The sequence below is a fragment of the Amborella trichopoda genome, chromosome 9 (genome assembly GCF_054954075.1).
Source record: "Amborella trichopoda isolate Santa Cruz 75 chromosome 9, AtrichopodaSantaCruz75HAP2 v2.0, whole genome shotgun sequence".
NCBI lineage: Eukaryota > Viridiplantae > Streptophyta > Magnoliopsida > Amborellales > Amborellaceae > Amborella > Amborella trichopoda.
This window is the reverse complement of record NC_142344.1, coordinates 31732350-31804438: the sequence shown is the minus strand read 5'-3', so window position 1 is coordinate 31804438 and position 72089 is coordinate 31732350. Positions and strand designations below refer to the sequence as shown.

The window sequence follows — 72089 nt, the reverse complement described above, 5'->3', positions numbered from 1 at the left end:
GCCACTATCACGAGTAAAAGAAAAATAGCTTCAGGCGGACATAACCCAAAAAAGGGGCTATAAGTAAAATCGCCCAAAAAAAATAGGAGAATGGTAAAACCCTCAAAGGGCACCATGAGTAAAAATGATAGGCGGGCATGGACACGAAGCCATGAGTAAAAGAGTCATAAAAAAATCCGAGCTGGGCGAAAACCCGCAAAGGGCGCCATGAGTAAGAGCGGAAAACAATGGGTGAACATGGCCTCGAAGTCATTAGTCAAATGCCCAAATAAAGGGTATGGTGAAAACCACTCTGCTGGCGCCATATCCCCTCGGTCCAGATGAAAACCCATAAAGGGCGCCTGGACCGAGCCTCCTTCTTCCGGCCTTCAAGCCAAATCTCCTCACTTTGGCCCCAGTTCCTTCCAAAAAAAAAACTCTGGCCCTAATGCCTTCCAAAAAAAAATTACTCCAGCCCCAGTGCCTTCCAACAAAAAATATCCGGCCCAAGTGCCTGCCAAATCAAAAACTCTGGCTTAGTGCCTTCCAAAAAGAAACTTCGGCTCGAGTGCCTTCAAAAAAAAAACTCCGGCCCCAGGAGAAAGTGGGATTCTAGCAGTCGTAAGCCCGTCGATGGCAAAATATCAATGTGATCTCTCAAAAAGGAAAACGAATTCTAGCAGGACCTGGAGAAAGCCCCTGAATAAGGCACCGAAAAAAAGCGCATTGGTTGCTCCACAGTCAAGGGAAATGCTCACAAGATTTACCCCTCGAGGATTGCACTATGCCGGTGATCAAGAAAAAAAAATATGATCGAGAGACAATAAACACGTCTTGGCAAGGATTCGCCAAAGGAGCTACGACGTTAAATTTTTTCGAATGTTGCACTTCTCGCTTCTGTCGAAGTGCAACATCCAGCGGGGCAAGTTGTTATACGTCATTTTTGAAGTAGCTCCATGAGCCTCCAGCCTAGTGACTTAGGTGTGGTGCCCTTGCACTAAAGAAGTACCCACCATTGTAGCCCTATGATAGAGGCTGCAACAGGGCACCAGACCATCGCCATTATGCTCAGGACATTGAAAAACCCCCGAGGACCAAATTTGGGCTCAATCCGACCCCTCTAGAAGTGTCTATGCTCATGCGTCCTCGAAACTCATAGGTTTTACCATAGCGAGATGCGGTTTCACCAAACCAGTTCCTGAAATGGGGACTACGACAATGTTTTTAGGCAGCAACTTCTCCAACCCATGGTGCCTTCCCTTGAAATCAAACATAGCTCAAATGTTGACATGTTCTAGATGTCACCAGCCCCGTCATTTTGACCTAAGGCACTCACTGTACTTTGACCAAGAATCCCTATTACTCTGAAGAGGAAAGTAGCTAGAGAAACTAGGACAAAAATATAGCTCAACAGGCTCTAGATTCGGTGAAACATAGCTCAAAATTCAGGCCATGGATTGACGCGAGGAAGAGTTCAAAAGAACCACCTCTCACAGAGCTACATTCTGGTATGACTCTTGCATTCAATCCCTTGTTCAATGGATGCAAGTCCTCAAGTCACCAAGAAAGCAAATTCAGTCGGTTGCCGAAATCCCTTTCTCCAGTAATCTTCCAAAATAGATGAAGACACAAATCTGCACCAAATCAGCCCCAACTTGGTGCAAAACGACTACAACGACCTCCTCTCTAACTTGTAAGCAGAGCCAGGAGCTAAGACGACGCAGCTCGGAGATGCATTAGCAAACAAAGTTCTCAAAACTGACCAGACATTCACCTCGAGGAAGAAAGCCACCATAGCACGATTTAAGGGCATCAAAATGCTCATAATCAAAAGAAAAATGAAGATATGTTGCTGAAAAATCCGAACAGTTGCCGCAAGTTGCAAGACCAGCTTCCAAGGTCTTCCCATGGTGGAGCAGCCTGCATGCAGGGATGGTCTCGTCATTCGAGGAAAATATCGCAAGGACATTGAGCATTCACCCCTATTTGAGCATTCACCCCTATTTGGTGAATCCTCTATATAAGCAAGCTTAGCTCATTTGTCAAAGGGTTCAGAAAATCACTACAAAAGGTCTCCTTTTTTGAAAGCTCCAATACCCTAAAGGCCGGGAAGAATCAAGGCTAGTTTATTCTTGGCTTATCTTATTCTGTGAGCCCCTGGTTTATTTGGGAGAGGAGAGAGGAAGAGAGAGAAAACTTTGAAAAGGAGGATACCTTAAGTGCATGATCCCGCAGACACCCCGGTCGCGCAAGTCATCCCACTTCTCCCGAGCAGAGTCATTCCTTCTCTCTCTCACTCCTCCTCCCACTTCCGCATGCGTGACCCTGTTTAGGCGGAAGCCCGTGCCCTTCTGCAAGCTCATGGATGTGTGCTAACCTATGGGCCTTTGCCCTCAACTTCTACCCACACCTCATTTAGCGGTCAGCGAACCCCTCCTAGTGGCATCCAGGGAGGAGGGACATCAGGATCCTATCCTAATAGCACAGAAAGAGTGAAAGGAGAGAGAAATTGAGAAACTGAGGAGGGCTCCCATCCAAACCGTGCTGACAAGCAGCCGAACGGCTTCGTAATTGCCCTAAGAGGGCCATCCACCCGAGCACGTGCCCGAACCCCCAAGTGGCGCAAGACCGATTCGTGTTCCAGTCGCCAAATTCTCTCTCACCATCGGCTTCCTATCCACAAGTAAGAGGTCCCACGCATCCATCATGTGACGGATCTTTGCGGTTGTTCGAGAGAGGGTTTCCTCACCCCCGCGCGGAGGGAAACCAGGACCCCACCAACATCAATTATCTTCAATTTTCATAAGCCTAGTGCTTACAACTTCTAGAGTGGAGAAAACTAGGTCAAGATGTACCTTTAAGCACTCATAATCAACCCAAACCCGCAATATACCTTTCATATGATGATCAAAACTCACATAGAAAACCTCTATCTTCGATAAAACTTCCACGGCCTTGGAAACAAAGGGCATCTCCCCATGGGGCGAGGGCACAATAGGGATAGAGGTTGAGCCATTAGCGTTTGAAGCCATCCTTTATGTCATGTCATAATCCATGCTTCACATTTCACACACAATGTCATGCTCTAACCATTTAGATACGTTAGCAATTCATACACCCTATGAACCCAACCAGCTAACATTAACAAGTTGACACACATAAATCAAATCAAGCCATTCAACTCTAATCATCTCAACCAGTTCAGCCACTACCAGCTAACTGTTGATATCAGTTTCTAAATAAGGTTTGGCAATACTCACAAAGCAGCACCTTATAAGCATCAATCATAAAATACACTCAAAACACACTCCACAGAATCATAGTTACAAAACTAGGCCCTGCATTACGCCCCAAGCAGGCGCCTCACTATTATCAATCATAAGGTCAAGCCTTGCTACAAGTTCAGAGCAGGCTTTCTATCAATATCAGTCACAAAGTCAGGCTCTACAGTACGCTCAAGGTAGGCACCTCAGAATCACATATCAGTCACAGTATCATAGTATCCAACTACCAATGGGTGACCCATTATGTAGTGGTCGGTATTACAGTATAACAGTCTTAGTACATATCACCTCATCCACACTCAAAAGTCACAATTTCCAATCAATACAATATACTCAGAGCCTACCGAGAAATCTCCTATCACCAAAGATATCACCATGTCAACAGTCGGCCATGCAATACGCTCAAAGCACGCCAATATCTCAGTGTGATCGTATATCACAGTACAGTCATAGATCACAGTATGGTCATGCAATACGCTCAAAGCATGTCATTCAATCACATATCACAATCTTACGTATCACATATCTTAGTATGATAGTATTCCACTACTCAGAGCGTAGTGTTTCACATCACATCGTAGCATATCTCATCTCGTAAGCATTCTCTGATTCAGAGCATTCATGGTGTCATAGAAGGATATACATAGCCCCTGATTCATCAGGAATTTCAACTTAGTCACAACATGAAAATTAAAGTAAACACAGCAATCTCTCACCCAAACGTGGTATAAAGTCAATTGATAGCCATTTGATCAGTCAACACTTAGACACAACATAAATATTGGTGTTGGAATTCCTGCATTTTACTGCAGTGACATGTCCCTCTTGTGAAAGGCATAACTCATAATCTAAAGTGCGTCTCAAAATTATTTCAACATGCAACTTTAAGAAAACACACATATCTATCTAATGGCAGTAGTTTGGAAGCAATAAAGTTCCATTTCATCAATCAAATCCCATGTCAACAGCGATCAAATCTGAACTCTGCTAAAATCTGCTAATAGTGATAAATCCTCACAATTTAGACCATGACTTCCAATCTAGAGGGAATTTCAAGATAATTTCTAATGCAACTTTAAGCCAATACACTGATTTTTCAAATTGCAAAGGTATGGGAGCAATAGGACTCCATTTGATCGGTCAAACCCATGGCAACAGAGGCAACAATTCTGCATTTTAGTGAATCTACTAACAGCGGCATACCTTCACAATTCAGATAAGAGCTCCCCAATCATATAGAATCAGAACCGGGTTAAAACACCAAAATCACAATAGACTCATGTATATTTTAAATGGATGTGATTTTTTATTAATTGGACTTCAATAGGCCAGGCAAAGTCTCAGTGCAACCGAATCATTATTTTTTGAAATTATCACAGTCTGCTAACAGTGACATATAAGCACAAAATGAAGCATATCTTCCAAACCATCAAGAATCTCAGCTAGTTATAAGCACAAAACTTAAATTATACTCAGAGATCTTTCCAATGGTGGCAATTTGAGATAATTATGAGATCATTTATAGGCCAACGGAGAGTCACAAGTACCTCAATTCTCCCTAGAATTCCACAGTCCAACCACAACATACTTTAAAGATCAAAGCATAACTTCTAAACTACACAAGATAACCACATGAAACCAATTCTAACTTAAACTAGACTCACAAGAGCATTAACCTACAAATTTTCAAGCTCAACAGAAATTACAACAGTGCATAGCATATCTTACAAACAAGACCCACTTTCTGGAAAATAGAACACAACACATGCATACAATCCTATTCATTCAAAAAATTTCTATACATGCTCAAAACCCAACTCATGCTTAATTCAATACTTTATTCATGCTTAAATCTCATACTTTCATGCTTAAAAAACATGCTCAATACTATGAACACATAATATTATAATCTACTTACCATATGCTCCAAACAACGTACTGAGGCATGAATACACAACTCTGCCACACCTAGAATGGCATCTAAAATCTTGAGCATCCAAGGGAATCAAATTTATAGGTAAGGCTCTACCTGCCAACAGAAGCCCACAGCACTTAACTCTGAGCCAGTCACTAAAGAGCTTGTCAAGAAGGTCTGCACACACCAAGGTATGATTAAAAGGTGTAATTTACTGCTCAGACGTGTTGGCACGGGTCCTCTTCATCTCGACTCAACACAAGAACACCCAGACACTAGCTACTAGCCTATCCAAAAATCACTCTAAGAATACTTCTAAGACTTCTTGGGCCAAGAATCCTATTCTGGTTGCTCTGATAACATAACTGTCACGACCCCACCCCCTGACCCCTATCGGAAGGTGACATAGTGTGGGATCGCGACCAAAGGTCGCAAACGCCACTCAGGTCGGAGTGGCTCAACGCTTTATAAAATGGTAACTCAAGCAAACCAAGAAAGTAAAGAAATTCTAACACAAGCACATGAGCTAGGAAAAAGGAGAACTAATATTTATGTCATTGCATAAACATCTTGAAGTAGTACATCAGTTCAAGGTACAGAAGGCCTAAATTGCAAAAATACATAGTTCCAAAAAGACAACCCAGAACATGGCCCACTACCGATAAACACATATAAGCAAACGGTCTTCTTCACAGGTACAAGCCTTTGTCGACCAAATCGATCTCTCCCAATTGGTAGTCATTTAACTTGCAACTTCAACTCTACAAGGATGAAAAAATAGGAATGAGTTATACAGACCAGTAAGATGATCTAGAAGTTATGCATCTATAACATATCTATTCAAGCGTTATAAATAATTCTTTTATCTACAAGAAATCATAATGGAAAAAGTATCAGGTTAGCAATCTTTCCAAAACATTCATCGCAGATGGCATACCGTATATCATGCTTATCATAAAATTAGTATCACTATCAATATTCATAGTCACACATTCAATTGTTAACCACTCACTCCCTAGATTCACCTACTCTCAATGTAAAAGCCCTATTCATCAGACCAAGCCAATCCCATTATTTAAGACTTCTACCATTACTCGAGAGAGAGGGCAATGACAATGATTGTCTCATTCGTTAATGCCCTCGCACTCACACATACAATTCCCAACGCGCTTTGGGACTTTTGATAGACACTTGCCTTGCAAGGAACAGTTCACTATTTACTTCTTATAGTACACTGAATTTCGGGGGGCGCGACCCACGCATTACACTTTTCACCTAGCTCCCCTCCTATCATATAGTGAGTTAGGGAACACTGCCGGCCTCACTATCGTACTACCACGGGTGACCCATGCGTAACTTCACTTAAATCACTTTATCATTATCGAAGCATAATATGGTTATGCTTAAAGCATGCCGATAGGTCACATATCACTTGGAACTTATCACTTATCACTTGTCACTTAAATCACTTTACACTTATCAAACATAGAAGGGTCATGCTTGAAGCATAACATCAGGTCACACTTCACTTGACATCTATCACTCGGCATTACCCCTATTTCATGATTAACACATGAAATTCACCATTTGGCATTCATTGTATAGCATTCACATTCATCACATAACTATCACATGGCACTCACTAATTAACATTCACACTCATGTCATGATACTCGCTACAAAGTATGCACATTCACTATTTGGATATCACATAATATTCACTAAGTAGCATTCACATCCCTTTCGTGATATTCAATGCATAGCATTCACATTCACAAATTGAATATCACATAACAATCACTAAATAGCATTCACATCCTTTCATGGTATTCACTGCATAGCATTTACATTCACTAATTAAATATCACATAACATTCACTAAATAGAATTCACACCCCTTTCATGGTATTCATTGCATAGCGTTCACATTCACTAATTGAATATTACATAACATTCACTAAATAGCATTCACATCCCTTGCATAGTATTTACTGCATAGCATTCACATTCACATTCACTAATTGAATAACACATAACATTCACTAAATAGCATTCACACCCCTTTCATGGTATTCACTGCATAGCATTCACATTCACTAATTGAATATCACATAACATTCACTAAGTAGCATTCACATCCCTTTCATGGTATTCACTGTATAGCATTCACACCCCTTTTATGGTATTCACTGCATAGCATTTACATTCACTAATTGAATATCACATAACATTCACTAAATAGCATTCACATCCCTTTCATGGTATTCACTATATAGCATTCACATTCACTAATTGAATATCACATAACATTCACTAAATAGCATTCACATCCCTTTCATGGTATTCACTGCATAGCATTCACTTCCCTTTCATGGTATTCACTGCATAGCATTCACTTCCCTTTCATGGTATTCACTATATAGCATTCACATTCACGAATTGAATATCACATAACATTCTCTAAATAGCATTCACATCCCTTTCATGGTATCCACTGCATAGCATTCACATTCACTAATTGAATATCACATAATATTCACTCAAATAGCCTTCATACTTCAGCATGCACAATTTCTGGGAAGTTCTGTCAATAATGACTTAATCCCCAAAAAATGGACATAGCTTTCAATCTAGGGGGTTTTTCATGAAAGTCTTCACATGCAATTTTAAGTTTTCCCATAAAACTTTCAAATAGTGGTGATTTCGAAGAAAAATGATCTCTTTTGGTCAGTCAAAAATAGGTGGCAACAGTGATATCAGTTCTGAGTTTCCATAATAGCTATCCACAGTAACATGTCTTCAGATTTAATCGAGTAACTCTCAAATTAGGAAGAATTTCGAAAAGTGCTCAACTTGTAATTTCAAGATTACTCATAAATATTTAAAATGGCTTTAGTTTGGAAGAAAACGGGTATAATTGGGTCATTTAAAATGCATGACAACATAAACATCAATTCTGCAATTTATTAAACTGTCCACAGTGACAGATTTACATAATTGAATGTATTACTTCTTATTCATGAATAATTTGAACATTGTTTTAACATGAACATTGTAGTGGAAACACACACTGTACAAATGGTGGTTGTTTGAAAGAATTTGGACACTTATTGGTCATTCAAAAGTTTAGTGCAAGGTAGATGACAGTGGCTGGAATTTCTGTTGTCTGTTAACAGTGACATAGTCTTACATATTGAAGTATAAATCCTAACATGTGCAACATATCACGATTTTACAAGAATAAAAGTTGTATTAAACACACATAGCTTTCATTCAAGACCAATTTTACCTCATTTGGACCTCTTTTAGTTACTGAACAATTCGGTACAGAAAGACCTATAGTTCCTGGAATTTCATTTCCCCATTCCTTTCCCAAGCTTTTCTTACATGCACATGCATAAAAATTCACAAATACCCCCTACCTAGGATTGACGACCTCTTTGACTAGCTTCGAGGGGCCCAAGTATTCTCTAAGATTGATCTCCGGTCAGGCTATCACCAACTGCGGGTCAAGGAGGGAGATGTTCCCAAGACTGCATTCCGAACTCGATATGGCCACTATGAGTTTTTGGTAATGTTGTTTGAGTTGACCAATGCCACAGTCGTTTTCATGAACCTGATGAATAGAAATTTTAGACCCTTTCTGGATACTTTTGTTGCGGTCTTCATAGATGATAGTTTAGTGTATTCGAAGAACCTAGAGGAGCATAAGCAGCATCTAAGAGTAATCCTCCAAACTCTGAAGTCAGAAAAGTTGTATGTTAAGTTGAGCAAGAGTGAGTTTTGGCTTCCTAGCGTGGCCTTCCTTGGGCACGTTGTTTCTAAGGATGGGGTCGTGGTTGACCCTTGTAAGATTAAAGCCGTACTTAAGTGGGGAAAACCAACAAGCGTGATAGAGATCCGCAGTTTTTTGGGTTTAGCAAGCTACTATAAACACTTTGTAGAAGGATTTTCAAAAATAGCACTTCCCCTAACTCATTTGACCCCTAAGAAAGTAAAATTTGTGTGGTCAGACGATTTTGAGAAAAGTTTTCAAGAACTAAAGAAAAGACTGACTACGGCTCTGATACAGACCTTAACCGAAGGAAATGAGGACTTTGTGGTTTACACTGCTGCCTCACATAAAGGGCTTAGATGTGTGCTTATGCAGCGCGGGAAGGTCATTACTTATGCCTCCAGACAGTTAAAGTCGTATGAAGAAAATTAGCCAACTCATGACTTGGAGCTTGTGACTGTAGTATTCGCCTTAAAAATCTAGAGACACTACCTCTATGGTGCCCAATTTAAGGTATTTAGGGACCATAAGAGCCTCAAGTACCTGTTTTCCCAACAGTAGTTGAACATGAGGCAAAGGAGATGGATAGATCTATTGAATGATTATGATTGTACCATCAATTGCCACCCGGGCAAGTCTGATGTGGTAGCAGATGCCTTAAGTAGAAAGCTCGTAGTATCCGTCACTGGCATATTTAATGGTTCAAGAGATGAGATTGTTCAAAGATGCCATGGAATGGCACCTCGCTTTGCCCATTGATAACGGGGTAAGTATGACCGCTAGGACAAGGGTGAAGCCCCAACTCTTTCAACAGATCCGGATGGCACAAAAGAAAGATGCACATGTCATGAAAATTCTAGAAGAAATAAAACTGGGAAGGAAAGACGATTTATCTATAAGTGGAGATGATTTGTTAAGATTCAAGGATCTGGTCTGTATTCTGAATGATGAGGATGTGAAGAAAGCTATTTTAGAAGAAGCCCACTGCTCCCATTATGCAATACACCTCGAGAGTACTAAGATGTATCAGGACCTGAAGAAAACTTTCTGGTGAAATGAAATAAAAAGGGAACGAGCATTGTCTGTTTGTAAGTGCTTGACATGCTAGCAGGTGAAAGTTTAGCATCAGAAGCCCGCCGAATTGTTGCAGCCCTTGCCCGTGCCAGGATGAAAATGGGAACATATCACTATGGATTTTGTCTGTGGTTTACTTAGAACCAGTACTGAACACGATAGTATTTGGGTCATTGTGGACCGACTGACCAAAGCTGCCCATTTCTTACTAGTTCATGTAACCTGTACTTTGGATAAACTGGCCCAGTTATACATCAAAGAGATAGTGAGGTTGCATGGGACACCTGTTAGCATTGTGTTCAACAGGGACACTGAATTTACCTCAAGATTTTGGGCTAGTCTGCAGTCAACCTTGGGGACAATACTTACTTTCAGCACTGCTTTTTACCCCTAGACTGATGGACAATCAGAACGAACCATCCAAACCTTGGAAGATAGGTTAAGGGCTTGTGTTACTGACTTTAAGTGAAGTACAGGTCATCTATCTGTTGAGGCGTTGTTGGGATGAGGTTGGTGAAAGGAGGTTTTTAGGGCCAAAATTTGTTCAAGCAACCGCAGAAAAGATTTCTTTGATTCGAGAAAAGCCCATGACAGTTCAAAGTCGGCAAAAGCGTTATGCCGATAACTGAAGAAGAGACCTCGAGTTTGAGGTAGGTGATCAGGTATTCTTGAAAGTGACGCCAACTAAGGGCGTTATGAGGTTCAGTAAGGAAGGAAAATTGAGCCCACAATATATTAGACCTTTTGAAATTCTGGAAAAAGTTGGAAGCTTGGCATATCGACTTACCCTGCCACCAAAGTTGGCAAACATCCACGATGTCTTTCATATATCTCTGTTAAGGAAGTACTAGCTTGACCCGTCCCATGTTCTGAGATATGAACCAGTTTCGATCAGAGAAGACTTGACCTACATTAAGCAACCTATTGATATACTGGATTGAAGAGTGCAGATGTTGCGCAATAAAGAAATTCCTCTTATTCGTGTTTTGTGGCAATACTATCCACATGAAGAATCGACGTGGGAACGGGAAGATGAAATCCAAGATAAGTAACCCCATTTATTCAATTAGCAGAAATATGATTTTGAGGACAAAATCCTTTAAGGGTGGGGATGATGTAAAGATCGAGACTTTTACAGCTTTAGGGAGTGCATGGTGGAAAGAGATAGAAGAAAAGCAGCACCACCAGGCACGGTGTGAGCGCGTGGCAGTAAGAGACAAAAGAGAGAGCAAGCCGTCGTGAACATCAGAGAGCATGCCGTCGTGCGCAACGAGAAAAGAGAGCCACTGTGCGTGTTAGAGAGAATGTCGTCGTGCACGACGAGGAAAGAGTGTCGTCGTGCACATCAGAGAGCATGAAGTCATGCACAACGAGGAAAGAGTGTCGTCGTGCACATCAGAGAGCATGACGTCGTGCACGACACTGAAAGAGTGCACGACACTGAAAGAGTGTCACCATGCGCGACGAGGAAAGAGTGCCACCGTCCTTGTCAGAGAGCATGCCGTCGTGCGCGACGAGGAAAGAGTGTCGTTGTGCGTGTCAGAGAGCATGTCGCCGTGCGCAACGAGGAAAGAGTGTCGTGGTGCACGTCAAAGAGGATCACTATGTGCGACGAGGAGAGAGGATATCGTCGTGCATGACAAGGAGAGAGGACGTCGCCATGCGCGACGAGGAAAGAGTGCCACTGTGTGCGTCATAAAGCAAGCCATCATGCTTGACAAGGAGAGAGAGTGGCATCATGCATGAAGAGGAGAGAGAACAGCCACCGTGCGTGCAATGGATCAACCACCGTGCGAGTTCTGCTGTGAGCACCATGTGGGGCATGTGAGCCACTTGTATGCCCTTATTAGCCATTTGGACGCCACATGGATGCCACTTGTAGCCCCTTGTTTGCCACCTGCCAGTTGCCTTCTCCTCTTGGTTTATAAATACTGTCCTTCTCACCCCTCCTAGGACTTTTGCTCTCTCTAACTCACAAGCCCCCTTTTCAAACACTTAGAATCTCTACCTCTTTGAGCCATTTTTTGGGAGCTTGGAAACTTGGCCTGTGTGGAGATTTTCGAACACTTTTGGGTGAAGTAGATCTAACATTCATGTCCCCATAGTTTTGATTATAAACATGATTTTTGGAATAAGGATGTGGCTGCATGTTATGAAATTTATTTAGAATATGCCTATTTTTCCAGGATTGTGATCCTCATTAGCATGATAAATTGAGCATTGAAATTATTTCTATTGGCTATGAAAATTTGTGGGAAAGTACCCATGTGAAGATGGAAAGACCTTACGTCAATGTCCATCCCGATTTGGAAGTTATGGGTTATTTTCCAAAGTATGTCAAAACTGTAAACTGCATTTTCAGGAACTTTACATGTATTAGTTTGAACTATCTACTGACCAAATGATCTCAAACCATTTTTAAATGAAATATAGGTATGCTTACTTCAAATTTTGTTTTGGAACCATGTTGAAATTCTTAATGGTTTGGGAATTATGCCCCTATTTGTATAAATATGTCACTATTGTGAATTGCAATGAATTTCTAAAACTATTGTATATTTTATACTGAACTGTTTACTGACCAAATAGTGTCCAAATAATCTCAAACCACTTTTAAATGAAATATGGGTATGTTTACTTCAAAAATGGTCTTGGAACCATGTTGAAATTCTTGATGGTTTAGGAATTTTGCCCCTATTTGTATGAATATGCCACTGTTGTGAGTTACAGCGAATTTTCATAATTGTTATATGTTTTATGAAAGGTTGTTCACTTACCAATATGTCTTTGATTAAGGCTAAACCACTTCTAAATAAAAGGTGGATGAATCTATTTTCAAATTGGTTTTGGGACCATGACAAAACTCTCTATGGATTGGAAGTTAGGCTAAATTTTCTAAGAGGTTATCATACTGAAAACTCTGTCCTGTTGTGAATTATTGAATATGCATAGTTGAAATGAGCCATGTTTATGATATAGTAAATGCTCGTGAACTCTTGAATAATTGTGATGAGTCATGCTTGGGCATGAATGAATGTTTGTGAGATATGTATGTCATAAGACATGCCTATGATAAGAATGTGTCATGAAACACTACGTAATGGGACATCTATTGGTAATAGGAGCTAATGTGATAAAAATGTGATGTGAAACACAATGCAATGGGACATCTATTGGTAGTGGGATATGATATGATAAAAATATGATGTGGAGCACTACGCTATGGGACATCTCTTTGTGGTGCAGTATGAGATATTGAGGCTATATTTCTGTTGGTAGTGTAATATGTTGTAATGTAATAAGAACGTTATGCCACCAATTAAGATCTTTCCCCGACTCCCGATGATAGGAAGAGAGTTAGGATATGAATATGAATGTTTAGGTGGGTCACGCCTCTCAAATCTTTAAGGGCATTACGCATTGGGTTACCCATTGGTAATGTAACGCTCTCTCACTAGAAAGGCATAAAGAGAAAGTCGTGTCTTGCAAGGCCCCAGCCTATCAAAAGCCCCAAAGTGCGTCGAGGATTGTGTGTGTGTGTGTGAAGACATTATGAAATGGGTCATCCATTTGTCATTGTCTTCCCTACTAAGTCAGGGTAGAAGTCTCTAGTAATAGCATTGGCTTGACCTGATTGATAGGACTTCTAGTTCAGGAGTAGGTGACACTAAGATTGCCTGTATGCATTATGTGTTTTGCCTGAATTACTAATCCATTATTTTGATGAAAAGATGTGGTAGACTGATAGCTCATGCGATGTATGATATTCTGACAACTGATTTATATTTCTTCCACCATTGCTAAAGAATTGTGTGACATGACTTCATGTTTTGACAATTGCATGAATCCTAGAGGATGGTTATAAATGGCATTGTATAGGCAAGGATACGTGATGTTTGATCTGCTTACTAGGCTTTATAGCTCTTCCCTTTGATTTTCTCTGTATAGACAATAACTTGTAGTTTTTTAGAGTAGGCGGCTAGGTAACTCGTGGCTGGCGGTTGAAGATTCGATAATGGCGAGAAAAGCTTTATCCTAATAGTAGGTATCTGATGGCAGTGGCCGTATAGTTGTTTTGTTTGAAGTCCTGTCTTTTTGTTGTTGGGCTTGTAGTGCCTTGAACATACTTGTAAATAAATTTTGGAGCCTATATATATATATAGTTTTATTTTGTCCAGTTCTTTGTACCCTTGTGCTTGGGTTCTGTTTTCTTTCATGGTTTGCTTTGATTCCAATTTTCAAAAAGCGTCGAGCGTACTCTCACCTGAGTGGCATTCGCTACCTCTGGTCATGGTCCCATACTCTGTTGCCTTCTGGTTGGTACGATAGGGGTCACGGGTCAGGGGTGGGGGTCGTAATAGATACTAATTCATTTTGTTTACACTGTGAGTTGCTTGTGTTTTTGTGTTTGTTTTTTTTTTATGCAATATATTTTTAACTTTTTCGACATTATTTTTATTTTCTTTTTTGAAAAATTTTTGCACAGCATTTTAGCATTCTCATGTTAGTGAAAGACTCAATGTTCGTCTACTGTGAGCTTTTTAGCATTATGATGTTAGTGAACAACTCAATGCTCGTCTACTGTGAGCTTTTTAGCATTCTCATGTCAATGTTCCTCCTCAATTGAGAAACATTATCATCTTATTTTATTATGTTGGTAGACTATTTGGATGTTTATAAGAATATGAAAAGAAAATGTGATTTGGGTCCTGAGAACACCAAAGAACAACTCATGCAATTGCTTCCACACAAATAGAGTATTTTCTTCAGTTATTTTAACTTGGTTTTCTGACTGAGAACCACTGCTATTAGTTTTCCAATTGATTAAAAAGAATCGCGACTAAAGCAAAGAAGATTTGAGTCTCACATGAATTTGTTTGACACGTTGTTTTGAGGGCAGAGTGATATCTTTTTTTATGAACTAGAAATCTTTATGAGGTTACCCAAACGATTCTTAACTTCTATCTTAATAAAAAAATTTTGGCATCTAAGAATATTGCAATTTTGGGTACATCCAAACTGGCACTTAGTCTTTCTGAGATTTGTCTTGTTCACTCTCTATAAATGAGTCTTTCTTAGCTTTGTCTTGTTCAAAGACTCACTAAGGAAAACCTCAATTTTTTGTGGAAATGTTATTTGATTTATTTCGCCAACATTTTTGTTAGGTTTGGTGCATAGATTGTTAGATTGTACAGGTCTAAGGCTATTTTCTATTTCGGCAAAATTTCTACGAGTGAAATTGCACGGGCTGTATTTCTTTCAAGTTCTTCTCCTCGTAAAAAACCGTGTACATTTGTGATATTCTTCCAGTATTCGTGCATCTATGGTAAATAACTCATGTACATCTTGATTAGGGTAGGATTCAATAGAGTTGAGGATAAGTTTCTATTGCCTACTACAAAGGCTAAAAGGACCGTCTAACACAGGTATGTAATTCATGTTCAGTAGAAAAGTGGAAATTTAGTTTGGAAAAATATTAAACAACGTTGCAATCTTGAACTATTGGAGTAACGTGCACATAAGGAAAAATCCTAGAGAAGTGCCCCGATGTTAGAGAACATTTTGATTGATCATCTCGATCTTAAGATGTGAAGATATAATAAATAAATAAAAATTAGATTCATAACTAGGAATGAAATTGATTTTCAAAACTTCATAAGATTTCTGGTACTAAAGCTACATCTCCAAACATATTTTAGTGACGCACCTAACTTGTAACATTTAGCGAGAAAGCCTTGTATTAACCTCACCTATTAGTTTAGCTATGTCTATTTGTTAGAGACCCATGGCTTTCTTTATAGCCACAAGGTTTCATACTCCTAACGGAGCGTATTGTCCATTTACTCCCTCTGTCAAAACCAAACCTACAATAAGACCCCATATTTTTGGAGTATAACATCTTCAAGCTATATGCTATAATCATTATAAAAGTTTAAATCACAATCTCTATGGGCTTGAAAGTAAATAATACCTCAAATATGAAGAATCTTATTGATTTAAAATAACTAACATACATGCCACATGTCAACACGCGGAATCATGGTGGGTGCACTAACATATGTACCACAATTTTTTTTTATACAAAATTCTGCTATTGGACTATTAATCCCTTAGGAAAGTATTTGATGAATCTAATAACACCCTCAATTGTTTGAATTTCGATTAGAGTTGATTTTAGGCTCCATGTACTCAAGATAAATGGTCTTATAGTACGAGATTCATTTTCTAATAGTAAATACAAGAATAAAACGACAAAGGAAAAAGTTTATACAATGTTGCAACCTTGAAATGTAGAATTACATATGCACCTCAAAAATCTATTGGAAAATATTGTTTGAATGTCGAAAAAAATTATAATTGATCATCTCGACATTGACATGTATGAAAATGAGAAATAAAAAAGATTTTGAGTCCCAAAAATTTTGCATCTTGCAACACATTATCTAGACCGTCTATTCTCAATATTTTCATAGGTTTATAGATCTACTTGATTTTAACCATTTTTGGACTTTTAAAATTTTATAATTGAATATGAAAATAGATTTTAGATAATCTTAAGAAAAAAATTACACTAAAATTCCATATTATAGTAAAATTTTGAGGTGCGCCCTAATTGGATTGTTTAAAGTTGCAACCTTATAGAAACCACGCCCTATACAAAATTAAGCTTTTTTTTTATGGAAATACTATAGGCACAATTAAATGCCCATTGCAGTTATGAAGCACTGACTACAATGAACAAATAAATAGACATGGAGTTAACGTCTAAGTTCCTAGGGGTTGCGATCCCGGATTTCATGAATTGAGGACCTTATACTTTCGTGATCGGGATCCACATTCCTCACATGCGAGCTCCAGAGATTATAGGATCGGGCACAGTCTTGTTAGGATCAACTTCCGAGAACATCGGGATCATGATCTTCAAATTTTGGGAGCGGGGATCTAATTTGTTCGGAAACCACTTCTACAATGTTACGGAACGCGTTCCCTGAGACAATGGGAGCAAGATCCGTAAAGTAGAGGGAGCGCACTCCGTTGTGACTAGGATCGAGATTCCGTGCGTTAGTGAGTGCGAGCTCCGTTGTGAATGAGAGCGAGATCCTTGAAGTAACAGAAGCGACCTCCGTTGTGAATGGAAGCGAGATCCATCAAGTAGAGGGAGCGAGCTCCGTTGTGAATATGATCGAGAATCCGAAAAATTGGAGTGAGATCCCAAAAAGTTGGGAACGGGTTTCGAGTGAGATCCCGGCTCTAGAACGCTGAAGTTGGATTCCGAAGCGGAGAGCGCCACCCTAGGTGGGCGCTTCCAGTACCTATGGTCTACACTATTGTCAAAGCAACTATGTCTTCCCTTGGTGTTTTGAGAGAGAAAGAGAGATGTAGAAAAAATGTGAGATGAACAGAAAGATACGAGGAGGTTGAGAGATGTGGAGGAACGTTTGTTACTTGGAGATGTAATTATGATGTAATTCGTTTTTGCACTAAATAAATAAAAGTGTATGTTCTTCAAAAAAAAAAAAAGAGATGTAGAGGAACATGGTGATGAAGAGAGAGATGAAAAGAAGTAGATAGACATTGAGAAACAGGGAAGTGGACACAGAGATATGAGGAGAAGTCAGAGAGAGGTATACCTTGTTTACTCAACCATTAGAGGGGTGGATTAACTCAAACACGAAAATGGCAAAGCACTAAACTAGATAGAGATAGAGATAAAGGGAGGCGTAACTTGTGGCCTGATTTCCAAAGATGCAACTAGGCTGAGAATGGGAGAGATATTACTGCGGTTCAAGAGAGAAACGAAAAAAAATTAAATTCTTTTTTTCCAAAATTATTTTTGAAAAATGATTGTTTTATCCAATGTTTTTTAAAAACAAGGATCAGTGACCCGGATTGGCCATCTAAAACCGATTCGGATGGGCGGATCTTTAATCCGAATCGGTGGATCTGCCGGATCAAGCCTAAAACAACTTTCAAATAATAACTAAAATTTATTAGAAATCCAGTTTTCAAGTTTCTAAAAAAAATTAGTGGTATTGCATTATAATTTTTTATTATTTTTTGGTAAAATGTAAAGTGTGATAACCTATCTTATGACTAAGTATTTGTTGTCCATTACATTTATTTCACAGTTAACAATTCATTTTCCCTATCTTAGTCATCCACATAGGAAAAGAGATATGTGCCAATAAAAATCCAATTTGACTTTGAAATTATTTATCGTGTCATCTAAATCAATCAAAAATATATAAAGAACTCATTCTTGTGACATCTTGAATTTAATAGTGATCATCCTAGCTAATAAACCCCACCCCAAAAAATACTGAAAGTCAACAAATAAAAATAAAAAAAAGTAAAAAAGAATCCCCTATGAAGGTACTCCCAACATAATCAAATAAATAAAAGGAATCCAACATGAAGGTATTTTCCAACAACTAAAAAGTAAAAACACAGTGAAAAAGTAAACATGCACAGTGAAAATACTGATTGAAACATTACACACGAGCAAGTTAGGTAGAGAGAGAAGTTGCAGTTGTTCTTGATTTGATCACAGAGAAAACTCAAAATACTTATTTTTTCTTGTGGAAAAAGCACTACTTGACCATGTGCTTTGCTTTTGCCATATAGAGACAGAGAGGCAATTCATGTGTACAAAGGAGAGAGAGAGAGAGAGAGAGGCATTATGTGTAAAGAGAGATTGTTTTATGTGGGAGGGTGTCAAAGAAACTGGCATTTAAACCATCTCTACCATTCCTCTTTAATACCCTTTAATACTTTCCTCTTTTACTCAACGGTGCGGTTTGTTTAGAGGCTCTAAACAATCAAATTTGAGCCCATCTTTAAATAGTGTCGAAGAATATAGTTTCAATGCCACAAAGTTTTGTGATAGCTTTAAATTATATTTTCATCTTTAGTTATAAAATTTAAAGCTTCAAAAATAGCGTAGATCGATCAGATGTATGAAAACTTGAATATCTTAAAAATTGACTGTCGAAAAATGCGTTACAAGATGCCCCATTTCTAAAACTTAAAATTCATTTTTTTTCTTATGTCCATCGATCGTGATGTCGAGATGATCAATTTGATGATATTCGAGCATCAAAACTACCAATTCTAATAAATGATTTGAAGTAGGTTCTAATTTGATTGTTTAGAACTTTTCCCTTTACTATATAATGCCTCTTGGCATTTTAAATCATGGATTCTTCTTTGATAGTTTTTACAAAAAGAAATAAGAAAACTTTAGTCCCACATCGCCCATTTGAAGCTCATGGCGGGTATACAGCAAGGAGTCAAGGTATGCTAAATGCATTAAGGGGAGTCAGGTTGGCTGGAAGAATAACGCATGGATATACATTGACCTATTATTAAAGGGATTCTATGAAACGAAATCTAATAGGTTAGGTGTGTCACAAAATTCGAGAATTTTTTTTTTTTTTTAACTTTGAGCTTGGTCAATGAAATAAATGTTGCCACTCAATTTCACATGCAATGGTCAAGATTAATTGTGACATTTTTGTATCAAAGGTAAATAGTCTCATCATATACTTTTTCATTATTAAAAATAGTCTCATCCAGTGGTTTAAAAAACGGATCGGCGCCCCAGATCAAGCACTCAAAAAAGCCATATGGATCGATGAATTGGCGATCCGAATCAAGAATCGGTCGGATTAAGTTTTAGAAAAAATCCAAAAAAATTATTAAAATTCGTTATAAATGTTGTCTTTTATTAATCGAATAAGAAGTTAAGGTACTACATTATTAATGTTCATTTTTTCATCAATTTATTGATATTGAGATGTTCTTTCCCTATATAAACTTATGTTAACCATTAAATTTACATCACACAAAAGAAAAATCATAGAATTATCATGGATATAGTAAATAATCATACATGGACTACAATAAAGAGTCAACTAAATCAATGAAAACATGGCCACTAAAATCTTGAATTGGCGGAAAACCCTAATCCACTAAAAAAATTCAAATTATTGCAACCTAACTAACTATAATCCAAAATTATTACAACCTAACTAACTATAATATTATATACTGAAATTAAAATCGTTGGTTTACATTTTATAATTATTTTATTATATAAATAATAACAAATCCAAAATATTTTATAATATCAGCTAATTTAAAATGTATTATTGACAACTGTAAGAAAAATAGTACATTACATGATTTATATAATGCAAAAATTAATAAATAAAATAAAAGATTTGGTTATCAATGTAAAAAATTATTAGAATATGTACCAATTTTCAAAATAACACTTTAATTTTTTAAATAATTAATTTTTTAGGTTTCTAGAATAAATTTAGTGAAAGAGATTGTTAGTAAAAAGAGAGAGATTTCAAATAGAATAAACTTTTTTTTTTTTTTGACAACATTTTTTTCTGCCATTTATTTTTTTTGACAACAAAAATTATTTTCTGTCTTTTATTTTTTTTTACAACAAAAATAAAATAGATAGCACCCAGGCTAGAATTCGAACTTGAGATGTCCACAAAGAAAGTGAAAGTGATAACCAACAATGCCACATCACGACGTGTGACTTTACTTTCCATATTAATAATATATATTCAATTTCTGACTTAATTTAATGCATGCACAATGTTTGTAGGAATTATCCAACATCCAAGGATGAGTGTCCCATTTTTTTCTATAAATGGCTATGTAATAAATAATCAAGTACATGTGTGAAATCGCGGGGGCAGCCCAACATTTGAGAGGAGGTGCCACGCGTAGCTGCGATGCGACGGGTTTGATGTTGCCGCGTGTAGCTAACATATCGCTAAGAACCGGCGATCTGTGAGGCGGTCGATTCTACTCTAGAACCCGAGCGATTTTCGAGGTTGCCACGCAGCTAACATATTGCTGAGAACAGTCGATCTATGAGGCGATTAACTGTTCAAAACCGGACGAACCCGACGATTCTACTATAGAACTCGAGTGATTTTCGATTTTACGAAATAATCGGCACAAGAATCTGTAACCCGATACGGTTAACTATTCAGAACTCGGTGATTGGGTGATTTTCAATTTTACACAGTAATCGACACGGGAATCTGTAACCCCATGCCGACTCAGGCGAGTCCGTTGTGACTCGTTGATTTTTAAATCACTGGTCTCGTCATATGAGGTTGGCACGTGTAGCTAACATATCGCTGAGAATCGGGAATCTGTGAGGCGGTAACACTGGAATCTGTAACAGTGCCGACTCGGACAAGTCCGTTGCAGCTCGCTGATTTTTAAATCACTGGTCTCATCATATAAGGTTGCCATGTGTAGCTAACATATCACTGAGAACCGACGATCTATGAGGCAGTTAACTGTTCAGAACCCGACGATTCTACTCTAGAACCCGGGCGATTTCTGAGGTTGCCATGCAACTAACATATCGCTAAGAACCGGCGATCTGTGAGGCGGTTAACTGTTCAGGACCTGGTGAACCCGAAGATTCTACTACAGAACTCGGGTGATTTTCGATTTTACACAATAATCGGCACGAGAATCTGTACCCCGGTACGGTTAACTATTCAGAACTCGTCGATTGGGCAATTTTCGATTTTACACAGTAATCGACACAGGAATCTGTAACCCCGTGCCGACTCGGGCGAGTCCGTTGCGACTCATCGATTTTTAAATCACTAGTCTCATCATATGAGGTTGCCACGTGTAGCTAACATATCGCTGAGAACCAGGAATCTATGAGGCGGTAACACATGAATCTGTAACCCCATGCTGACTTGGACGAGTCCGTTGCAGCTCGCTGATTTTAAATCATTGGTCTCATCATACGAGGTTGCCATGTCTAGCTAACATATCAATGAGAACCGACGATCTGTGAGGCGATTAACTATTCAAAACCCGGCGATTCTACTCTAGAACCCGAGCGATTTCCGAGGTTGCCATGCAACTAACATATCGCTAAGAACGGACGATCTGTGAGGCGGTTAACTGTTCAGAACCCGGCAATTCTACTCTAGAACTCGGGTGATTTCCTATTTTACACAATAATCAGCTCGGGAATCTGTAACCTGGTACAGTTAACTGTTCAGAAACTCGACGATTCTATTCTAAAACCCGGGCGATTTCCCGACGATTCTATTCTAGAACCTGGGCGATTTCCAATTTTACACAGTAATCGACACAGGAATCTGTAACCCCATGCCGACTCGGGTGAGTCCGTTGCGACTCGTCGATTTTTAAATCACTGGTCTCATCATATATTTTTCCATTATTAAAATAATGAGAATTTAAAAGCTGCATATTATCCATGCTTCTTTAAAAATTTACATGAAAAGAGCATAATATAATGTGATGAGCACATGCCTTAAATTGTGGGAATACTTTCCACTTTGTCCCTCCTAAAAAATTATCCAATGTACTGACATTGAGCGCTCGCTCTCTCTCTCTACTATTTCTCTATCTATTGTCAACCTGTTTTTCTCTTCCACCAATATCTCTCCATTCTTTTATTCTCCAGCTCCCGAATTACTCCATTGTGCAATACAACCACTTTGAAATTTCGACATCCACCTAAAAACCCCTAGATGATTATTTTCACTAAAAAATAAATGAATGTTAAGTTTTGTAACATTTATATTTTACCTTCTAAAAATCGAGGGGTCTCTTGTCAATCTTAAGATGTTAACTTTTATCTTCATATGTAGACTTTGATTTAGTTATTTATTTATTTTTTAAGTTAGTCACCAACAAGCATAGAATATCATCTTTATTGTCATTAGAGAGCCTTTTCCTCAGGATCGGCTACTCTACTATTATACTTTATAAGGGCCATATCTAAATTATAAGGTCCTAAAAATACCCAAATTATAAGGTCCTAAAAATATCCAAATTATAAGGTCCTGAAAATACGCCTAGATTGAGTAAATGGACAGTAATGCTCCACCTAAAGTTTAGAATGTTTTGCCAAACATGAAGTACCTAAGTAGATAGTGGTCTTTCAAAAAGAAATGGGGGACAAAATAAGAAAATGCTTACCGTATTGGATGGAGTTTTTCAAATTGTATAGAAATTATATAAGGATTTTTTGAAATTAAATTTCGTAAAATAGATAAAATGTTAAATGATTCATGGAGCAATTTGAGAAATTTCGCCATATAAAATGACATTATTGGGAACTCAAACCATTAACTTCAAATGTGGTTGCATTCAAATCTTTTGAATTAAAGGTTGATGATGCAAGCCGGATGTAGACTTTCGGGGCATTTCCGAAATTTAGGAAAATAGGGGACAATCAATTCATGGAAGATTCGAGGACATTCCGTCTTGTAAAAGAGATTCTGGAACATTGTGCTGCTTAAAAAAGGGTGAGATGGCTTGACCTAGGAAATAAGACCCGTAACTCAAGGAAAAGATGAAGGAAAATGCTTTGATAGGGTCACCTAATAATTCATCGGAAATGGTAATTTATCTATTGAAAATTTTTTATATTTATCATTTAGACTTGAACGTTTATAGTTGTGAAAAAAAAAAAGGATTTTAAACTATAAAAAATGGTTTATATTTCAACAAATTATCTAGACCTTCCATTTTTCGCCTTAAAAATAAATTTTCAAATATTCGTGCGATCTGTGTAATTTTTTGAGTTTCAAAATTTATTATCAGTGTTGGGATATTGATTTTAGATCCATCATGAAAATTTTTATTACCAAAAGTGCTTTCCAGATGAAGATTTGAGATGGGGCTATATTTGGTTTTTTTTTATCTTTTATGTATTTAATTCATATAAATTTAGACAAAGCGACAATTTATTTTTAGTACAAAAAAGTCACAAAGAGTCATGTTCATCCGATTTCAAAGAGGGCAGTTGTAAGAGTGTCATTGATTAGAAAACTAAATAAAATTCGAACCTCATGATACACATCGAGCCATCCAATTAGACATTTAATGACTATAAGTAATTATGGCCTCTTTATAACAAAGATAAATAGTCTCTTAATATATAATCTCTTAATTTATTTGAAAATTTGAAGGCGTGCAACTCATTTAGGCCACCAAAAAAGTAGAACAATAGTTCAAATAATAAAAACTATAAAAATTCTTAAATGTATATATATGGAGCATTTTGATCATTTTATTTTAGGTCTATATGTCATACATTTGAGACCAACCTGATTTCTTACAAAAAGGTAAAATAAAAAAATATATCATGCCATCCCAACCATACAAATTCGATAAGATAATTAGGAGCCTCTAAATGGGCTAGCAACAGGTCAGGCCAGTCCTGGCCCTAGATCGGCTTAGTGCCTACTCTAAGAAAGGCCAAAAAGCCAAAATAAAAATTAAAAATATAAAGAACAAAGGCAGGGCCAACTGTCTTCGCCGTAGCCCAAGCCGAGGCCTAACGTGGCCCACCCCTCTTGCCATAGAGGGTAGTCTTTGGCTAGGCCCTTGGTCTACATTTTGTAGCCCAAACCCTAACTTTAGGGCCCAGCTGGCCAGCCCACTACCACGCATACCTAATAAATAGGGTTTCCCCCTATGAGAGTTGATGATGTCACTCAAAACTTGGCTTGTAGGCCATGGCCACCAACGTTTTTGCCGTTCTACTTTGTCATTTTTATTCTGCCACCCAGAACATAAATGGCATGCCATTTTATAATTATCAAGGAGACACGAGTTGAATCTCTAAGATCATATTTCGTATTACCACTCATGTTTTGGGTGGGAATAGAAATGGCTCAAAGATTTTTTGCTCCTTTGAGAGCATATTTCCATTTAATCCCGCGGGTAAAACTCATTATTAGAGTATGTTTGGGGCTTCGAGTTTTATTTAGGTAATATCTTCAACTCATAGATTAATCTCAATAAATAAAATTTCTAAATTGCACTCCTTGTGGGCTTGAAAAAAATAATATATGAAGATTAAATAAAGGCCATCCAAATTTTGTGAAAATCAGATCTAAGTATTAGATAAACTTTATATCATTGTAATTGCTCCTTTGATTTAATAATATTTAGTACTCTTGTTAAAAATAGAAAAAGGAAAAAAAATCTAAGTATTAGAGAGACTCAAAATTATGTTTTTTTAGAAATGTTTATCTAATAAATATTAGTTAATTTCCAAAATTTCACATCAAAAAATCCTCCAAAGCTTCTACATGAGCGAGTAAGTTTACAGTGTTGCTCCCGCAGGACTATAACATATGTGCTCCATAGGAAATAAAGTTTACATAGAAGATTTTATTAATGACAATGGCAATCCACGAAAAAACTTCTTAGCTTTTTTATTTAAATGTCAATTAAATTTTTTATGCTCGAGAGGAAGCATCGTACCTTCATTCCCTTGAAAAATCCTACTTAGGAGTAGATGTAGGACCTCAAATATTGGAGAAAAAATCTAAATAAAGGAAAAAGAAAATACATAAAATTATTTTCGATATATATCATCAATATTTGAAAATTATATCATAGTATTTAAAAACTAAAAAATTGAGTTTTCATTTTTCTTAAACAAAAAAGTTAATATAATGTGTCAATTTTGTACATTTGGAGTGAGGCACACCACAAAAATAGTCAAGAAGGCAGTATTCCAACGTTTGGAAAAGCCTCGCATTGATTATCGCAACAACAATAGCGTTTCAACGTTGGAAAAGCCTCTAATTGATCATCTCAACAACAAAATACATGGATATGACAAAAATAATTTTCATCATCATTAGAGTTTTTTTTCAACTTTTTGGAATAAACTACACAAATCCTGGTCCGTCAATTTTTTCTTATCTAAAGTGATACTCTTAGTGTGGCCATAAGTGTCTATATCTTTTCTCACTACTTCTAACAATGTCTTTTTGGGTCTTATTCTTGCCCTTATTTAACTTTTCACTTGAACTAACTCGCACATATATATATATATATATATATATATATATATATATATATATATATAAGTCTTCCCAACGTTTATAGGCGAAAATAAACAGTAATGTCACATACCCTCATCACTGTCCAAAGTTCATTACATGGTCACGATTGTCCGATATTGTTTTATTTTTCATCTTTTTTTACAAATCGGAATAATTTGAAATTTGGAGCTTGTGTACATTTTAGTGAGGTGCACCTAATAAAAATATAAAAAAATTATTTGAAAAAATTTGATCAAAATACCCTTGAAACTTTTCGACGGTATTTTGGTCAATTTATTTCATGTAAAATATTTTTTTGATTTTTTTTTGTAGATTCGCCTATTTTTGATAAATACACACTCAAAATTTCATATCATTCTGATTCGTATATAAAAAAATTGAAAAATGAAACACTACCTGACAATCATTAGCGTGCGATGAACTATAGACGGTGATGATGATAAGCGAAATCACTGTTCATTTTCGCCTATAGGCGTTTTGTAGTATCTATATATATATATAAGTAAGGTGCACCTTCAAATTTTATCATGGTATATAATTTTGATGTAAAATGTTATTAGGACTATCTTAAAATCTATTTTATATCTAATTATAAAATTTTAAAGTTTAAAAATGGTTAAAATCAAGTAGATATATAAACATATGAAAATCTTGAAAATTCACGGTGTAGATAATATGTTGTAAAATGCACTAGTTTTGAGACTTAATTTTTTATTTTTTTTCATGGTCATACATCTTGATGTCAAGATGATCAATCAAAGGGTTTTTCAACATTAAAAATATCTTTTTCGATGGATTTTTGAAGTGTATCTGTAGTTCTACATTATAAAGTTGCATCCTAATATAAACTTTTTCCATATATATATATATATATATATATATATATATATATATGGAAAAGTTTATATAGAGCCAAGCCTCTAAACAATCAAATTTGAGCCTACCTCAAAAATTTCAGTAGAGAGGAGGTTTTGATGCCCAAATATCTTCAAATTAATTATATTGACATGAAGATGCATGAACATGAAAAAAAAATGAATTGCAAGTTTTGGAAATAGTGTATTTTGTAACGCATTTTTTGACCGTCAATTATCAAGATTTTCATAGTTATGTCGATCTACACTATTTTTGAAGCTTTAAACTTTATAAATTTAAATGAAAATTTATTTTAAGGTTATCATGAAGATTTCTAATATTGAAATCACATTTCTCGACACTATTTGAAGGTAGGCTCTATACAAAGCGCACGCATATATATATAATTCTTCCCAACGCCTACAGGCGAAAATAAACAGTGATTTCGCCTACCTTCATCACTGTCCAAAGCTCATCACACGGTCACGATTGTCTAGTTGTGTTTTATTTATTTATTTATTTATTTTTACAAATTGGAATGATCTAAAATTTGGAGCGTGTATATATCTTAGTGAAACACACCTAATAAAAATATAAAAAAAATAATTCGTGAATTTGTTTTGACCAAAATACATCTAAAATATTTTAGGACTATTTTAATCAATTTATTTTATGTAAAATATTTTTTTGATATTTTTCGTAGATTCTCTTATTTTTTATGAACACATGCTCTAAATTTCTGATCATTCCAATTTATACAAAAAAATGAAAAAATGAAACATTACTGGACAATCGTGACCGTCGATGAACTTTAGACGATGATGAGGGTAGGCAAAATCACTGTTCATTTTCTCCTATAGGTGTTTTGTAGCATCTTCATATATATATATATATATATATATATATATATATATATATATATATATATAATCATTTGAAATTTATAATGCTCACTCTTCCTATCAAAGCACACGTAATAAACATACTTTGAAAATTATTCACAAAAAATAAATTAACCAAAATAGCATTATAAAGCTATAATAGTCAAGGGTATTTCAGTCAATTATTGTTTTAAAAATTAATTTTTAAATATTTTTATTAGGTGCGTCTATTTTTCAAACGTAAACGTTCAAAATTTCAAGTGAATTGGATTTGTAAAAAAAAACAAAATTTAACTACGGAATGACAATTGAAGCGGCCCATATTTTATCTAGGCCTTAGGCATTTACTGTAGTTGTCAGCTATAGGAAGAGTGAACATTATAGATTTCAAATGATTATCTATGTATATGGGGATTGTATACAATGAGACAACTTAATTTTAGGACAAGGAGAGCACAATTACTTACAACCATCTAATGTGAAATCTGAGACCACTTAATTTTAGAACTAGGAGATCACAATTACTTACAATCATCTAATGTGAAATCTGATAGTTTGGGTCCGTCATAAAGTTCAAGAAAATTTCTTATGAACTTTGAGTTTGGTCAATAAAATAAATATAGCCACCTAATTTCACATCTAATGGTCAAGATTAATTGTGACCACCTTATACCAAAGATAGATAGTCTCATTATATATATATATATATATATATATATATTTGTCTAGAATTAACAACCTTTTAAATATATAAATGTTAATGTTAGAATGGCCTGTGATGAGGGTATTTATTGAAAAGAGTCATTGCTTTTTATTTTAAAAATTATTTTAATAAGTAACTTAATTATTAAGTAAAAATAAATTAAATGTTTTACAAAAATATAATGATATTATAGAAATTAGTGTCCTAAAATTTTATTTGTAAATTACTCTTGTCATTCAACTTTCCCGTTAATACTTAAATTCTTTTGTCTATACATCTAAAAGTCGAGATGATAAATTGAAAAGTTTCCGAACTTTGTAAAACTATCTTTTGATTAGATTTTACCATTCTTCTATTATATTATAAAATTATAACCTCATATATGCTTTTTCCCTAAAAAGGGGCAAATAAATGGTAGGACTTTTTTTTCTAGAAAGGTCAAAGAAAGTCGAGGACGGTGAGTCGAGGGCGCTCTCTAAAATTCAGACTTTTCCTGACGGTGTACATGTACGGTGTGATCTCGAGGGAGTAACGCTGTATGCTCGCATAAAATCATTTTATATAATAAGGCTCAAAGCGCTTCTTTTTGTGTCTTGTCTGTAAAATCTGGATCTCTGCGATTCTCTCGCTGTTAATGTCGCAGAGATCTAGGGCTTTCTCCTTATCCTTGGAATCTCGGGTTTCCATTTCCTGATACGGATTTCTTTAAGGTATTCCCCTTTCGATATCAGGATTTTCCCTTTTTTTTCCCAATTTATTTGCTCTGTTAATTCCATGGACAGAGCTTCATGGGATGGATTAAGATCGCTGGCGCAATTGGGTTGAGTAATCAGAGTGGAGATATTTGATATTGTTGAAGAATCTGAGGAGTTCGTTGCAGGTTTTGAACATTGTATTGCAACTTGTTAGGAAATTTATGTTAGATTTAATGGACGTGGCTCATTTCTTGGAACCTCTTGGATCGAATTTGTTTCATATTGGGAGTTTGTTGCTTGACTCATTAGGATGGTGCTAGGATGATTCTTGAAAAGTAGAGTGTTCTTGTTTGTTCTGTACTATTTTGGGTAGTTTAGCTCCTGTTAATATCATTTCTGAGCTTTCTATTGGAGAATCGGTTAGCTCTCCATCAGAAGAAACCCATATCTGGGGAAAGGATTTTTACATCTTTGATTTGCATGACAGTTGCAAATTCAGGTTGTCCAATGGGCCGTGAAATTGAGAGTGTTCCATTAAGTCCTGCGGAGGAAGCACGGATTGTTAAAGAGAAAACAGATTCTGCTGAGTCCAATTTAAAAGAGGGGGCCTCATTCTATGTATTGTCAAATAGGTATGGAAGATCTTGGTTAATGGCATTACTGTCCTTTTCTTGAAAATCAGGATCTTCATCTGGAGATATTGCTTGATTTATGAAAAATTCTTGGTGAATTTCCTAGAAAGAAGAATGCTATGTTTTTTGATTAACCGTGAATGATGATAGTTTCTTTCACGTTTGCAATCAATGCTCGTTTTATTCTTGGTTGCAAATTTTATGGGTTGCATCTCTGCTATATAAATATGTCGAGTTCCCATTCTTACCCTGTTTATTACCTTAATTAGTTCTCCTCTGCTACAGACCAAAAAAGGTTTTTATATTTAGCTAATTTTGAGTAATGTATTAATTGTTTCTTTGTTCTTCTTTATTGTTTGTTCATTTGTTATTCTTTCTTTACTATGACTGGATCCAAAGTCAAACTTGGCTGGTAACAAATGCTAGAGTTGTAACCTAGATCTTGAAGTTGGTAGATGTTTCTGTAGAAACGGTTCTGAGATAGTTATTGCTGCCAAAGGTTTGGGGTGTTTCCTTAAAGAAATGCATCACCTATCAGCATATGCACGATGATTGATGAATAGGACCCAAGGTGAAAAGTTTATGATGGAGTTCTGTTTTCTTGTCTTCATTTTTTTTTTCCGAAAGAAGCTGATGCAGGAATTCTTGGCTTTCCATTACCTTCGATACCAGTATCGATAATATGGATGGGAAATGACAAACAATTTTCTGTAGGTTCACCTTGAGATTTCTATGTGAGTGTCGCATGTGGGAGGGGGAACACCCACCCCATGTTGTCTTCAACTAGGCCCTATACTTGATTTTTGTGAAGGACATAATCAACAAAGTTGATTATAATTATCCCATATTATGGGGCAGTGGAATTAAAATCTATTGTGCTCTCTTTGCTAGACACCTATGATCCGTCTGGAAAAGTGAAATTTCATATTTTCAAGTCCCCAAGTGAATGTTCTGCAAATAGTTGGCAGGTTGGGTGGTTCAACCTATTGGTTTATGGTGCCATGATCTTATGCCTTCCCCTTTTTCTCTCTTTTTTTTTTTAATCTGGCTGGACTGTATTGGGGTCTGCAATGATCAAAAGTAATTTGTCCGGTCTAAATTTCTTAGAGATTCTGGATGGAATTCAGAGCTGTTATGGCTTATTTTCCGAAGTTTATTTTTAGGTTTACATATCCCTGTGATGCCTAATTTGAAATGTGTTGGTATGTTGGTTTCATAAATTCTTAGGTGATGAATCCTCGATGTGATTAAGCAACTTTGTTGCGGTATTCACTATCTTTATTATGTTATATTTTCTCATGTGGTTTTTTTCTAAAGGGGTTAGAATTTGAAATGTGTGCCTGTTATTGCCTTGAAATGCGTGCCTGTTATTGCCTTACCCCTTGTTCTTCTGTTCTTATAGTGCTGGAAGCTTTCTATGGGGTGGCTTTGCTTTGAACCTTATGTTCAGCATCAGTTAGGAAAAGTTCTTCGGGGGCAAAGAAAAAGTACCTAAATTTTGGAATTCCACTTTAACTTATGAAAGCTCCGTGGATTTTTATCGAGATAAAACTTTCTTAGACTGTGGACATATCTGTAGAAGGATTAAAAATTAGTAGCATTGATTAAAGCCTAACCTTTACAAATCCTACCCATTAGTTCCTTTTCTTTTTTTCCTTTTTTTTAAAGGAAAGAAAAATTTCCCTAACCATAAGCAGAAGGCTCTAGGTCTTGACCATTAGTTCCTTTTTTTTTTTTTAAAAAAAAAAGCAAAGAAAAATTTCCCAAACCATAAGCAGAAGGCTCTAGGTCTTGAACACCCTTGTGTTACCTTGTTGCACCTACATTCCTGCCTCGACTGCCAGGAGCCAATTAAAAATGGGACTTAAGGGGACATGCACACTCCCTAACCAGCACAAAAGATGAAAAAAAAAATATAATCAGTTATTACATATTGAAGTTATGGATGTGGATACTCGGATGTCATAGGCAGTTGAACGATCCTTGGCAGAACCTTGCAGGTTTCACCCAAGTTTATCACTTATGATAACCAAAATGGTGCCTTATGGGAGCTGTTATTCCATATTCCATCAGGGCCTGTTTGGTTCCTTGGATTCAGATTTCTAGGAGTCACTTTTCCGGAAAAGTTGGGCCAATCGTGTTTGGTTCGGTTAGAATTGACATTTCCTTTGGAATTGAGATTTCAGTGAGATTCCTGAATACTCATTTTAAGCCTAAATTTTGGATTACTCATGGAAATGACCATTTTGCTGCTGAACAAAAAAATATCAAAATTTTAGAGAGGGAAACTATATCAAAATTTAGAGAGAAAAAACACATTACAATTTTAGAGACATATCTGTAGAAGGATTGAAAATTATTAGCATTGATTAAGCCTAATCTTCACAAATCCTACCCATTAGTTCCTTTTCTTTTGTTCTTTTTTTTTTAAAGGAAAGAAAAATTTCCCTAACCATAAGCAGAAGGCTCTAGGTCTTGACCATTAGTTCCTTTTTTTTTTTTTAAGAAAAAAAAGCAAAGAAAAATTTTCCAAACCATAAGCAGAAGGCTCTAGTTCTTGAACACCCTTGTGTTACCTTGTTACACATACGTTCCTGCCTCGGCTGCCAGGAGCCAATTAAAAATGGGACTTAAGGGGACATGCACACTCCCTAACCAGCACAAAAGATGAAAAAAACTATATAATCAGTTATTACATATTGAAGTTGTGGATGTGGATACTCCGATGTCAGAGGCAGTTGAACGATCCTTGGCAGAACCTTGCAGGTTTCACCCAAGTGTATCACTATGATTACTAAAATGGTGCCTCATGGGAACTGTTATTCCATATTCCATCTGGGCCCATGTGGTTCCTTGGATTCAGATTTCTAGGCGTCACTTTTCCTGGAAAAGCTGGGCCAATTGTGTTTGGTTCGCTTAGAATTGACATTTCCTTTGGAATTGAGATTTCTATGAGATTCTTGAATACTTATTTTAAGCCTAAATTTTGGAATACTCATGGAAATGACCATTTTGCTGCTGAACGAAAAAATATCAAAATTTTAGAGAGGGAAACTATATCAAATTTTAGAAAGAGAAAACATATCAAAATTTTAGAGAGGGAAACTATATCAAATTTCAAAGAGAGTATACAAAATTTTTTAGAGAGAGAAACTATCTCAAATTTAAATATTTAGAGAGATCATATTAAAATTTTAGAGGGAGAAACTATGTCAAATCTTAAGTTTTAGAGAGAGTAAAGTATGTCAAATCTTAAAATTTTAGAGAGAGAAACTACATTAAATTTTAGATAGTGGAACTACTTAAAATTTTTTAGAGAGAAATATCTCTATATATTTAGAGAGAAATTATCTCAAATTTTAAGTTTTAGAGAGAGAGAGCATATTACAATTTTAGAGATTAGAAACTATATCAAATTTTAGATAGAGAAACTACCTGAAATTTGTTAGAGAGAAACTATCTCAAATTTTAAGTTTTAGAGAGAAAATATCTTAAAACTTTAGAGAGAGAAGCTATATCAAATTTTAGATAGAGAAAGTACCTGAAATTTTTAGAGAGAAACTATTTAGAAATTTTTAGATAGAGAAATTATCTCAATTTTTAAGTTTTAGAGAGAGAAATCATATTAAAGTTATGGAGAGAAAGACTACTTGAATATTTTAGAGAGAAAAAATATATCAAATTTTAAGTTTTAGGGAGAGAAAATATCTTAAAACTTTAGGGAGAGAAACTATATCAAATTTTGGATAGAGAAAGTACTTGAATTTTTAGAGAGAGAAACCATTTAAAAAAATTTAGATAGAGAAACTATCACAAATTTTAAGTTTTAGAGGGAAAAAGTATATTAAAATTTTAGAGAGAGAAACTGCATGAAAATTTTAGAGAGAAACTAATTTTAGAGAGAGAAATTATCTCAAAATTTAAGCTTTAGAGAGAGAAAGCATCTTAAAATTAGAGAGAGTAACTATATCAAATTTTAGAGTGAGAAATTACCTAAAATTTCTTAGAGAGAGAAACTACCTTAAAATTTTTAGAAGCAAACTATCTCCAATTTTAAGTTTTAGACAGAGAAAGTACCTTAAAATTTTAGAGAGATAAATTATATCATATTTTACAGAGAGAAACCACCTGAAATTGTTTAGAGAGAGAAACTATCTCAAAATTTTTATAGAGAGAAACTATCTCAAATTTTAAATTTTAGAGAGAACGTATCTCAAACTTTTAGAGAGAGCAAGTATATGAAATTTTTGAGAGAGAAAGTATATAAAATTTTTAGAAACTATCTCAAAATTTTTAGAGAGACTATTTTAAATTTTAAGTTTTTGAAAGAGATTGTATTAAAATTTTAGAGAAAATTTTAGAAAGAGAAACTATCTCAAAAATTTTAGATAGAGAGAAAAAGGATTTGCATTTCCAAGAAAAAGATATTCCAGGCAATCCAAATAGGGAATTTGCATTTTCTTGATTTCTATCGGATGCAATCCAAACAGTATACACCATATTCCAGGAAATGTCAATTCCAGAATTGACTTTTCCCAGGATTGAAAAATCCTGGGATCCAAACGGGCCATCTTGGTAACTTGCTGCTTACATACTCAAATCAATAAAATCAGCTAAAATATGAAGGGTGCATCCTGCATGTAAGCATGACAAGTTGACTTATTATACCTTTTTTTTTGGGCTAAGTTCGCCACGGATTTGAGTGGGTTCCCAACCTGTTATATTAATGTGTGACGAATGTATAGAAGCAAATATAGTAGACTGAAATGTAAGGGGCTCGCGAGCCTCAAATATTCTAGTCTGTTTAGTACATCATTCAAAGTTACATACTCAGAGTTCTCACTGTGATGGGGACAGCTCTCATGTATTATAGATAAGAGCTGAAGATGACTTCTTGGGGGTGGTATGTGAATGTCTGCAACGCAACCTTGGATTTTTCATTTATATGAAACTTTCTTAGACTGTAGACATATTGGTAGAAGGATTAAAATGTATTAGCATTGAGAGAAGTCTAACCTTCACAAATCATACCCATAAGTTCTTTTTTCTTAAAAAAAGGGAAAGAAAAATTTCCCAAACCATAAGCAGATGGCTCTAGGTCTTGAACACCCTTGTGTTACTTTGGTACCCATACATTCCACCTAGGCTGCCAGGAGCCAATTAAAAATGGGACTTCTTGGGACATGCACACCCCCTAACCAGCACAAAAGGTGAAAAAAAAATAAAAAAATCAGTTATTACATATTGAAGCTATGGATGAGGATTCTCGGATGTAAATGTAGTTGAACGATCCTTGGCAGAACCCTGCATGTTTAACCCAAGTTTATCACTATGATAACCAAAATGGTGCCTCATGGGAGCTGTTATTCCATATTCCATCATGGAATATCTTGGTAACTTGCTGCTTACATGCTCAAATAAAAAAAAAAAAATCAGCTAATAAAATATGAAGGGTGCATGTAAGCATGACAAGTTGACCTATCATACCCTTTTTTTCTGGCTAAGTTAGCCAGGGGATTGAGTGGGTTCCCAATCCGTTATATTAATGTGTGAAGAATGTATAGAAGTGAATATAGTAGACTGAAATGTATGGGGCTCGCGAGCCTCAAATATTCTTATCTGTTTAGTACATCATTCAAAGTTACATATGCAGAGCTCTCACTGTTAGGAGGACAGCTCATGTATTATAGATAAGAGCTGAAGATGACTTCTTGGGGGTGGTATGTGAATGACTGCAACGCAACCTTGGACTTTTCATGTAATATCTCTCATAAGGGATTGGATGGATCAGTTTCGGTTCACTTTCACCATCTAGTTCCTTTCTGGCCAAATCACGCAGATCATGGTAGGGAGAGAGACCTTCCAAAGTTTGACAAGGAATTTATTAGGGAATTCCTTTGGTGACCAATGTGATATGATGTTCTGCGTGTTGAGGCTGACTAGTACTGTGTTAAACCTCCACAATATGACTTGGTAAAGGTGATTTACAATTACGCAGTAGTTGAGCAAATGGTCAGGGCTATCCCTTTCTGTTTTTGCACAAATAACATGTCTTTTTTTTTTCCATTTGGAATCCCCATCTTTGGAGTCTATCATTTGTGAGCAGCCTCGTTTGATATGCCAGCCAAGTGAACCAGGAGGCCCTGGGGTGGATGGAACTTATTATGTTTTTGTTATTTCCCTTTTTTTGAAATGGTAGATAGTTAGTTACTGTTATGCAGAAGTTTGGGCCCTGGGATATATAGTTCCCAGGCATTGTCTTAAAATGCGGTTAGATAATGCATTATGAGGCCACATAATGTGTTACTACATATGTAGAATAATGTGAGGTGCCCCCATATGCTGGTGCATCACCCAAATATGCTAGGTATAGAATCATAAGTAATGCACCTGCATATCCACTCCATGCTCATGGTTAGAAAATAAGCCGATGTGCAAGGGCAAAATTGTCCAACCCCAAAAGGGGGGTGAAAGGAGGGGAAACGGTTTGGGAGGGTATATGTACCAACCTGCCCACCCCCCAAGACCCCCACCCCAAACCCACACAAAAAAAAAAAAAAAAAAAAAAAAAAACGAAGGAAAAAAAAGAAACACATTAGAACCATTTTACGTAGTTCTCAGGTGATCAAAAACCAAAATTTTCAACTTTTGATTTTATTTCTTCCAGCCTAGGCTTTTGAAAAAATAAAGAGATTGGCTTTCTCTTGAGATTGTTTCAGACATTTTGTGGAAGGTATTTGGGTGAAGATTCACCAACTAATCGAGGGTTTCAAGTCATGAGTAGAAATCAAAATTTCTTACTATTGTTTAGTAAGTTTTTCATTTCCTATCACTGAAGATTTAAAAAAATGCTGGGCCAGATGGGGGGTCTAGTGTGCCCTGTGCCTAGGCGGGCACCTAGAACCTCAGCACCCAAAGGTGTGAGATATACACGTATATGCTTATATGTGCTGTCCAAACGCACATATATGGCTGTATATGTGTTAAATATATGTATTTATGATTTATATATGTCCTAACTAACGTTTTTATGCATTTATATGCATGTGAATGTTGAGACACGTATGAATCACTGAAAATTTTACTTCTTTGAATAACTAAAAGTAGTGAACTAATGTTTTTATGCAATTATATGCATGTGAATGTTGAGATACATACAAATCACTGAAAATTTTGCTTCTTTGAATAACTAAAAGTAGTGAGGAAAAAATACACCATATGCTATAGTCCATAGTTCAACATTCATACTCAGACTCGAAGTCTTCAATGAGACCAAATAACCAATGCAAAATGATGATGTACAAAAGAAAAGATGCTATACACGAGAAAGAAAGAGGAGATATTTGATTCTTTAGTGTTTTGGATGTCTGATCACCAATGTTTCATAGTTACAAATATCTCCATTCTTTAAGTACTAGAACCCCTTTGGTTGCCAAATACCATAAATTTTTACATAATCATAAGTTTAGATCTCAATATCATAGTAAATGCATGCGGATATTCGTTGTGAGATTCTTCATTGTGAGAATTTCGCTAATAATCTTTCTGCTCATGTCTATTTTTTGTATTTTTGTTTATTTCAGTTAGAATGCCAGGACAGCTTCTTAATGATTCTTGTGAGACTGTTGGTGTCTTATGTGTGTTTTCTGTCATATTTTGTGATGTTTGTTAGGACCATTGATGGTAAATCTCTGTTGATGACTTTATCTTTTTGAAGATTTATATTCATGTGAATCTGACTTTTCTGTCTCTCTTCACTGAACTCTAGAAGCATTTTTGTTCAGTTTACATCTAAACCATAATATTTGTTTCATGGTTTCTCTTTACATGTGTTTCTGATCAATTTGTGGCATTCGTTGTGGTTCCCTAGGCCTGTTTGGTTCCGTAGAATGTGTGTCCAGGGGAGATGCCTCTCCTGGAATTGGCTTCTTTGGGATTGGTATCTCCTGGTTTATAGGTGTCTGCTGTTTGGATAGCATCTGGTAAGAGACCTGGAAGATGCTTGTACATTGTTTGGATTGCCTGGAAGATGTGTCAGAAATTTAGAAATTATATTGTATCCTTTTTCTTTTTAAAGATCTACCATTATCAATATTGTATAATTTTTATTTTTGTGGGTAGATTGTTTATAAGATATTTTTTATAGTTTTTTACAAGTGAGGAATAAATGGCAGCATTTTAAAATTGCTGTGGGAAAGTAGAGAGAGAGTGCTTGCTGGTTACAACGATGGAGAGAGAAAGGAGAGTGGGAAAGAGAGAGATTGTGGGTTGATATAGAGATAGAGAGCGGGAGAGAGCGAGATATTAAAGAGAGAGAGGAGGGAAAGGTCTTGAGATAGAGAGATAGGAGAGAGAGCGAAAGATGGGAGAGAGGGAGAGAGAGATAGCAGGTTGACAGAGACACATAGAGAAGTTAGTGAGAGAGATAGAGAGAAGTGTTACATACAGAGAGAGAGAGAGAGAGAGAGAGAGGAAAGAGAGAGGGAAAATACAAAGAGAGAGGTTCGATGAGATGTTTTTGATGCAGACCTCAACCCGCACTATCATAGGTAGTTTACTGCACCATTTCGGTTTTGGGGAGGCATTCCATCTTCTGGAAATGTTAATTCCACCTATTTTGGTGTAATTCCACCTATTTTGGTGGAATTGACATCCACAAAATGGGCTCAAAATGTGAAACTAGTCTCCACGCGGAAACATGAATCCCGTTTGAGAGCACATCCAAATGTGAGAATTGACTGGTATCCATGGAAATGGATCTTCTTTCCAGGGAACCAAACGGGGCCTCAACGAATTTTGGTTTCTCATTTTTTTGTGATTATTGCTTTTCCTTTAGTGTGGGATGCTTTGGAGTATCATTCCTCTTTATTCTATATTCATTTGTCCTTATAATACAAGGTTATCGATCTTGATTTTTGTCTGCTTCTTATTTCACTTTGATGTTTGGCCTTTCCATCAGTCACTGTGGGAAAGTAGCTTTCTTTGATCTGAGGATCGTATAGTGGATTCATTTTTTTATTTTCTCCAAGCATTAGTATGCTACTTTATAGTAAATGATGTGATCTTAATTACATAGTGATTAATTAGTTTCTAACTTATGTGTTTGTAGGTGGTGGAGGAGCTGGCAAGAATATGTAGGTCAAGATGCAAGAAGTGATTTGAATGAAGGCAATTTTTCTCATTGGGAGTATGCCAAAAAGGCTTCTTCAGTTATTGCATTGAGGCCTGGAAGCATCGACAATACTGATCTAGTGATAGATGTGATGGATGAGGGTGGTGAGATGGAGTTGCGTAGGTCACTAGAAGAAGGCCATGACTATGTTTTGGTTCCTGATGATGTTTGGAAGCAACTTTTTGAATGGTAATTGTGTCTTTTTTGCCAGCCATTGTTATTTCCAAGGAACATCCAACTCAGTATCTTCTCTATCTGTGGATTTTTTCTTTTTAACTCCATTTTATCATTTTCTGATTGGTAACACTGACTTATTTTCCATGAATCTCCTTTGGTAGTGACATAATGTTTTCAAACCTTGGTTTGGGTTATGATGTTTGATCATGTTGCTGTACACATGTTGTTTTCTGCTTCATATCGCTTACGATTTTCTACTTGTTTCTGCTCCAGGAATGTGTTATTTGTGGTTTTTAGCCGTTTGATTTGGTGCTATGTGTATTCAAAGTTTGTATTTTAAGGATGTCTAAGTGCTTTCTTCATTCTCTAATTATCTATAATCCTTGCTTCCTCCTGTTTTATGCAGGTATAAAGGAGGTCCGGTGCTCCCCAGAAAGATGATTTCGGATGGTCCATCTCATAAGGGTTTTAGTATAGAGGTTTATCCACTACAGCTTCATCTAATTCTTGCAAATGATAACACCAAGTCAGTTATCCGAATAAGCAAAAAGGTATTTCATTTCTTGCTGGTTTATGTAGTTAGAAGCTGTACATCTTGTTCCTTTAAGAAATTATTTGTATGTAGTATATAGCATCTAGCAGAATAAACTTTATTGAGAATGTTGCTAGCCTAGAATGTAATTATCAAATTTTTGGTGCTTCTACTTGCCAATCAGTGTTACGATATGAAACTATATTCTCGGGGGAGATATTTGTTTTGGGTCCTATGAGGCATGGTATGGCGGTGGACACTGCTAGAACACCAGTTTTTTATGATTTTATTGACTAGGATACAACATCTGTTCTGAAGCATTGATTATTTTTGGATTATTCCCTAGAGATTGATGAACAGTCATGAGTTAGATTTGCAAAAGAGAACTCTATTTCCTGTAGTTCATGTGCTTAGTGAGACAAGCTCCCCGTAGATTCCCTCATGCATGGGGGAGTTCAGGAAGGTACTCTTTTGATCGGGAAGGTTTGTCCTTTTTGTACCTGCCTTCCTTATTTGTACTCCCTTCTTTCTGTTCTTTCAATTTTGTTTTCTTGTTCTTATAGTAGGGTTACATTGTTGCATTCTCTATTAGCGACTGGTATGGCACACATGCTGTGTGTGTTTCAATTCACAAGCTCAAACCCAGACCTGGGCTCATCAGTCGCCAGGTGGGCTCGACCAGGTGGGCAAATTACAAATTTTTGTATCATAAAAATAAATTCTAATTAATACAGGAATTTTTTTTTGCACTTAATGTTAATCTCATTTTATAACCCAAATCCAAATATCAAGACCTTTTTATTCTCTTAAATGATTCTGTGTAATCATCCAATCATCCCATGGAACGAATGGATAATTTGTCCTCGGCATAGATGGTGGATGGGTGGATGGTATATCCTTACTGTTCAACATATATGTAACCCAAAATCCAAGCTACCAAGTATGATTCTATTTTTGGAGTATGAGATGGATGCATAGATAGTGCGAATGCTAAACATGGCATTCAAGATTGATCCAATTTAATTTCCCCTTTGTCCTTGTGAAAGTGAGAGGCTTTGTTATGTGAAGAGTGGGAGTCTTACTTCGTATAATGGACTTTTTGGCATAGTAGTTTATTGCTTTTAATTTTTATTTTTATAATTCTGATTTTAATTGCAAGTCATTTATGTTTACAATAGATTGACAATTAAGGTCTTTAAGCTATTTAATGTAACTAATAACTAGCTCAAATAGATATAAATTATATCTTTATTCTCTAAAAATGATATTCGTAGACTTGTTAACAACTGGAGAGATTCAACCAGGTCAAATGAATCCCTATTCGTTCCCTACTGGTCATACCGGTCTTGGCAACAAATATGAGTGAACCGATCTTGTCATTTTTGACTTGGTTGAGAACCGAGGAGTCCTGGAGAACTGAGCATACTTAAATTCATACATTCAAAGAGTGGGACATTGGAATGATCCCTCTAGATCGGGTGCAGATACCTTGGTATTGAGCTATTGAGTATGCAAACTATGATACATATAGCTGCTCACACTGAATATTGATTGAAAATTATAAAAATTGAATACAATAACAATTAGTAGGGAAAATATCATGGAAGGGGTAAAAACCCCTTGCAAAATCATTAAGGGGGTCAAAAGTTCCCAATTAGCATTAGAAGATTTACTTTTTAATTTTCATTTCACTTAGGTACCTCCTCAAGAGATACTTACAAAAATGCCCAAATTGCTAAACCCTGTTTAGGGTTGGAACCATGAACAAGCAAGAGAATTTTAGCAATTTGACCCACCTAAGCAGTCCCAACTAAATGATAGGTGTACCTTTGCTTGTTCAGGGTTGGTCAAATTACTAAAACCCTCCTTGTTCAGGGTTCTTAACCCTAAACAGGGGCAGTTTGGGTATTGTTAAAGATATTTTTGAGTAGATACACGAGCGAAATAAAACTTGGAAAGTAAACAATCGAATGTTAATTAGGATCTTTTGACCCCCCTAATGATTTTGTTAGGGGTTTTGACCACTTAAATGATATTTTCCCTTCTTAAACAACAATGAAGCAAATTTCTTGAAGTATATGATGATAGTGCACCAATGCAGACTTGCAATGATAAAAAATGCCATAGACTTCATTAAATGAAAAATATTTTATATTGAATTACATTGATATTTAAATCACTAAGAAAATATTAATGAAAAATACATTTGCATTAAAATTGAAATCATCATCATCAAAGCTCTTTCTCATCTCTTTGGGGTTGGCTATACAAATCATGGTCCGCCATTATGCTCTATCAAGGACCATACCCTCAGTGAGGCCATAAGTCCCCATATCGTTTGTCACGGCTTCCAACCATGTCCTTTTGGGTCTATTGTTACCCTTTTCAAGCCTTCCACTTGAACCAACTCGTACCTCCTAATAGGTGTTGTACTGGGTCTGTGCTGCACATGGCAGCCCACTTAAGTCTACTTTCTTTAATGTATTCATTTCAAATTCTATCCCTTCTTGTCTTGCTACTCATCCATTTCAACGTTCTCATCTCAACTGCACATCTTACAAGTATGCTGTTTCTCACTTGGCAATATTCGGCCCCATAAAGCAAAGCTGATCTCACAGTTGTCTTATAGAATTTCTCCTTCCTCTTCATTGGTATGCGGCGATTACGTAAAGCTCCAGTTGCACATCTCCACTTCACCCACCCGACTTTAATTTTATGTGCTAGAACTTCCTCTAGCTCTCCATTTTTTTGGATTATCGACCCAAGATATTGAAAATGCACCCTTTTTTATATTATTTGGCCATCAATCTCAACTATTCCTTGTCTCTGCCCCTATTATTACTAAATTTGCATTCCATATACTTTATCTTAGTTTGGCTGATTTTAAGACCTTTGGATTCTAGAGCATCTTGCCAAAAGTCTAACTTTGCGTTAACACGCTTCAGGTCTTATCGATCAAAACTATGTTATCCACGAACTACGTACACTACGGTACCTTATCTTATAGGTCCCTAGTTAAGTCGTCCAAAACTAAGACAAAGAGGTATGGGTTCAACTTTAACCCCTGATGTAGGCCTATTGTCACTTAAAACTCACTCTCCTCTAGCTGTCCACACACTAATTAACTCTCCCTTGTATATATCGCTCACCAAGTCGATATAGTATCTAGATACTCATTTCTTTTTTAATACCCACCAAAAAAAATCTCGAGGTACTCTATCATAAGTTTTCTTTGTATCAATAAAGATCATGTGAAGGTCTTTTCCCTTCGCCCTAAACTTCTCAACAAGTTGCCTAAGTAGGAAATAGCTTCAATTGTTGATTGCTCTGGCATAAAACTGAATTGGTTTTTTGATACACTCGTTTCATGCCTTAGTCGTTGTTTACTCTCCTACAACTTCATAACTGCTCATAAGTTTGATCCCTCGATAGTTCTCACAATTATGTATGTCTCTTTTGTTCTTGTAAATAGGTGCCATGGTGCTTTTCCTTCATTTTTCTGATATTTTCTTTGTTCTCAACACTTGCGAAAAAACCAGTCAATACTGATCTCCCCCATGCATTTCCAAACTTCTATCGGGATGCCATTTGGTCCTAAAGCGTTTCCTATTCTCCTCTTATTCAAGGTTTTTTTCACTTTTGATATCCTAATTCTACGAATGTATCTATGACCTCCACCCTCATTTATGCTTGCAGTTCCTTCTACCGGAATGTTCCTACTGTGTTTGTTATTTAATAATTTTTGAAAATAAACTCTCCACCTTTCGTTGACCTCTATATCCTTCACCAAGACCATATGTTCCTCATTCTTAATACATTTAATATGGTCTAGATCCCTACACTTTTTTTCTCCCATATTTTCTAATTTGAAGACATCTTTTTCATCTTTTTTTCTTCCCAGTTTACTATGTATCATATTCCTTAAGTTTAGCTTTATTTACTTTTTGTTTAGCATTTTTATTAGTATTTTTACATTCTTCGAAGTTTTGATCATTTCTATTGCATTGCCAAGTTTTATAACGTGATTGTTTCTTGCTGATCCCATAAAGAATCTTAGAGGGAACCGGGTTTAGAGAAATAGTGATCTCGCTCCCGAACACGCTCTCACCTCCAACATATGTGTTCCACCACCAAGTATCCTTATCAGAATCCTAAAACTTCTTTTGTCACTTTCTTAATATAGTCAGCCATGTCATTCCACATAATATTAACCTTTTCAGAGTTCCATTTTCTCATTTTTAAATTCCACCACCTAGTTCGTGGACACCTATTAATTTTAGCCCTTATCCTCTATCTCTTTATGTAAACATTCATAACCAGGAGCCTATATTGCGTAGTCGAACTCTCCCTTGAGATAACCTTACAGCCTTTACATGATGGTCGATTTACTTCTTAACTAGGAAGAAGTCTATCACTAGGAGAGTGATGCTTGGAGAACAACTCTTCCCTCTTGTCAATCGCCTGGATCATGATCATGCTGGAAAAGTGACTGGAATGCTCCTCGAAATGGACCGAACTGAGGTCCTCCACCTCATAGAGTTACTCGACGCCCTCAAGACAAAGGTCTGTGAGGCCATGGAAGTTCCCAGGATGGCACAGGCAGCTGCTCCTTTCGACCACACTGATCAACTCTCCTCTCTCTCTCTCTAAATGAATGAGAATTCAGCATTCTGTCCCGATTCAAAAGAAGGAGAATCAAACCAAATTGAAAGAAAACAAAACATTGGTATTGATATTTGGTTCTTTATTCTGCATTTTTTTCCTTAGTTTCTGTGGGTGTTTTTTTTTTTTTTGAGGGTCCAATTGTTTTTATTAGGGCCACCAGTTAATATTGCATTGATGTCTTGGGTTTGTTATCGTCAGTTTCTTTCCTTGCATTGGACAGGCTGCATTTGGTGTCTAGTGGCTTTCTATAGAGCGATATATTCATGATCTTTCAGGGACTTATAGATATTTCTCTATACATTTTGGTTATAGTTGAAAAAAAAAGAAAAGAAAAAAAAAGGAAGAATTCTATTTGGCTTTTATATGTTCCACTTTTATAGGTTATTAAATGTTCATCTCGCTTTCTAAAGGAAGTGTTTGCTATTGCTAGGTCATAGGCCATAGCAAAATCTAAAATAGCCTCGCCCATCTCATTTCTTTCATAGAATCCATGTTCCCCATGTACCCCTTCATATCCTCTAGTAGTCTTCTCTATATGATCAGTTAAGTCCCCTCCTAAAAAGGTCCTCTCGCCATTTGGTATGTCTTGGATTAGTCCATGCATATCCTCTCAAAATTGTCTTTTAATTCTACCATCTAGTCCTACTTGTGGTGCATAAGTACTAATCACGTTAATTATCTCTTCCCCTAATACAAGTTTAATTAATAGGAACCAATCGTTTAATTAATAGGAGCCTATCACCTACTCTCTTGACATTAACATCTTTTAAATCTGTCTACTATTATGCCTACACCATTTTCATTATTATCTTTTCCTATCTACTAAAGTTTATACCCATCTATTTCCTTAGCTTTTTTCTATTTCTACTTAGTTTCCTATAGACATGCTATATCTATTGCCCTTTGTTTCATTGTATCCACTAACTGCTATATCTATTGCCCTTTGTTTCATTGTATCCACTAACTCAATATTCTTACTTATAAGCATTCCTATATTCCATGTGGTTGGGTGAGTCTTAAGTCTCTTGGATGAGCTTTTTTATCCGTGCTTGTCCAAAATAACGTGGAAACCCTTGCCTATTTTTTCGGCAACCGAGTGGCGCTACAACGTTGCTTCTGGGGAACGCCCTAGTTAATCCTTGCTCATTTCTCATTGTACCCATGTTACGGTACAACGTGTTGCTTATGGGGAACACCCTAGCATAAGCAGATGGCGTAGATTAAGGATTCATGGGAAGTTTTGGCAAGGTTTTTATGTTACCTGCCTACCTAACACAACCCACCTCCTTCACCCGGGCTTGGAATGAGCTAAGGGAAAGTTCAAGGTCCTCACCCTTCTTAAACTGTTGTATTAAAACTGAAATACTAATAAAAATAAATACTAATATCTCACGCTTTCTCTCTTTCTCTCTCTTTTAACATGTTGGATATTACTCTTCTCTTAAAATAGTTTTTCAGGCTATCAAATATTTACCTTAATATATAATAAAATACGGAATTACATTTTCCTATTCGTTATTTGGGTTATCCTACTGTTAGTAGAACTTCGTAATATTTATATTAACATTCCTTAGGGGATAAGAATAGAGAAACTGATGAATGAAAGAGAAATTATTGCAAGAGAGAAAATAATGAGGTGTGTATTTCTCGAAGGAAAAATAAACAAATAAAAAGGGGTGTATTTATCTATTTGTACATAGCAAAATGGGAAAACAAAGAGAAAGTAACAGAGAGGGTAATAGAGCTTATTTTCTGAAATTGAGGGTAAGAGAGCTTTAGATGTGAGATAGAAATGAGCGAAGAGAAAAAAGAGAATGAGATTCAAATATCTGAGAGAGGAAAAGTAATTGAAGGATGTACCTTAAAGAAATGAAAATGGTGCCTCGATTTGTGGTTCTAGGATCGCCTTGAGTAATAGATGCGAAACCTCTGGTCTAGGTTTGCCTTTAGTAATAGAGACCTGAGGTTAACTGTATAGTGAGCATAGACAATAAAAGAGTAGAATTATGAAGAATATGTCATAAAATTTTGTACATTTTGGAAGGTATTTCATTTTCTATAGACTTAAGATTTCTGTATTGAACTGATGCCTTTAGGCAGGTCGCAATTTGTGCATTTCCTAAATATTTTGGGGTTGTATATTTTTCTTATTTTTCTTGTTGTTTATTCTTTTAATTTTAATTTGGGACATACATACTTTTTTGTTTCCTTCTTTGAATTTAGTATACAATTTTTTTTAATTTGGTGTGTAAAATTTACATCACCTTCTCAAGTGTTAAGGTGTGAAATGGCAGATGAAAGAGGCCACAGTGATTGAAAACTTGGCTGAGTCCACTCGGACTCGGCTCCTTGCTGAACCGAGTACCTGGGTGCAACTTGGGCCATTAAAAAAAAAAAAAAAAAAGAACTGCAGAAGTTATTATAAACTTTGGGATGGCTTGTTCCGGATGCCCTCTAGAATTTGACGCTAGCATGATGTTATTTTCTTGACTATCGTAGTTTGCGTGTTATTTGTTAAAGGGAGTCATTGCATCGTTGCGTATGTCCAGTAGCATGTTATTTGTTGAAGGGAGTCATTGCATCATTGCTTATGTCCAATAGGTTATATATATAACCCAGTCTTGGCGTGGCTGATTTTGAATATGAGTTCCATAATCTATGGTCAATATTGGTGTTCCAATTTTTCTAATTCATTTATTGGATTCAGGGAACTGTCAAAGAGCTTTATAGCAAGTGTTGTGAGCTTCTAAAGCTTGATTCCGAGAAGGCAAGAAATGTTTTTACTAGGCTATTTGCTTACCATTTATGCCATGTACTGTACATTAACCATTTTCATTTTGTGCCATTTAACAGGTTCGTATTTGGGATTACTTTAACAAGAAGAGACATGCCTTATTGACCAATTTCGATCAAACACTTGAGGATGCTCAGTTGCAGATGGACCAGGAAGTGAGTGGTTACTTTAGTAATAATTCAATTGTCTTAATAACTTTTGAGGAATGCAATGTATAGCTTCTCACTTGATCAATTATATATCAATTGTCTTAATGACTTTTGAGGAATGCAATGTATAGCTTCTCACTTGATCAATTATATATATATATATATATATATATATATATATATATATATATATATATATATATATATATGGAAAATTCTTTCCAACGCTTATAGGCGAAAATTAATAGTGATTTCCCCTACCCTCATCACCGTCCAAATTTATCGCGCGGTCACAATTGTCAAGTAGTGTTTTATTTTTCATTTTTTTTCTACAAATCGGAATGATCTGAAATTTAGAGGGTATGTACATCTTACTGAGGCGCTTCTAATAAAAATATAAAAAAAAATTATCTGCAAAAAATAAATTGACCAAAATACCCCCAAAACTTCGGGGTATTTTGGTCAATTTTTTTCATTTAAAATATTTTTTTTTATAATTTTTAAAGATTCCCTTATTTTTGATGAATACACGCTCCAAATTTCAGGTCATTCCAATTTGTAGAAACAAAATGAAAAATGAAACACTACCGGACAATTCTTGACCGCGCGATGAACTTTGGACGGTGATGGGGGTAGGCGAAATCACTATATATATATATATATATATATATATATATATATATATATATATAGAACGATGCTAGGGTGAGCCCATGGGCTCATGGAACAGTGTATGCCCAACGGCTCAAATAAAAATGAAAATTAATGAAAAAAATGGATTTTAACGAATTGATTTGTGTCTAGGGGTATTTTTAAAATTTTCTGGAAAAGATGGGAAAATATAAAAGTGAGTATTACTAAGCAAAACAATTTTTAATATTTACCATAATGTAAAGAATATTAAAACAATGTTAAAAAAATCGACTCGACTAACACTTTTTCTTTTAAAGAAAATGAAGAAAATTGAAACACTACCGGGCAACCGTGACCGCACAATGAATTTTGGACGGTGATGAGCATAGGTGAAATCACTGTTTATTTTTGCCCATAGGCGTTGCGTAGTGTTTTCCATATATATATATATATAATGAATAATGTTTCGCCACACTACGAGAGCTGTTGCGGTTTTGCTTGAAACTTTGCAACAACTCTCGTAGAGCCCGTTTTGTTTTCCCATAGTTGTCGTGTGAAAAATCGACCGGTCGATTTATCCACGCTGTTCGAAAAAATCGGACGGCACTGAGCCTCTGGGCAAAAACCCTGTTCATTTTTTTCCCATAGGCATTGTGTAGTGGCTTCTTATATATATATATATATATATATATATATATATATATATATATGGGTGCAGTTGGCATACGGATGCATCCGTAGTTGTAGAGGTAAGGTGCACCTTCAAATTTTATCATGGTATATGATTTTGATGTAAAATGTTCTTAGGATTATATTAAAATCTATTTTTATATCTAATTATAAAATTTTAAATTTCAAAAATGGTTAACATCAAGTAGATCTATAAACATATGAAAATCTTGAAAATGGATGGTGTAGATAATATGCTGTAAAATGCACTATTTTTGAAACTTAAAATCTTTATATTTTTCATGGTTATACATCTCGATGTCGAGATGATCAATCAAAGGGTTTTTCAACATTAAAACTACCTTTTTCGATGGATTTTTGACGTGCATCTGTAGTTCTACATTATAAGGTTGCATCCTTATATAAACTTTTTCCTATATATATATATATATATATATATTGCTAATGCTGTAGAAATTAGCTCTTGGGCGTTTGCAATCTCTTTCCTTTGTGTGTGTGTGTGTGGACGCGTGGCGTGCGTGTGCCTGAGTGTGCACGTGCATATGTGGCTGTGCGTGCGCGTGTGTGCGTTCTTTGTTAAACAAATTGGTAACAACTCATTTTATGCACACTAGAATTTGATAAACCCGTTTTACCATTTTGTGTCCCTGCTCTAGTGTATACCTCTTTGAAGTAGATCATTGTTCGGGTAGGTTTTTGGGATTGTATATTTCCCTTCCAGAATTGACTCTCTACTGGAACCGTGAACAGTTTTCTTGGATGTTATCTTAAGGACGACGGCCATGGGTGTTGTATTCATTGCTTTAGTAGTTAGATATTTTTTTTCAATCCTTTTGCACCAATTCTATATTTCACCTCACGCGTGAAAGTCTTGACTATGCTGATTCTTAGGATAAATGTTTGGCATATACGTCTCATTCTTTTAAGCCTAGTAGTTTAGACATTTATTTTCTACCCCAAAAATGATGTGTTGGTGATCATCTCTTAATCTTGAATTAATTTTATGGCAATGAGAAATCCATTGAGGGCTGTAATAGTTTCTTATTTTACTTTTTTTTAAAATCATTGTTATGCTTTTCATCCAGAACCTGTCCTTTTTCCCCTCCTGCAAAGGCTGTAATCCAGTCAGATGGGTGTTCAAAAATTTGGAAAAACCTTATTAATGAAGTTTTAAATTGATGAACTGTTATGATTTTATTTGATAAGAAACTGCAGACAAACTCATGCACGTGCACACATAATTCTATTATGCATGTATGTACAGCAGTGCATTATGCTTGAATGAGTATTTATATTCTTGTTTAATCTTTTGAGGGAATATGATCTACTGCTTGTTACTTCAAATTTGTTTTCAAAGATGTGGCAGTAGAATGCTATTTTCTTTTCATCCTATGGATTTTAGAATAGATGTATTCTATGTAGCTGTTCTTAGATATTTACGAAGAACATATATGTGCAGATTCTTTTGGAACTTCAAGTTAATGGGAACTGGCCTGATGAGACTTCCAACTCTGTGATGGGAAACGAACTAGCTTTGGTGGCAATTGAACCCTCCAAGTCGTCTTTGACAATTGCTGGAGGCTCCACATACAATGGCCATTCAGAAAGTTATGGCCCAGATTTATTGGGATCTTCAAGCATCCGCAGCAGTAACATGGAAGGAGCACATAAGAATGTAGACGATGCCTCTGAACTTCCGAGTAGTAATGCCAAAGGAAGTGGTGGAGGGTTGACTGGCCTAATAAACCTGGGCAACACTTGCTTTATGAACAGTGCACTTCAATGTTTGGTTCACACACCAAAGCTGGTGGAATTTTTTTTGCAGGACTATAACAAGGAGATTAATCAACACAATCCATTGGGAATGAAGGTATGTGTCCATTTGATTTTGACTTTAGTTCGTAAATCATATTTTGCATTAATTCACATTGGGCATTTCTCTTTAAGAAAGTGCCTGATAAATTATCTAATCTCTGTTGTAGCTGTGCAGGGCGAGCTTGCGAGGGCATTTGGAGACTTATTAAGGGAACTATGGTCCCCTGGAAAATCACCAATTGCACCGCGGGCATTCAAGGCAACGCTTGCTCGATTTGCTTCTCAGTTTAGTGGGTACAACCAACATGATTCTCAAGTTAGTATCATCATCCAATTTTTCATTGATTTACACTAGCTTATTTTGACATTTTCTGGACTTCCTCACTTTCGAGGAAAATTGATCATGATCAAGTGGAAACAATATAACAATAACTACAATGTTGGGGATGGCGAAGTAACAACAACATTGAGATAATGAAAACAGAACAACGTAGTGTAATAAATATTACACATGTTATTGGATTTTGGAACTGCAAGAGTTCACCTTGGTTTTAGTTGTCTATTAAGGCTAGTTTATGTTACTCCACTTCTTTTAATAAGTTATCTTGAAAGCATTCTCTTGATTTATATTTCTCCAAGTGTCTGATTGTGGAAAAGAAATGTATCTTATGGTTAAGCTAATTAGATCAACTTAATGCTAATTAAATCAGTTTAATGCTGATCTTGTAATAATACATGAATGTTCTTATCTTTGCGTACTCAGAATTGAATATCCTGTTTATGCTCTTGGTCTTGTAATCTGTTGAGATTGTAGTTTTGATGGTATGCTATATAATTGACATGCTTAAGTTCTGCTTTTATTAGGAACTTCTGGCGTTTTTGCTTGATGGGCTGCATGAAGACCTAAACCGTGTGATACAGAAACCCTACAGTGTGACAAATGATCCAAATGGACGCCCTGATGAAGACGTTGCAGAGGAGAATTGGGCAAGCCACAAAGCTCGCAATGATTCCATAATTGTGGAGACTTGCCAAGTGAGTCCTATTGTTTGCCTCAGATTTGCTTATATTCTTATTTGTTGTTTTCTTTTTCTTTTAGTTTTTTTTTTTTTTTCCATTTGTTTCTATTTATATATATTATATATATTTTTGCTCTACTTTACCTTTTTCAGTTTTTTAAATTTTAATTTTAGTATTATTTCATCAGATATTGTTATTTCATAACTTTAGAGCTTTATGTCTAAATTTTGTTTCTTTTGACGTGGCTATGACAAGTTTTAAGTTTGGGAACTATCATCAGTTATCTATAGTCATCAATTACTTTCCTCTGACTTTTAAATTTAGCGTATGCACTTTCCCTAGTATAAAGCTTTTTATTTTCAGAATATCAGTTAGTAGACCATTATTTGGCATTTGAGCTATTCTGGCCAAAACACAAGGGGTTTTTCTCAGTGAAAATGGAGTTTGCTTAGTTGGTGCTGTAGAATTGAGATTGTCCATTGAAAAACTACCTTGGATGGAGTAGAAAGTAAACCCTAGCTTTCTATATTTAGGAGTCATGCTCCCATAGTGCAAATTGCTTGCAGTGCGGAGTTGGAGTAGTGGAATTGAGGGTCCAGTTTAACCCTTTATAGACTTCTTTCGACTTGCCTGAGGAGTTCTAATTATACTTTTGCAGGTATCCAATAATTCATCAACTTCCTAAAAGGGTGAAGCTTGGTATGCTGAGCTTAACCGCATTTGTAGGCTATTTGCTTGAAGTCTTCTGGTGTTTGTTTCTCTAAATTTTACATTGATGATCTAATTCATTTTCATATAAGGAGATTTGTTACTTAATGGCTTTGCTATAAGACAACAAGCTTCAAATGGGTTCTTCAAAGCAACCGGTAGGTTTGCAAGTTAGTTATGTAAAAATAGGTTGTCAATTCCTCATGATTGCTAGAATGCTTGTTGCCTATCCAAGTCAACTGGTTTTCTCATTATTCCAATGTTGCTTATAGAAAAGCTCTTTTATAGTAGGGTGCCTCGAAGTGAATCCTTGCATTTATTATATTTTTTCGGTTAAACGAATGTTTTCAGGACTTGAGGTCGAATTTTTTGGGTTTTATGGCCTTTAAAGGCCTACAAAGCTTGTAAAAATGATAACTTGTAATGTAACATGCACTTCAGTGGGAGTGTGTGTTGACTGACCATGAGTTGGGCAGTTTATGGCCCTGGTTATATCCAAAACCCTTACCCCTGGACATGTGGCACTATCGAGAAGTGTTTACAGTGGGTCATCTCTTGTTGAGGTCGGAGAGATGCCTAAGGATAATGTTTGTAGGTTAAGAAAATTGTGTGGCCATGGTTGTAAACCTGTGAGAGAAATGGCCCAACCTTTTACACCTTATGTACACATGACAGCCATATTACTGGGAAGTAGCCCTATAGAGGGATATGTGCACATATGCATAAAGAGAGCTCTCTTTGCACTGTAGTGACAAGTATTGGACTTGCTCTTAAAGGGGGGACTGAAATCCACATTCCATGTTCATGGTTCCATTGTTCATTGTTCAACTTTGACAAGTCAATCATGAGCCCTTGCAATGAAACTGTGGGTCATGAGTCTTTGTTGGGTTGGAAAACAACAATGAATCATAGTTCTTGGGTCAAGTGGAGTACCCTTATTGTCATTAATTTTGACTCATTGATACCAGTCTACTTCTAAATTATTTTATTTTAGTATTAGAAATGCTTTTATAATTTTTTTTTATGAATTTTTCAAAATTTTAAAAATTTATTTCCTTTTGTAAAATCCTTCAAAAGAGCATTTTCGTATTTTCTGAAATTTGGAATGGCACATGTGGGGCCTTGGATCCAGCCCCACTTGTGTGCGTGCCCACCCATGGGTGGGACGTGGTCCACAATGGACCACTTAATCTCTCTTGTTTATGTGACATTTCTTTTTATTAAATATTATTTTAGGGGAATCTTTTTAATATTAAAAGATTGTTTTAATTAGGAGTTGGGTTTTATCAAACCTCTAATTATTTTGACTACCCACAAATTTCGAAAAAATATAAGTATTGGATGGTTATAATTCTAATTTAAATGTAAGTTGGACTTAGGTCAAATTATAAGAGGATAAGATTCCTAATAATCCTTCCAAAATCATGATGGCAGATTTGTGGGATGGATGACTCAGATTTGTTCACCCTCACCCCACAGATTTCCTGAGTTCCTATTGGTCAAGCTGTGTCATTGGATAAGCATACCTAAGGAAGGAATTCTAATCCAAACAGGAGAATGAATTCTTTCTATTTAAACACCATTGACTTCATCTATCCCGAGACACATATTTCTCTCTCCTCCATGCACCAAGTTTCCCTCTCTTTCATTAAAATTTAATTTTCTCTCTTACAATTTCCAAAAAGGGTCATGCCACCCTTTTTTTTTTTTTGGGTAAGTCATGCGACCCAAAATTTGTTATGACAAGGTGGCACATTGAAACCCTAGTTAGGTTTTTGCTATTTGGACAAGAAAAGCGGTATGCCAGCCATAGGAGGTTTCTATGCCTTCAAGCCCAGCGCTAATTTGTTCCTGAGGGTTCCTACAAACCTGAATTAGGTTTTCATGCTCTCTAAAACCCTAGGGTAAGAGATATTGCCTACGAAAGCTTCCCATTTATGAAATTCCAGCAAGATCAAAAGGGACAAAAATGTGCCATCGGTAAGGGAATTGGGTGTGGGGTGGATCAAGACCTGTGAGGTTACCCTCATGCACCTTCTAGTAAGTCTTCTTAAGAGATTTTATTATTTTTCAGTCATATTTCATATTTTTCTGTGAATTTTCAGGAGCAAATATTGTACTCAAAACTATAGTGGAAGATTGTTTATACTCCAGGGTGGTTTTTTATTTGCTTTTGTAGTAAAAGTAACGGTCTTAGGTTGTATTTAAGGTTGTAAATTTAATTTACAACAGTGTATTGGCCTATGTAAGTGGAATTCAGGTATATTGAATAAAAGAAAAAGAAAATGTTTGAATTTAGTTCCACAGAGCCACTCCTTTCAGAATCTAGGAGGGGGGGTGGGGGTCCAGTTTGTTCGAAAGCGACACAAGCAGCAGTTCAAAAAAAAGGGGAAAGTATAAACAATTTATAGAAAGCCGGCAAACGCTTTTAAAACCTGGCCAACTGGCTGGTTCATCCCTCTTTTTTTTTCTCCTGTTTTGATGATTGGACTGGACTGGATCTTGGCCAGGTTCGTGGTTCAACTGGTCAGACCAGTCAGGTTTTTATGACATGGAGTTAAACATGCATCTGCATGTGTTTTCAGAGGCTTTTAGAAACGTTCTTCATTAATTTTTACTTATGCTATGGTTTATAATTTTTGTTGACTTTAATTGTTGATATGCATGCTAGGGTTCATTGGCTTCTTTTATTTCCATTGTTTTACTTCTTCTAAAATAATCCTACATTTCACTTATTCCATTTCTTAAGTCTAAATGGCTCATAATCTCTACAGGGTCAATATAAATCCACAGTGGTTTGTCCAGATTGCAGCAAGGTTTCTGTGACCTTTGATCCATTAATGTACATGTCATTGCCATTACCTTCGACAGCCACAAGAGCAATGACCATTATGGTGTTTTATGGTGATGGGAGTGCTCTCACTATGCCTTTCACTGTAACGGTGCCTAAACAGGGTTGCTGTAAAGATATCATTCAGGCCTTACATGAGCCATGCAGCTTAAATGCTCATGAAAGTTTACTGCTAGCGGAGGTAAGATTTAGTTAAACTGCATACATTCATGTATACTCAGTTATTCTTATTGTACTTACGTCACCTCAAATTTTTTGCAATCCAATTGCTAGGTCTACAACCATCAGATATATCGATACCTAGACAATCCTTTTGAATTAATTTCTGGAATAAAAGATGATGACCACATTGTGGCCTATAGGCTTCCTGCGAACCGCAACAAGTTGCCATTGCTTCAGTTAAAGCATCACAGGAAAGATATGTAAGTTCTTCACTCCTTTTCATGTTAATAACAGTGAATAGATGATATTTGGATCCTGTCTGTATTTCTACCTGCATTGTTTGAGATTTTGGGTGTGATATACTTAACGATATAGAATTGTGCCATGAATTCTCCTGATAATGGATGAACTCTTGATAAAATACTAATTTACAATGTTGTATTTTGCCAATTGGACTCAAGCAACTCTTTTCATATTAGCTGGTGCAAATATCTTAGTACCGTAGTCTGAAAGATCAAGATCCCCTGGCTCTCTACTAGTGTGGTATGGGTTTCGCTCTTATCAGTTTGGTTGTGGGTATATAAGGATATCATGTGAGGGATTTATATAGAGTATGATGGCAATATCACAATAGAGTTGTAAGCAAGCAGCTTTTATGGTGCTATTTGCAAGTTTGAAGGACTATTGTTTTGGTGAATCAAATATTAAGCGAGAGACTGAGGACAATGGGAAAATAAACCATGCATGCAGTGAAAAGAATAAAATCAGTTATGTAAATTTTACTGAAATACAATGAAGTACAAAGATCAAGTATATAATGTGCAAAAAAGAACAAATTTTATTTACGAAACAATAGTAATCAACGCTGGTGGTGACTCAAATCATGAACTGAAGGAAGGAAGTTATATCCACAATCAGTTGTCCCTTGTGTAGTAGTTGGGGCTGAAGAATTCTTAAAGAGAGCTTGGAGTCGGGTTGAAGGAGATGAGGAAATTGCTATTTGGACAAAAGGACGCGTTACCATCCTTTGGTCGTGGGGGTGAACAGCTGAAGTCATTGGAAAGCTGGGGTTCTTTTGTGTGTCAATAGAGGAGTAACATGGCTTTGAAGAGACAATCATGGAGGAGTCTGGATAGGGGAGAAAGGAAAGGTGGGGGGCGTGGTTTGATTTCTTTGATGAACTATTAGATGGTGTTTGGAGGAAAAATTGTTGCCAGTAAATAAACTAGGTCCAGATCGATTGTAAGGGCCTTCTAGGAACTGGTTTTGTGAAGTTTACAAACCTTCATAGACCTGATTTTAATGGCCCTTGTGTATAACATAGTTTACAAACCTTTCATTACTTGCTAAGAGTTCCCTTGTTTGGGAGTAACAAATATAAGGGCCACACAATAAGACCCTTGGGCTTAGAGTGATAGGCCGGAAATATTTTCAGGCTGGCCTTGGCTCAGAATTGGATTTTCAGGCTTGGGTCGGGCTGAGGCCTCCACACAGTTTCAAGCTGGCCCAGCCCTGACCCAAGTCTGGCCCCTTGGCAGCGCTATATATGAAGTTGGCGTAATTTTTAAAAATAAAAGATTGATCATCATTTTTAATTAATAGTTGGATGAAAATTAGTATATTAGGAATATATTATTATACTTATAGATAAATTTACCAAATAAGATTTGATAAAGAAAAGAAAGAAAAAAAAAAAGAGGGAAAAGCATGAGGAAGGGATAGCAAATACCTGTAAGAGCATAAAGAAATAGATGGAGAGAAGTGGGAGAGAGATCAAAAAAATAATTTATTTTTCTTATTTTTTCAAATGGGTTATCTTTTAAGGAATTGGGTTGGTGTGGTGTGAGGTTTTTTGTGGTTAGGGGGTTTGATTTTAGGCTTAGCTGGTTTCAAAAAGACAAGTTAAGCATGGTTGGACTTTTCAGGATCTATTGGGGTAACTTGGCCTTACCTAAAGAAGTCCTACTTTTATGGACTTAAGATTTAGGAAGAGATATGGAGACTACGTGAGAGAAAATAGGGAAATAAGGGGTTATGGAGGATCATAGAGATCCACTTGAGAGAAATAGGGAGATAGATCACGTGGAAGGGAGATAGAGAAGAAAAAGTCCGTCCGAGTTAGAGAGAGAGTTTTATTGGTTCTTTTATTCCTTTTTAGTCTATTTAAAGAAAGATATCCCTCATTGTAAAGATCAGAGAATGAGAATTGAGTAAATTTGATATTGTGAAAAGATTGTTTTTGGGGTGGATTCACCTGCAGACCTTGAGAGAGGGTATATTCTCTCGACCATTTTCTTTTTTAATTTTTATTGTTCGAGTTTTATTTTCTCCCTACATCACTTGTACACTTTTGTTTAAAAAGATGACAAGTTGAAATCCTATGTCAATTTGTAACAAAGTTGGAACTACCATTCCCCACATCTCATTATATGTATTTGATTTTGTAGAAAATTATCTTTTTGATTGATGCAGATTTGAATAATCTTTTTGGATTTGAAGAATTATTGCTTCATTTTTTAATTGATATACATTTATATTTTTCGTTTTTTTGTTGTTGAATATGCATTTATTGCTTTAGTTTTTTTTAACATGCATTTTTCGCTTCTTTTTCTTTGGAAATGTAAAGAATACAGGTGTGTTTTGTTGACTACCTCCAGTGGGACATTGTGCTTCCCCCAACATGAATTTTGGTCACACCATGATCCCATTCTGGTAGAATGGGAACGTGTTTCTTGATCAAGATCACCACCCATATATGGAGATCCCATTAGCTGTGGAGTATAATGTTAGGATTGGGAGTGTAGCCTGTGTTTGTCGCTTATGTCTTTGCATCTAAATTTAAATTCTAGCATTATTTTTGTTTCTCATGATCTCATTGGATGCCAGTGCTTTTGGTGAACCCTTGCAATTGCCATGGAAATTTTATTTATTCAAGGCGTTTTACAATTGAACAAAAAGTTGGTAATGTATCTGTTACCAGTTTTTGTGACAAGTCATCTTAAAATGATGCCATATATTTCAATAATTTTTTTCAGGTATGCACAACATGGTGGACAGCGAAAATTTTTTGGAACACCGCTAATCACTTGCTTACCAGAGGGTGGGTGCACTGGTGCTGTTATTCAAACTGCAGTCAAGGCCTTGTTGGCACCTTTGATGCGAGCTACTGCCTTCCCTCCTCCGAATCTTGTCAAAAGCAAGAAAGAAAGTGGATCGCCTTTGCCAGTCAATGATGACATAAAAATGGAGAATTGCAACCCCAATACAGAGTTCAAGGATGGACCCATAGCATTGGATGCAGTCTCCTCATTTTCCCTTTGGTTAATAGATGACAGGGGTTTCGGCAAGGATGTTCAAATTGAGAATGACACTACCTATAGTTTGACTGCATCATCAAAGACTGTAGTCACAATGAGCTGGTCTGAGAAGGATCTAGATTTGTATGACATCAGCCACCTAGAGGATCTGCCTGAGGTTTTCAAGTTGGGTTATGCAGTGAAGAAAACGAAGCAGGAAACTATTTCCTTATTTTCTTGCTTGGAGGTGTTCCTGAAGGAGGAACCTCTTGGACCAAATGACATGTGGTTAGTTTTGCATACGAAATACATATTTCATTTTCTTCCTTGTGTTTATTCATGGGAAAGTATCCTATGATGCACATGATTATACAAAAGTAATGATTATGACCGTTATCATTGGATGGTGATGGAAAGAGTGGGACTATGTGAACCTGACCTAAGTGGTGGTTTCCATTCTCTCCATCAATTGATTGGACTTTGGATATTAGTTTTTCCATGTTAATATGGATCATAGGCTACATCCTCATGTCATACATCTGTCGTAGCTAAATATTGCTTTTAATGCCAAAGCTGGCAATATTCAATATTTAATTGTGGTTGTCACATGTATTGCCCGTCCATATATACGAAAGCAATGGTTATGACGTTTATCACTGGATGGGGATGGAAAGAGTGGTACTTTGTGGACCTGACCTAAGTGGTGGTTTCCATTCTCTCCATCACTGTCCATCAATTGATTGGGCAGTGATAACACTTTTTATATAAGTTTTTCTATGTTAATATGGATCATAGCCTACATCCTCATGTCATACATCTGTTGTAGCTAGAGATTACTTTTAATGCTAAGGCTGGCAAATGTTCAATATTTAATTGTGGTTATCACAGGTATTGCCCGTCCTGTAAGGCTGATAGACAAGCAATTAAGAAACTTGACTTATGGAGGTTGCCGGATATTCTAGTTGTTCATCTGAAACGATTCTCTTTCAATCGTTATATGAAGACCAAACTTGACACCTTTGTGAACTTCCCTATTCATAATCTTGATCTGACAAAGTATGTGAAGTCCAATACTCCTGACCCTCATGTGTATGAGCTCTATGCAGTGAGCAATCATTATGGTAGCTTGAGTGGTGGTCACTATACGGCATATGTCAAGGTAAATATCCCTAATTTAGGTGGCCTTTATTTGCTTTTTTATTACAAAAAGTACAATTATACAACATAGAGCGTGTATGGTTCAGGCGTGTCTTCACCATCACTGCACCAGGACTGATTGTGGAGATAAATGATTCACCCACCCTAACTCTGTCTGTCAAGTGGATGGAGTAGTTCCACTCGATCTTGTCGGTTGTTGAACCAGACAGTGGAGATGCACTTATGTTATAGTTATACATACTAATGTACATACTCATTCCTTTTTCTTTTCTTTTTTTAATTTCTTTGATTTTTATCATGTGCAGCTCTTTGAAGAGAATAGGTGGTACAATTTTGATGACAGCCACGTTTCTCCAGTTAGTGAAGAAGGCATTAAGACTAGTGCAGCCTATGTACTATTCTATAGGCGAATTAAAAAATGACTCTAGGTTGAGTGAGAACATGGGTGGATCTTCTAGTGAATGCTCCCACCGACGAGTTCTTTTTGATACGTAGATAGTTTTGGTGAGATGAAGTTTTTTGACGGAGCCCATTGTCTCGTGATGAGATGAAGTTTTTCTGATTGTGACCACTGTCTCTAGGCAGTGGGCAATTGCTCTTGCAGCCTAGGCAGCATTATTTGCTCCACCCAGTGCCCTGAGATGAAGTTTTGGCCGCTGTCTCAGTTTGTACTGAGTTGAGATATTGAAATTGAAACCGAGCTAGAGAGAAGGGCAAGAACAGGAAAATATTGTGGAAGAGAGTTTGGGATGTGGTTGCATGTTTTTGGAAATCAGGCTTGACCTAGGGTAGCCAATAAGCTTGCTGTACTGTTCATTTTGATGGAAGGAATTGGTCATTGAGATCGGAAATTATAATGAAAGATGAGATATATTCATATCTTGTGTGGATGAAGGCGTACTGGTAGTCGACTAAAGGGTCTGTTGGGCGGAAATTTTTGAGAGTCCAATGGAAGAGGGGTTTTTCAAGATTGTTTCAGTCAGTCAGAATGTCTCATATGTTTTTCTATGTAGACCTTGATATCATAATAATCTGTACACTGAGGAACAATTATATGGCTAATGCTGCTTAGATTGAGAGACCTCAGAATAGTTGCGTGGTCATGCATGCATCTATAAATTAGAACATGTGTATGCGTGGGAGTGTTGCCTGAAGTCATGGAAACGTTGCATTATTGACAATTGGTTTCGAGAAATTGATGTAGTGAAAACGTAGTACCAAAAGTTAATCCGAGCGAGGAAACTCTAGTAGAACGTAAAGTTCAAAGAAGAGTTCCACCAAACCCTAATCCCCTTTGAGGTGAAAGTGGGTAATAATAATTATTACAATGAGGAAATCCAAAAAGCAAAAAAAATAAAAAAAATCGGTGAATTTTTCTCATTAAAAAATAAAATAAAAATTGTGGGCAGAATAATAAGATTCTTGTGAATCTTTTGGTAAAGGAAAATTTGTCATATATGGTTATATATATATATATATATATATATATATATATATATATATATATGGAAAAGTTTTTCTAAATTTTATAGGCGAAAATGAACAATGATTTTTTTTTTCTCATCATCGTTTCAAGTTTATTGTACGGTCACGATTGTCTGATAGTGTTTTTTTTTTACAAATCGGAATGATCTGAAATTTAGAGTGTTTGTACATCTTAGTGATGTGCATTTAATAAAAATATAAAAAAAATATTTCGTAAAAAAGAGATAATCAAAATACCTTTAAAACTTTTTGGGGGTATTTTAGTCAATGATTTTCATGTAAAATATTTTTTTGGTAATTTTAGAATATTTATTTTATTTTTAATGAACATGCTTTAAATTTCAGGTCATTTTGATTTGTAGAAAAAAATAAAAAATGAAATACTACAGAACAATCATTAAAGTGCGATGAATTTTGGATGGTGATGAGGGTATGCGGAATCAATTTTCATTTTCGCATAAAGGAGTTTTGTAGTATCTTCCTACTTGCCTACTAGCTCATACGAACATATGAGTTCATATGAGCTCAATGGTTAAGATTGAATCTAGGTCGATCTGACTGTCACGACATAATTTCATATTTGAATTTTAATGTTTTCTACAAATCTAAATAACTTAAAATTTTAGGCGTGTGTTTTTCAAAAATATGATAATATAATAATTTTTTATTTTTTTTACAAGAAATAAATTGATCAAAATGCCCCTGAAATGTTTCGGGGGTAGTTTGGTCAATTTAGTATTTACGAATTATTTTTAAAATATTTTTATTAAGTGCGTCTTGATGAGAAGAATGGACTCCTAAAATTTCAAGTTATTTAGATTTGTATCAAAAAATTAAAATTCAAATGAAGTTGTAACCGTCGAATCAGCCCAAATTCAATTTGGGCCGTTGGGCTCATATGTTCATATGATTTAGTGGGGTAATCTCAATATTTTATATATATATATATATATATATATATATATATATATATATATATATATATATATATATAGGAAAAAGCTTGGGTGAGCCCACTAGCTCATGGAATAGTATAAGCCCAACGGTCCAGATTGAATCTGGGCCGATCTGAGAAACACGAATGTCTGGTAGTTTTTAAATTTTAATTTTTTTTTTCAAAATCTAAATCACTTGAAATTTTAGGCATATATTCTTCTCATCAAGTCGCACCTAATAAAAATATAAAAAAAATAATTCGTGAAAAAATATTGACCAAAATACCCCCTAAATTTTTGGGTATATTTTGGTCAATTTATTTCATGTAAAATATTTTTTTTGATATTTTTAAAAAATTCACCTATTTTTTATGTACATACGTCCCAAATTTCAAGTGATTTGGATTTGTAAAAAAAAATTATAATTAAAACACCATCAGATATCTATAATCATCAGATCGGCCCAGATTCAATTTAAGCCGTTGGGCTCATTTTTTCCTGTGAGCTAGCGGGCTTACCCTAACATCTTCTATTTATATATATGGGCAATGATTTCATGCAACGGTTGTATCATAGTATAATGTAACAATCTTTAAAGACCATGTTAAGACCATTTGTTTGATCCAAATTTTAAAACATGAATTCTTTTCATTCTACAGAACAATCACAAAAAATAATAATTTGAAAATACAGTCTCAAAAGTATTTTCTTAACCCAATTAATATAGGCTATTTATTTTGATAAGATGCTTAGATTTAGGCCTTAGAAGAATTTTTTATTTTCGAAATTTTTTTGATGGCTTTATTATCATTAGATAAACAAAGTTGAAAAAATTATTTTGAGTTTGTAAAGGCTAAGATCTTGAAATTCACCAAATGAATAGTCTAGATTCATTGTTGCAAGAGGGACTTATTTTGACCATATCTAGGCTTCAAATCAAACTTTTTCTTTGAGAAAATTACATACATATCCGTTATAGTTTCCGTTGTTACGGCTCTCTCGAATAGTTTCTGTTGTTACTACCGTGTCCGTTTTTTCATGTCAAAGCGGAAATTTTTAAAAAAGACGACTTTACCCTTTTTGGTTGTTGAACTACCCAATTCAAAGTATTTTCAGTTGTTCAACAACCGAAAATACTCCAATTTCGGTTCTTGAAGAACTGCAAATTTAAAATCTTCAGTCGTTAAGAATCGAAATCTCTCTTGTGGCGTATTTTCTGTACCTCTTTGAAGTCATAGTTATCCGATAACATCAGGGGGAACAGTTAGTTTGAGCCCTTAAATTTTGGAGAAATCTCAAGGATTATGAACTTACCCAAAAAAAAAGACGCTGGGTGAAGGTGAGAGAGAGAGTTTAAAAAAAAAAACCATTTTACCCATATAAAGTAGAGAAAGAGGTAGAGAGAGGATACGTAGAGCCACAAGAGAGAAAAAACTTTTTGGTTCTTGAAGAGCCGAAAATTTTAAATTTTTGGTTACTCAAAAACATAAATTGGCATCGTTTTCGGTTGTTGAACAAACGAAAATTCTTTGAATTTGGTTGTTCAACAACCAAAAAATGGTAAAGTCGTCTATTTTTAAAATTTCTATTTTGACATGAAAAAAATGAACACGGTGGTAATAACAGAAACTATTTGGTAGAGCCGTAGTAACGGAAACTATAACAGATATGTATGTAATTTTCCCATTGTTTTTTTTGAGATTGATTATTGAGATGAAGATAGTGTATATGCAAAATTTTGACTTATACAAAAACCACAAACATGGTTTTCTAGAAGTGTAGTTGCATTATACTATCATATAATTATTGCATTAGATCATTAACCTCTATATATAGAGCAATGATCCAATGTAACAGTTGTATCATAGTATAATGTAACGACACTTCTAGAAAACGATGTTTGTGGTATTTGTATGACCCTAAATTTTGCACACATACTATCTTCATCTCAATAATCAATCTCCTAAAAAACAATTTCAATTTGAACCGTAGATATGGTAAAAATGGGTCCTCTCCAAAAATGAATCTAGGCCGATGATTTTGTGAATTTTAAGATCTTAGCCTTTATGAACTCAAAATCATTTTTTTGTTTTCTAACATTGTTCATCTAACGATAATAAATCCATCCAAAAATATTGGAAATGAAAAAATCTTTCCAAAGCCTAGATCTAAGCATTTCACCAAAATGAACGGCTTATGTTAATTGGGCTTAAAATATACTTTCTAGGTTGTGTTTTCAATATTTTTTTTTTTTTTTTTTTGTGATTATTCATTAGATTGAAAAAGGTATATATTTTAAAATTTGGATCAAACAAATAGTCATAAGATGGTTTTTTAAGGTTGTTGCATCATACTATACAACGGTTGCATGAAATCATTGCCCATATATATATATATATATATATATATATATATATATATATATATATATATATATATATATATATATAGAGGAAGACACTACAAAATGCCAATAGGCGAAAATGAACAGTGATTTCGCTTACCCTCATCACCATCCAAACTTTATCTCACAGCCACAGTTGTCAGGGTAGTGTTTCAATTTTTCATTTTTTTTACTAATCGAAATGATTTGAAATTTAGAGTGTGTGTGCATCTTAGTGAGGTGCACGTAATAAAAATATGAAAAAAATAATTCGTAAAATATAAATTGATCAAAATACCCCCATAAATTTTAGAAGGTATTTTGATCAATTTATATTTTACGAATTATTTTTTTCATATTTTTATTAGGTGCGCCTTACTAAGATGTACACAAGCTCCAAATTTCAAGTAATTTCGATTTGTAGAAAAAAATAATAAATGGAAAATAAAAAATGAAACACTACCGGACAACTGTGACTGTGAAATGAAGTTTGGATGATGATAAGGGTAGTGAAATCACTATTTATTTACGCCTATAGGCGTTGGGAAGAGTTATATATATATATATATATATATATATATATATATATATATATATATATATATATATATATATATCGTTAGGAAGTGTGGGTAAGGTGCGGTCCCCCTGCAAAAATTCACGGGTAAGAAAGTCAGGTAAAGAATTAGCAGAGCCGTGAAGATGCTCAATGGAGAAATCAAAGGCAGATAAAATGGCCTGCCAACGGGCAAATATTTGTTTGGAAACAAGGTTTTGAACATCTTTTTGCAGAATGTCTTTGGCTGCTTTACAATCGGTGCGAATAAGAAAGTGTTGGTTTAAAATATCAGTTTGAAATTTATAAACACAGTGAATAATAGCAAGTAATTCTTTTTACACAGTAGAATAATTTTTTTTTTGTTGGATTCCAGGCTTTGGAAGTAAATCTTATTAATTGTTCTTTAGAATTAATTGATTGTTTTAATATACCATCAAGTCCTAATTCAGAAGCATCGCATTCAACTATTTTAAAAGCTGTAGGATCAGATAAAGTTAAACATGGTAGTTCTTTGGCTTTGAATTTAAGTCGCTGTACAGCCAAAGTATGAACCTTAGTCCATGGTGGAGCATTCTTTTTTAATCGGTCATATAAGGGTTTAGCATCAAGAGCTAGATTTTGGTAAAAATCACTTATATAATTTAGACATCCTAAGAATCTTTGTAATTCAGTTTTGTCTAAAATTTTGTCAGGAAATTTATCAACAAAGAGAATGGATCTATCAATTGGGATAATTGTCCCTTGATTTATATTATGTCCTAAAAATCTAATTTTTGTTTGGAAAAGATTTAACTTTCTAGCAGAAACTACTAACTCAGCATTTTTAACTGTGTGAATGAAAGTATGAAGATGTTTAAAATGTTGTTCAAGAGATTCAGAAAATACTAGAACGTCATCAATATAAACTATCATGAATTTATAGAAGGGATTAAATATATCATTCATTATTTTTTGGAATTTAGATGGAGCATTTTTAAGATCAAAGGGTATAACATTCTATTCATATTGTCCAAAAGGGACAACTTTTCCACATTTATAGCAAACAGGTAATTTCTTACTATTTTGTTGGAATTTTTTAGATGCAAAACGTTTAGTAAATTTCCTATATTTTTTATGTTTAGTTGGAAAAGACTTATGTGTTTTTTCAGGTTTATTAATGCGATGTTTTTTCTTTTTATATATTTTATGTATTTTATGTGGTTTGTTTTTATCAATATGATAGCCAAATTGTTAGCAGAAGTCTCCTAACTCCTTTTTACCACTTATGTTTTGTTTATCAAGTTGCTTTTTAAGTTTCATATCTGTGCATAGGGCTAAGCCTTCAGTACATATTTCAGAGGATAATTCACCTAAAGTATATTGAGCGTAATTGATTACACCACTATTTTTATTTTTCAGACGTTCTTTGACCTTTTCAGCGAATAGATATGGTAATCCTGTACGAACTTTTCTTTCCAGTGGTCAAGATGACTATCTTCTCGTATAAGTAAACGAGAGAAAAAGACGTCTTTATACCATTTGTAGTGAGATAGTGTAGGACAACGTAAATTAGATAAAAGATCAGCAGTTCGAGCTGCAAGTATTGAAGTATTTCCTATGAAATGAAGGGCAATTGTATAAATCAGTGAATTGACAGCATCACTTTCAGAATATACCATATCTTGGTTATGTTCATTTTTTGCTGTTCATTGTCTAGTATTTGTTAATGTTTGTTGTTTTGTTTGTTCATTGAGATATGAATCCCACCATCCTCTTAGCCATCCAGTAAATCCTGAGACTATGGCTTTTGCTATTTCTTGATCATGACTACCAGCCATTTTACATGCCGAAGCATACATAGTCATATGTTTCATTGTATCTAATATTCGGTGATCGAAAATTCCATCAATGTTCCAGTCTATAATAGTTCGACCAGTAAATGTAGAAGTATGACTTGTAAGGTCTTCTTCTAATTGGATATCAACTGGGGTTGGTCTCTTATAATATGGTCGGGCATTTATTGGTTGCCAATTTCTATTATAATTGACTCGATTTATCGTATCTGGAGTAATATGAGTTTCAGAAAATGCTTTTTGTATATTTGTTATTGTGTTGGCAATTGATGGTTCCATATTTTCATCTGCTTGGAACATTATTTCTTCTTGAAGAGTCATATTATCATGTTCTGGGATTTTGATTTTTCCCTTATCATTGTCTGGTATAACAATATTTTGTTTGGGATCTTTTATTTCTAATTTGGATATTTTGGAAATTAATTGATCCATGAGTGTTTTTTTATCATCACTTATATGAAATTTTTCTTTATTTAATTCAGGAGGAGGTTTAAAAAATAATTGTTTCTTTTCCTTATAGGTGGGAGGATGTAATAAGTTTTCTATTCTAATAGTTTGTTGTCCAATAGTGTGAAGGTAGAGATTCGTATAATTATTTTGTTCAATTATGTGTGGAAGTAATTTTTTACGAGCTAAATTTGCATTATTTAGTTTATATGGTGTAGCTACTGTTTCGTATACAATCATTTGGGTTGAGGTTGAGGATCCCATATTTTGCTTTATGTTTGATCTTGTAGTGGCGGATCCTTTCATAGCTATTCCTTGTAATTTTAGACTTTGTTCAGGAGGATGTATGGCTTTAATTGTGTTTCCTTCAGTAGTAATAAATACTGTATACTGGGTTTCTAGTGTGTTTATTTCAAAATCGAAAATAGGGATTTGTTTTTGGCGTAGGATGTCTTTTAGCCAATAAAAAAAGCATGTTCCTTTATTTCCTTGTTTTCTCCATTTGTTGAATCTTTTATGAAACAAAGATACTAATTTAGGATCAAAAGTTTCTACATACCATTCTCTGATATTTTTATTTTCAAGGGACAAATAATCATTTATGATGAATTCTTTATCCAACGTTTCTTCAAGTTGTAGTACTTGAATGAATTCTGCTTCAGCAGGTTCTTCTTGAGCTTGTTTATAGTGAGGGATAATGATATTATCAGGTGTTCTTAATAGTCCATCAATTTGTGGTTTTATTGGTGTTGATGGAATATTTATGATAGGAGGAATTCTATTGTAAGTAGTAACAGATTTTCTTGCTGGTTCTGTTTCTCGGAAGGAATAAGTACTTGAAGTACCTGAGATGGATGCATCATCCATAATTCTATTATTTGTGGTGAATTGGATTTCAATATTTCCATTTGTATATTCAATAATTTTATCTGGAATGTTTTGGGTAGAAGTTTGTGATGATTGATTTTCATTATGGATGGACCATGTTTGTGGTAGAACAATATCTGACCATGATATAGTCTTTGGTATGATCGTATTAGATTTTTCCATATTTGGTTTGGAAAAATATTGTTTGTCCTCTAGTATCTATTTAAAGTACATTTGGACATAATGTATTCATTACTTTATAATAAATACGATAAATGATGGCTATGTTTTGAGAACCTAACATCATATTAAATCCTTGAGTTTTTAGATTTAAAGATAAAACATTTAAAATATTTGGATCTGTAAGAGATGCAGAATAATTTGGAAAACAATTGAAATATATTGGTCCACTACATAAACTAGATTCGACCATTCCTAGTAGTGAATCAGAAAATCTATTATGCCTAGTATCTCGTAAGCATACTAGGATAGAATTATTTAATCCTAAATGAGTTAAATGTTTTACAGCTATTTGGATTAATCCTATATGTAAATATTTATGGTATCAGAGCCAACCCTGTATTAGAGGACTAAGAGTTATCACTAGTTCTTCTATCTTAAGAAACTTAACAAATTAATCCATTAAAGAAAGCTGGTCCGAGTATTGAGGTTAGAGACGCTCAAATACCCAGTCAGTTGACCGTTTAGGCCAGGAGAGCCGCTGAGGTCTAGAAGACGTAAGAGGTAGTCAAAGAGGACTGTCTAGATAACACTCAACTGCAACCTAATAATGGAAAAATTTATTAAGAATCTAACGGATAAAACAACTAGTGCAACTAATAGAACTCTAAGGATAAAAAATAAAGAAGAAATTATTATTAATGATATTGAAAATCAAATACAAAATTGGAACATACCCAAAGTTCCAATATCAGATGTTTATAAGAAAGGCACATTCGATCTAAAAATCGGATATGCTATTAAAACAGTAGAAGAGACTCTATCTGTTACAAATAATCAAGAAGATTTTCAATTACTATCTTATTTTTTGGAATTCAGATGGAGCATTTTTAAGACCAAAGGGCATAACATTCCATTCATATTGTCCAAAAGGGACATTAAATGCTGTTTCATATTTATCTTCTTCCTTTATCTGTATTTGCCAAAAACCAGATTTTAAATCAAATTTGGAGAAGATTACTGCATGTAAGAGTCTATCGAGTAAATCTTTTTTATTTGGAATGAGATATCTAATCCATTGTAATACTTTATTGAGGGGTTTATATCCAATGCAACGGTTGTATTATAGTATAATTCAACGGCACTTCTAAAAAACCATGTTTGTGGTATTTATATGACCCCAAATTTTGCACACACACTCTATTCATCTCAATAATCAATTTCAAAAAAACGAAAAGTTCAATTTGAACCCTAGATATGGTCAAAATGAGTCCCCCCCAAAAATGAATTTAGACCATTCATTTTGTGAATTTCAAGATCTTAGCCTTTATAAACTCAAAATCTTTTTTTTATGTTTTGAACATTGTTCATCTAATGACAATAAATCCATCCAAAAAAATTATAAATGAAAAATCCTTCTAAGGCCTAGATCTAAGCATCTCACCAAAATGAACGGCCTATGTTAATTGGGTTAAAAAAATACTTTCTAGATTGTGTTTTCAATTTTTTATTTCTTTGTGATTGTTCATTAGAATGAAAAGAGTATATATTTCAAAATTTGGATTAAACAAATGACCATAAGATGGTTTTTTAAGGTTATTGCATCATATTACTATAGAATGGTTGCATGAAATCATTACCATATATATATATATATATATATATATATATATATATATATATATATATATATATATAGATATATGGGTTTTGTTAAGCTACACCACTTGTGATGTATACCTTTAAAGTCCTCAACATATTTGAGCACTTAAATACCCTTGAATTGTAATATGAAAATTTTTAAGTAGGGGCATTTATGGTCATTTAGAAGGATGGAATGGATATTTCAATAAGAAAATAGTGGCATTATATTAGTAATTGAAAAATAATTAATGCATCTTGAGGGTGATGTCACAGACCATGCCTGTGATGTCATATTCCACTATTGTTAATAAATGCTTTTGCTTCTATTATAATTTTTTATTTTACCCTTGACTAATTACTTAAAATACCCTTAGACAAAAAGTTAGTACATTATAGGATAAGGGTACCTAAGTGTACAAAAATGTTGAGCACTTTAAGGGTCTACACTACCAAGTGGTGTAGCTTAACAAAACCCTATATATATATATATATATATATATATATATATATATATATGGAAAACTCTTCCCAATGCCTATAGGCAAAAATAGAAAACTTTTTCCAATGCCTATAGGTGAAAATGAAGAGTTGTTTCACCTACCCTCATCACAATCCAAACTTCATTGCATGGTCACAATTGTTTGGTAGTGTTTCAATTTTTCATTTTTTTTACAAATCCAACTTACTTGAAATTTGGAGCATATGTACATCTTAGTGAGGCTCACCTAATAAAAATATGAAAAAAATAATTCGTAAAATATAAATTGATCAAAATACCCCCCAAAATTTATGGGGGTATTTTGGTTTATTTATATTTTTTGAATTAATTTTTTCTTATTTCTATTAGGTGTACCTCACTAAGATGTACACACGCTCCAAATTTCAAATAATTCTGATTAGTGAAAACAAAATGAAAATTAGAACACTACTGGACAACTATGACGGTGCAATGAAACTTGGATGGTAATGAGGGTAAACGAAATCACTATTTATTTTCACTTATAGGCGTTTTGTAGTATCTTCCTATATATATATATATATATATATATATATATATATATATATATATATATATATATATATATAGGGAAAATTTTATATAGAGCCGAGGCTCTAAACAATCAAATTTGAGCCTACCTCAAAAATTTCACTAGAAGAGGTTGTTTTGATGCCCAAATATAGGATATTTTGTTACGCATTTTTGGACCGTAAATTTTCAAGATTTTCAAGTTTTCATAAATATCTTGATCTACACTATTTTTTAAGCTTTAAATTTTATAAATAAATATAAAAATATATTTTAAGGCTATCACAAAGATTTCCAACATTAAAACCACATTTCTTGACACTATTTGAAGGTAGGCTCTAATTTGATTGTTTAGAGCCTAGGCTCTAACAAACCTCACCTATATACATATATATATATATATATATATATATATATATATATATATATATATATATATATATATATATATATATATATATATATATATATATATATATATATATATATATATATATATATATATATATATTCAATGATCTAATGCAACATTTGTGTAATAGTATAATGCAACTACACTTCTAGAAAATCATATTTGTGGTATTTATATGACCCAAAATTTTGTGCACACACTCTTTTCATCTCAATAATCAATCCAAAAACAAATTCAAATTGAACCCTAGATATAGTCAAAATGAGTCCCCTCCAATAATAAATCTAGATCATTCATTTGGTGTATTTTAATATCTTAGCCATTACAAACTCAAAATCATTTTTTTCTTTTTTAACATTGTTCATCTAATGATAATAAAGCCATAAAAAATAATTGGAAAAGAAAAAATCCTTCGAAGGCATAGATCTAAGGATCTTATCAAGATGGAAAGCCTATGTTAATTGCGCTTAAAAATTACTTTATAGGTTGCGGTTTTAAATTTTTATTTTTTGTTATTATTCATTAGAATGAAGAGAGTGTATCTTTTAGAATTTGGATCGAACAAATGACACTAATATCGTTTTCGAAGATTGTTGCATTATATTATTTTACAACGGTTACATGAAATCACTGCCTTGTATATATATATATATATATATATATATATATATATATATATATATATATATATATATATATATATATATATAGGAAAAGTCTTCCCAACGCCTATAGGCAAAAATGAACAGTGATTTTGTCAACCCTCATCACCATCCAAAATTCATTGCATGATCACGATTGTCC

The 72089-nt window shown here is 35.1% G+C and overlaps 1 protein-coding gene across 5 annotated transcripts; it reads left to right on the top strand.

Moving 5' to 3' along the window:
• The first annotated feature begins 28960 nt into the window (after positions 1–28960).
• On the top strand, positions 28961–60600 carry LOC18428505 (ubiquitin carboxyl-terminal hydrolase 9). 5 transcript variants are annotated; one of them, XM_020663770.2, is made up of 14 exons: positions 28961–29075; positions 29548–29692; positions 38802–39053; positions 39448–39592; positions 46946–47005; positions 47092–47187; positions 49964–50374; positions 50495–50635; positions 51184–51354; positions 54822–55079; positions 55172–55320; positions 58096–58644; positions 59245–59515; positions 59820–60600. In XM_020663770.2, exons 2-14 carry the CDS (start codon positions 29568–29570, stop codon positions 59934–59936), a joined length of 2745 nt encoding a protein of 914 aa, XP_020519429.2. In that variant the 5' UTR covers positions 28961–29075; positions 29548–29567; the 3' UTR covers positions 59937–60600. The 5 variants fall into 5 exon arrangements, with proteins under 5 accessions (XP_020519429.2, XP_006837839.3, XP_088702864.1 ...); XM_006837776.4 differs by having other exon boundaries at positions 28961–29692; XM_088846738.1 differs by having other exon boundaries at positions 28961–29692; positions 59601–60600.
• The last annotated feature ends 11489 nt before the right edge of the window (positions 60601–72089 follow it).

Coding starts and splice junctions, on each gene's coding strand:
- LOC18428505 (XM_006837776.4), top strand. CDS start 29,541: ATGACAGTTGCAAATTCAGGTTGTCCAATGGGCCGTGAAATTGAGAGT. Junction 29,693..38,801: donor TTCTATGTATTGTCAAATAG/GTATGGAAGATC, acceptor ATGTGTTTGTAG/GTGGTGGAGGAGCTGGCAAG. Junction 55,321..58,095: donor AAGCATCACAGGAAAGATAT/GTAAGTTCTTCA, acceptor AATTTTTTTCAG/GTATGCACAACATGGTGGAC.